The sequence below is a fragment of the Xenopus laevis genome, chromosome 9_10L (genome assembly GCF_017654675.1).
Source record: "Xenopus laevis strain J_2021 chromosome 9_10L, Xenopus_laevis_v10.1, whole genome shotgun sequence".
Lineage (NCBI taxonomy): Eukaryota > Metazoa > Chordata > Amphibia > Anura > Pipidae > Xenopus > Xenopus laevis.
In genome coordinates, this window is record NC_054387.1 from 131,976,207 (window position 1) to 132,048,295 (window position 72,089).

The window sequence follows — 72,089 nt, forward strand, 5'->3', positions numbered from 1 at the left end:
AGGCTGAGGTGATAGATACGCTTTTAAGTAAAGAGCTTCACACGCTACTGAAAAATAATTTTATTTCTAATACAAGAAAATTTAATTTTAAGCAATTTACCAATTACTTTATTATTTGTAAATAATGTATATATCACCTTAAACGTGTATACAGATATAGTATCTGTTATCCGGAAAACCCGTTATCCAGAAAACTCTAAATTGCAGGAAGGTCATCTCCCATAGACTCCATTGTAATCGAATAATTAGATTTTTTAAAAATGATTCCCTTTTTCTCTGTAATAATAAAACAGTACCTTGTACTTGAACTAAGACATAATAAAATAATCCTATTGAGTTTAATTCATATTTAAATTATTTTTTAGTAGCCTTAAGGCAGTGATCCTCAACCAGTGGCTCAGGAGTAACATGTTGCTCCCAGTGGCCTCAAATCAGCTGTTTATTTTTGAATTCCAGGCTTGGAGGAAAGTTTTGGTTGTATAAAAACCATGTGTACTGTCAAACAGAGTCTCCTGTAGGCTGCCAGTCCACATAGGGGATACCAAATGGCCAACTATAGCCTTTATTTGGCACCCCCAGGAACATAAATAATTCATGTGTTTCTCCCAAACTCCTTGTACATCTGCATGTTGCTCATGGGTAAAAAAGGTTGGGGACCCCTGCCTTAAGGTATGGTGATCCAAATTGCGGAAATCTGGAAAACTCCGGGTCCCATGCATTCTGGATAACAGGTCCTATGCCTGTATTACCTTTTTGAGGAGAAACAACCTTTAAAACTGAGTGTCATTGATAAGGGGCAGAGGTTCTATTGGGTAGGTATAGGAGCCTAAAATATAGTGTACCATTTATAGCCTAATCCTTTGTTTAGGTTTAGTTCTCCTTTATCTATTCAACTTTCCCTGCTAACTCCTTTGTGGCTATTCATACAAACACCACCAGTCGTTAAATCACAACACTTGTTAACATTATCTGCCCCCCCTCCGTTCTACCTACCCCTACCAGTAAAAATCTCTTATGTAGGCTCTTTGTTCCACCACAATCTCCGCAGCCTCATATATAGGCAATTTGGACCACTGAAGCAGTAGGCATGGTTAATCTATTAATTCATGGGAGCAGATTTACGCAAGGGCAAATTGGCAAACGCTGGCGACAACTCGCCAGTGTTACCGCCCGCAGGGACGCCGATTTACTCACAGACACAGGTGCCAATTTGCTAGTGAAAGATTTAGACGCTAGCGCTCATTCACACTCTATCGCCAGACGATAATTCACTCTGGTGAATAGACGTTACTCAGCAAATTCACAAAATGCAGATTTTACTGAATGTTACCTCTTTCACCAGACTTGTCTTCGCCAGCTCAGACCAGGAGAAGTGCAATGGAGTGCATAGATCTTCCTCAATCTTCTGTTACTTACATCATATTTTTAGTGGAAAAAGTTTCTAAGTTCCAAAAAACTATGGCATCTTTTCCTTTGTTCACAGTGAGCCTGCAAAAGTCCTTACATTTTTTTTGTGTAACCAGGTTCCCCCCTACATTTTCTAACATATGGAATATTAACTATACAGTGGGCTCATGTGTAGGGCATTACAACAACTCTATTGTCTTTATTAAGGTTCCCTGGACTTGTGTAGGGTAATGTTTCCCTGCAACATATATGTCAATTTAACTTTAAATTTCCCGCCACATGCAAATTAACCTGAGCGCAAGACCTCTAGTGAATTTGCAGTAAGCAGAAATCAACGCTAGCGCATCTTCGCTTTGAATTGCTCGCATTGCAGAAGTAATGGTAGCGAAAAGTAGCCAGCGACCTCCACCCAGGATGAATCTCTGCATTTCAGTAAATTTTCGTTGTCTCAGTGAATTTTCACCTGGCGAAGTGTGGTGATGGGTGCAAAGCAGACGCTGACGACTTTTCACCCTTGAGTAAATCTGCCCAATGGACTGGTTGAGATGCCATGTCATAGGCACCATCACTTTGACTTTTACTATTATTGTCTGATACTAGATACTGTAGGTACTCTCCAGGGGCTAGCCACTTCTCCTCCCCAAAGATTCATTTGGGAAAGTGCAGAGAGAACATCTGTATGCACCACTTCCAAAGGGAGAGCCTGCATGATCATATACATATGCTAATAAACCTTCACTCTGTCTCGGTTATATATGAGGTTTTAATCTCACTGCTTCTGAAGATGCAGGGGGGACAAGATCTTTCATGCACCACACTTGGTGGACCTATTGTGAAGTTATGAGATTTTGGGAAATGGTAGTGGAGACATTTTCCCAAGTTTTTTTTATTGCAAGATTATTTTTAATCCTAATTCCTTCCTTTTAGGTCATTGCAGGTAAAGTTTTCATACCGTGTAAAAAAGATAAAATGTTACAGGGCAAACCTTTTGAAATAAAAAAACAACAAAAGTGGTGTAAAGGTGATACCTTTATTGGCTAACTAAGATAATCATAGCAAGTTAATCATCTTGAAAAAGGCTTGCAATAATTATCTTAGTTACCCAATAAAGGTATCACCTTTACACCACTTTTGCCTTTGCTCTTCTTCCCCTGGTCTTTGTAAATGAGAAAGAATAAGATTCTGTGTATACAGATTCCCCCATGAGCCCCTTGACTTGAATGGTTTCTGTTCTCAATCTAGACTTTGTTACCAGTTCCCTGGCCTTGAGACAGAGCCACCTGCTTGGCTATAAGAACAGTTATTTGTCTTTCTGTGCTGTGGAGTGGAGTGCTCTCCCACCAGTACCTTCCGTTTACTCCTGTGCTCTGCTGGGTGTTTCCTTTGTTATGACTTTTTGGTGAGTTCAAAATTCATGGACAGACTTCCAGTTCCTGAATTTATAAAACATAAGTGACCCTTAATATCTAATAGACAAAACCTGAATATTTCTCAATTTAGACTTGTATAATTTGTGTATAATCTCATCTTTCTGCTCTGTTTGTTTTAACAAATGTATTCCGGTATCCACGAAACCAGTACAAAGGTACAAATATAGGTTGTTTAGCAAAGGTTTTTAATGTTTATTGTACATGTCACTTTCTTATTGTTCCCAAAAATGATAAGGAAGTCCCTAATGATGAGAGTCGTTCTATGCATTTACCTAACATACATCTTGTGAGTATAATGGAAACACCAGAGATAATGTGAACAATATAGTAGGTTGGTCATCACACAAATACGCAATTCTGTCTCTTCGTGCAATCACTAAATATACTTTCTTGATGAATGTGCAGCACTTATAAGGGTTATTTTTGGTCTTAAAATTAGGTTGGGACCTTTAATTCTGACATTGTATGAGAGTGTATGCGGCGCAAGGTGTGTAATTATTTAAGAATGTTACACTATATTTTTTATTTTGTTTCTTTCACAAATGCTCAATTTTTGAGTTCTCTGGTGACACAAATTTGAAAATGATTTGTTTTAAAGTTGGTGAGAACCATGTTGTGCTCCTGAGTTATCATTTATTTTGTATTGTTTAGACACATTTACAAGCAAGTTGGGCAATAAAACATTGTGGTTTCCTGTAGCATAAAAGCCTCAGTTGTGGTTTTGAAGAACAACTCAGAATTCTCGTAGAAAATGATGGTTCTATTCACAAAGCTGAAGTTATTGAGAATACATTCCTTTACTGTTGTGTATCTGTGAATTATTCTGGAACTTGTATTATTCTGAAGCCCTTAAACCTTGATGATTAATTAGCAGCTCTAAAGTTCATCTCAGGACATAACAAACTCCCATGAACTGAAGCCAGTGCTCTTCCTAGAGCTTCTTATCATTTCATTCACTCTCTTCACTAGAATAAATGATAAAGCCTCTCATTTATTTTTATTCTGGGCCAATCAATATGTTTTGTTTGTTTATATATACAGGAATCAAGAAAGATTTGTAATAAAACAAGCTTATTTCCCTTGAATTTTCCCTTGATTTTATTTATGCTAGGATAAGCCCCTAATGCTGGTGGAACTACCCTTTTGGGACATTTATCACCATTTATATACATATTTTTTATATAAATAGTAAATTATAGAGGATGTCAGGAGAATCTATTTTAAACAATGAACTTATTGGACCAGCATCTTTATGGTAGTATTGATCCAGGCCTTCGAAGTTGTCACAGGAATTTCCCATCTTGGATTTTGTGTCAGCGTCAGTGACACGCACATGCTCATTGGTGCAAGGATGCACCCATTAATAATGGTAAACCCTGGAGCTACCACTACTCTGCTCCAAAAGTAACACCAGGGTTCCTATATGGAAATGAAGGAGACTAGGTGGGTTGTTCTCTCCCTATAGTATTACAGGATACACATGGCTATGTGCTGGACTATCAGATCTTATCATGGCATGGATTGGGTGATGTCAAATTGGCATAGAGTCTAAGCAAAGGGCTATGTGTCTTACAGCTCTTGTGATATATGGGTGTGGGTCTTCCTATTCTTTTGTATGGAAGGGGATCATCTATAATAGCCAAGGGGCTATGTTGTTGACAGGCAGTCTTTGACATGGATTGGAAAGTCCTCTTGTGATTGGTCAACTTTGACAGAGATGGAAATGAAGGAGACTTGGTGGGTTGTTCTATCCCTGTGGTATTACGGGATAGCGGCAATGTCAAATTGTCATAGAGCCTAGGAAAAGGGCTATGTTGTTGACAGACAGTTTTTGGCATTGATTGGCAAGTCCTCTTGTGATTGGTCAACTTTGACTGATATGGAAATGAAGAAGACTTGGTGGGTTGTTCTCTCCCTATGGTATTACGGGATTGCGGCGATGTCAAATTGTCATAGAGTCTAGGCAAAAGACTATGTTGTTGACAGGCAGTCTTTGACCTGGATTGGAATGTCAGATCCTATCATGGGACTGACAGTTCTTGCGATTGGTTGAAGAACTGCTTACACATTCAAACAGGAGGACCCTGCTCTCGGCCCTTCCATTCTTCCTTAAGTGGTTGGTGGGATGCTGCTATTGGGTACCAGGCATGCTCTTGTGAGAAGGTGTTTTCCTATCTGATGTATGATGGCTTCCGAGATGCCACCTGATGCACCACATACAGTTCGGCTGTTCATTCCTCATGAGAAGAGGCAAACGTGGGGCCTAATGCATGTGCAGATCAAGATTATGGAAGGAGTTCTTGGGATGACAAGAGAATCCATCTTCTGTGTTCAATCCTTCCCACTGCAAGGATTTTTTGATGTTTCTTTTGTCAATGAAACCCTGCTGCAAACCTGCTACCAGAGATATTTGGAAAAGGAAGAGCATGCGGATTTAAATGGTATCCGGTTCGTTATGAACAAAGCGAGACAGAGAGTGCCGATTACAGTCCACATGTTTAACCCCTTCGTCAGAGATGAGGAAATCCGAGCCTTTTTAAGGAGATATTGCAGCTTTGTGTCTCCAGGTGAGAAAAGAAAAAATGTTTTCGGGACTTTTAATGGGCAGAGAAGGTTCTGGGTTGAGCTAATTAGAGACAAAAATGGAATTGGTGGACTATCTCATCCTCCCCAGTCCTTCTCAATTGGAAGCAACAAAGGGTACCTATTTTACCCTGGTCAGCCTACTTTTTGTAGGAATTGTTATACTTTTGGACACACCAAAGATGAGTGTTCTACAGGGCCGTGTTGTCGGAACTGTTTTAAACCTGGACACAAAACCTCAGAGTGCCAAGTGTCAAGGAAATGCCATTTTTGTGGGTCTGACAAACATCTTGCCAGACAATGTACTATTTCTAAAACCTATGCAGCTGTTGTTGCTAAACCTCTGCAATCTGTTCAAGATGTAGAAATTGAGATTACAGTGGAGCAACTAATACACAGTGAACCTCTTTCACCGCTGGGTGAGGATCCAGGGGAGGCTCCAGAGAAAACACCTGCCTCATTAAGTGATGACGGAATGGAAACACCTGCCTCGTTAAGCGCTGTTGGAGTGGAAACACCTGCCTCGTTAAGCGCTGTTGGAGTGGAAACACCTGCCTCGTTAAGCGCTGAAGGAATCGAAACACCTGACTTGCTAATTGCTGAGGGTGAGGATTCCATACAGACTATGGGAGAGAATCCTGAAATCCCTCTGGAAATGGACATAGAAAAACAATCTCTTAAGCGCAAAAATGATCCAGAACCAGGAATTGAAATAGAAGGTATTGCCTCTACTCCATGGAGTGAGCGAATCGATGACTTCTCCAGCTCAGAGGGAGTAGCAGGGGGGGATATTTCATCGGCTTTTGATTCTGACTCATCAACCCCCTCCTCATCTTTTTTGGATAAAGAAAAAGTAGATGAACTGACCCGAACTTTAGCCTTTCCTGAGACTGAGAACATTCTATCTAAGTCAAAAAAGAAAAAAGAGGAGCTCATGACTCCTAGTGCCAGATCCAAAGTTAAAGGGGTGGCAAAAAAGAAAAGTTAATTTTGATGTTTGTTTTTTTTTTCTCCCTTTGATTTTTCCCTATGGTTCTTAAGATAGGCTCTATGAATGTTCGGAGCATTAGATCGTTGCACAGAAGAACTGCAATCCTAAAAAATCTGTTGTTTTTCAATTTTGATGTGTTGTGTTTACAGGAGTGTTTCCTGACAGAAGAGCCAAAAATTTCTGGATGGGAATGCGGATCATGTGTTTGGTCCACTAGTACGGAAAGAAACGCCGGAGTTGGGGTTCTGTTTAAAAATAAATCTTTTGTTATTTCTAAAGTTTTTCACATAGTCCAAGGGAGAGCCCTATTAATTCATTTTTGCTATAATGACCAAGAATTTAAATTAATAAATGTGTATGCCCCTACAGATAAAAGGGAAAGATTTCAACTGTTTGAAAAACTAAAATATTTTCTTTGTGGTCGAGATAATTTTATACTAGTAGGCGATTTCAACTGTATAATTAATCCTGGTGATAGAGAAGGTGGGAGGGATGGAACTGGAGGCTTGGATAATTCTAGTAAAGAATTAAAAGATATCATAAGCACCTTTGGTTTCCGAGATGCCTACAAGGAATATGGTGTTAAAAATAAAGGGTTTACTTACTTTAGTGATAGTGGAAATGTGTGTTCACGAATTGATTTTTGTTTTCTTAGATCAATCCAGATCCAGGACTTTAATTTAAGAAGATTGCCTTTTTCGGATCATGCATGTTTAGAGTGTGTAGTAAGTATAAATGGTGAGAATGAATATGGGAAGGGTGTATGGAAACTAAATGTTACTTTGTTGGATGATGTGGCTATTAAGAATGAGTATGAATTCATTTTCAAGAAATGGGAAGAAAGAAAAAATGATTTTGAAAATATTGTAAACTGGTGGGAATGGGTAAAGATAGAGACAAAGAGATTTTTTGTTAAAAAGGGGTGTGAGAAGGCAAAGAAAGAAAGGTATGAGTATGAAAGATGGCAATTAAGATTGGAATACTTGGAGGAGTTGAGACGGTTGGGGGAGGAGGTAAATGAGGAAATTAAAGAAGCTAGGCAAACTGTGAGAAAACTGTTAGAGGAAAATGGGAAGAAAATTATAGCTCAGGCTAAATTGACTGTAAAGGAGAATGATGAAAAATGTTCAAAATTTTTCTTTAAAAAGGTTTTTGGGAAAAGAATGGGTATGTTAAAGGTGTTGGATGAAAATGGGGAAGATGTAAAAGGGAAGAGTGAAATTCTCAAAACTGTTCAATGTTTTTATAAAAGTCTTTATTCTGAAAAAACACAAGACAAATCTCTTGAGAAAGATTGCTTGGATGAAATTGTGGAATGTTTGGATGTTTTTGATAAGGAGGATCTTGACAAAGATATCTCAAAAAAGAGAGTGATGAATGTTTGAAGGGTATGCAAAATGGGAAAGTCCCTGGTAGTGATGGCTTACCAGTGGAATATTATAGTGCATTCTGGCATTTGATAGGTGATAATGTGTATGAAGTATGTAAGTATGTTTTGGAAGCGGGTGAATTATCTAAAAGTATGAAAGAAGGGATCATTATTTTGTTATATAAAAAAGGTGGGCAGAAAGATCTAAAGAACTGGAGGCCTATTTCATTACTAAATACAGATTACAAAATAATAGCAAAAATGATTGCAAATAGAGTGAAAGGAGTGATTGAGAAAATGGTAGGTTTTGAGCAAGTGTGTGCTGTGCCTGGGAGACAGATTGCTGAAAGCTTGATGTTATTAAGAGATGCAATTTGGTACAGTAAAGATAGAGAGGTGCCTGTTGGTGTAGTGAAAGTGGATTTTGAGAAAGCTTTTGATAGGGTGGTGCATGGTTTTATGTTTAAAGTTTTGGAGTATATGGGAGTGCCAAATAAATTTCTTGGTTGGATTAAAAGTTTGTATAAGGATATTATAAGTAAAATTCAAGTGAATGGATTTTTGAGTGAAAGCGTAAGTGTGAAATCAGGGGTGAGGCAAGGCTGCCCACTTTCGCCTGTTTTGTTTGTTTGTGTGATTGAACCTTTGATGTGCATGTTAAGAAAAGACAAATTAGTGAGAGGAGTGGAAATACCTGGGAGTGATGGGAGAGATCTAAGTGTCATTGGCTATATGGATGATATAACTGTGGTATGTAAATCGAATGTGGGTTTGAGGAGAGCAAAAATGTTCATTGAATTATTTTGTATGGCAAGTGGTTTTAAGTTGAATGTAGAGAAAAGTGTGTGTAAAGTTTTTGGGTTATGGAATGAGCCGGAGATGTGTGGATGGCCTGTGGAAAAAAATAGCATTGAAGTACTAGGTGTCATTTTTGGAGATGATATGTATGGGAAAGAAAGTTGGGAACGTGTATATAAGAGAATAAAGAGAAAAACTGATTTTTGGTCTTTAAGATCTCTAACTATAGAGGGGAGGATTTTAGTAATTAAAGCTGTTTTGATTCCAATTTTACTGTACATTAGTAATGTTTTTCCAGCTCCAGACAAATGTTTAAAACAAATTTTAAGATTAATTTTTGTATTTTTTTGGAAATCTAGGATGGAAAAGTTGAGAAGGATGAAAGTTACTAAGAGTAAGAGGAATGGTGGTAAAGGTCTGATGGATATTGAGAGATTTTTGGCAGTCAAGTATGTGAGTATATGTGTGAAGTTAAGTTTGAAAGAAGGTTTGTCAGGGTGTATGGTAAGATATGCAGCTGGAAATGTTTTGCGGAAATATGGATTGTGTGAAGTAAATTTGAGTAAACCTGTGTGTTTTAAGTCACCGTGGTTTTATGTAAGAGTGGATCGTTGTATTAGGAGAAATAATTTGGAGAATGTGGTAGTGAAAGATTGGTGTGAAAATAAGAATGTTTTGAAGTTGGTAGAAGAGAGAGAAGAAATGGAAAGAATTGGTGGCTTGACAGAAAATGAAAGTAAGAAAGTTTGGAATATGGTGAATGAGAAAAATGTAACGAACAGGCAGAAAGATTTGGCTTGGATGGCAGTACATGGGTGTCTACCAACACGTGAATTTCAGAGGAGGAGAGGGTTGGTTGAAAAGGAGATATGTGAGAGAGAAGTGTGTGGGAAGATTGAAAATATTACACATGTGTTTTGGAACTGCATGTATGCTAAAGAAGTGTGGAAGAGGATGAATTGGAAAGTCCTCTTGTGATTGGTCAACTTTGACAGATATGGTAATAAAGGAGACTTGGCGGGTTGTTCTCTCCCTATGGTATTACGGGATAGGGAAGTTGAGGCTTACTTGGCACAGCTCAACACATGGTAATGTGTTGGAATGTCAGATCTTATCATGGAAGGGATTGGGTGATGTCAAATTGTCATAGAGTCTAGGCGAAGGGCTATGTTGTTGACAGGCAGTCTTTGGCATGGATTGGAAAGTCCTCTTGTGATTGGTCAACTTTGACTGATATGGAAATGAATGAGACTTGGTGGGTTGTTCTCTCCCTATGGTATTATGGGATAGCGGCAATGTCAAATTGTCACAGAGTCTTGGCAAAGGGCTATGTTGTTGACAGGCAGTCTTTGGCATGGATTGGAAAGTCCTCTTGTGATTGGTCAACTTTGACTGATATGGAAAGGAAGGAGATTTGGTGGGCTGTTCTCTCCCTATGGTATTACGGGATAGGGAAGTTGAGGCTGACTTGGCACAACTCAACACATGACTTTGTGTTGTAATGTCAGATCTTGTCATGGAAGGGATTTGGTGATGTCAAATTGGCATAGAGTCTAGGCAAAGGGCTGTGTGTTTTACAGCTCTTGTGGTTGATGGGTGTGTGTCTTCCTACTCTTTTGTATGGAAGGGGTTCATCTATAATAAGCAAGGGGCTATATTGTTGACATGCAGTCTTTGACATGGATTGAAAAGTTCTCTTGTGATTGGTCAACTTTGACTGATATGGAAATGAAGGAGACTTGGTGGGTTGTTCTCTCCCTATGGTGTTACGGGATAGGGAAGTTGAGGCTTACTTGGCACAACTCAACACATGGTAATGTGTTGGAATGTCAGATCTTATCATGGAGGGATTGGGTGATGTCAAATTGTCATAGAGTCTTGGTAAAGGGCTATGTGTCTTACAACTATTCTTTTTGATTGGAAAGTCCTCTTGTGATTGGTCAACTTTGACTGATATGGAAATGAAGGAGACTTGGTGGGTTGTTCCCTCCCTATGGTATTGCGGGATAGTGGCGATGTCAAATTGTCATAGAGTCTAGCAAAGGGCTATGTTGTTGACATGCAGTCTTTGACATGGATTGGAAAGTCCTCTTGTGATTGGTCAACTTTGACTTATATGTAAATGAAGGAGACTTGGTGGCTTGTTTTCTCCCTATGGTATTACAGGATAGCGGCAATGTCAAATTGTCATAGAGCCTTGGCAAAGGGCTATGTTGTTGACAGGCAGTGTTTGGCATAGATTGGAAAGTCCTCTTGTGATTTGTCAACTTTGACTGATATGGAAAGGAAGGAGATTTGGTGGGCTGTTCTCTCCCTATGGTATTACGGGATAGGGAAGTTGAGGCTGACTTGGCACAACTCAACACATGGCAATGTGCCGGAATGTCAGCTCTTATCATAGACTGACATTTCCAACGTGATTGCTTCTCGGCCTTTGGCATTTGCATGGCCCCTTCTACTCGGCCTTGAGTCCCTTCCCTAAGGGGTTGGGCTCTCGCTGCTATTGGGTTTAAGGCAGTTCCAGCAAAATCTCAAGAGAACCCTGCTCTCGGCCCTTCCGTTACTCCTTAAATGGTTAATGGGCTGCTGCTATAGGGAAACAGGCATGCTCTTGTGAGAAGGCAATCCTTTGATAGCGAATGATGGCATCTGACGTTCCTCCTGATGCTCCCCAGACAGTTTGGCTGTATGTTCCAGAGGAGACGAAACAGACGTGGGGATTGATGCATATCCAGAAGAAGATAATCGTGGGGATCCTTGGTATGACGCATGATTCCATTTTTTGCGTCCAATCCTTTCCCCAGCAAGGATTTTTTGACGTTACCTTTTGTACCGTGAATGAGCTGCATACCTGCTACCAAAGGTATTTGGAGATTGGAGAGCATGCTGACTTGGAAGGAATCCGTTTTGTGATGTACCGTGCAAGACAAAGAACACCAGTGATGGTGCATATGTTTAATCCTTTCGTGAGGAATGAAGAGATCCATGCCTTTTTACGAAAATACTGTAGTTATGTATCACCTGGTGAAAAACGGAATAATGTTTTTGGGACCTTTAATGGTCAGCAAAGGTTCTGGGTTGAGTTTGAACGGGACCCAAATGGTGTTGGTGGTTTGTGCCATCCTCCCCAGTCCTTTTCCATTGGAGGTAATAAAGGCTTTTTGTATTACCCAGGACAACCAACTTTTTGCCGGAGTTGTTTTAATTTTGGCCATAAAAAAGAGGACTGTACAATTGGTCAATGCTGTAGAAACTGCTGGAAACCTGGGCACAAGACTGCTGAGTGCCAGATGGGAAGAAAATGTCACCTATGTGGCTCAGACGTGCATCTCGCGAGACAATGTCCAAAAGTAAAGTCTTATGCGGCAGCAGTTCGCGGTCCTTCTTTGGAGATGGAACATGGAACAGGTGAGACTGAAAGCAAAGATTTAGAGATTGTGGAGCCTGTTTCACCATTAAAAGAGGATTCAAGGGATGTTCCAGAGGTAGTCCCTGATCTATTAAGCGCAGAAGGTGAAAACCCAGAAAATATTTTGGTTGAAAATCCTGGTGAGATGGAAGTTGACAAACTCTCCCTTAAGAGAAAGAGTGATCAGGAGAGCAACACTTCTACTCCATGGACTGATGACATTTCCAGCTCAGAAGTAACAGGTGGTGAATCTTCAGCAACCATTGATTCTGATTCATCTGTCCCATCTGCTGCCTTTTTGGATAAAGAGAGAGTTAAGGAGTTGACTCGAGACAGAGACTGTTATTTCTAAATCAAAAAAGAAAAAAGAAGATGCTGTCCAAAAAATGCAAGGTACTAGGGAAGCTCAAACGGCTGAGCCAAAAACAAGTGCCAGAACAAATGCTAGAGGGATGGCAAAAAAAAAGAACGATACATGATGAAGTTGTTTTGTTTTTTCCTTTTCTTTAAATATGCAGCTCCGAATAGGTTCTATGAATGTGAGGAGCATTAAGACTTTGCATAGGAGAACTGCAATATTGAAAAATTTATCATCATTTCATTTTGATATTTTATGTCTACAGGAATGCTTTTTGTCTGAAGAGCCAAAGATAAGCGGGTGGGAGAGTGGGTCATGCATATGGTCTACAAGTACTGAAAGAAATGCTGAAATTGGTGTTTTATTTAAAAATAATTCTTTTGTTGTAAATAATGTTGTACATATTTTGCAAGGCAGAGCACTCTTAGTACAGTTTCATATAAGTTAAGTTAATAAATGTATATGCTCCTGCAGGAAGAGAAAGAGAAAGACTTGAATTATTTGAAAAACTAAAATTTTTTCTAAGTGGAAGAGAACAGGTTATTATGGTGGGGGACTTTAATTGTATTCTAAATGCGGGTGATAGAGAGGGTACTAGGGTAGAGGGAAGTGGTTTAGATAGTTCAAGTAAGGAACTTAAAGATTTAATCAACACTTTTGGTTTCCAAGATGCTTTTAAGAATTTAAGCGGTAATCAAAAAAGGTTTACATATTTCAGTGATACAGGAAATGTGTGCTCAAAAATTGACTTTATTTTTCTTTCTAGATCATTTCAAGTCCAGAACTGTAATTCGCGAAGATTTCCTTTCTCGGATCATGTATGTTTGGAGTGCATGGTAAACATAAGTGGTGAGAGTGAGTATGGCAAAGGATTATGGAAATTAAATGTAACTTTGTTAGATGATGAAGTAATAAAAAAGGAATATGAGGGTCTGTTTAAGAAATGGCATTCGAGAAAACATGAGTTCATTAACATAGTGGAGTGGTGGGAATGGGTGAAGATGGCAACAAAAAGATTTTTTGTTATAAAGGGGTGTGAAAAAGTTAGGAAGGAAAGAAATGAATTTCATATGTGGCAAATAAGACTTGAATACTTAGAAGAATTGAGAAGGTTGGGGGAGGAAGTGAACGATGAAATAAAAGAAGCAAGGGAAAAAGTGAGAAATGTATTGACGGAAAAAGGGAAGAAATTGTAGCACAGGCAAAATTGGTAGTTAAGGAAAAGGATGAAAAATGTTCTAAATTTTTCTTTAAAAAGGTGTTTGGAAAGAGAACAAATATGGTGAAAGTGCTTGGAAAAAATGGGGAGTTGGTACAAGGGAACCATGACGTTTTGAATGTAATAAGAGAGTTTTATAATGATCTCTATACAGAGAAAGTGCAAGATAGATAAAAAAGAAAAGAATGCTTAGAAGAAATTGAGTGTTGTTTGGATGATTTGGAAAAAGAAATTTTAAGTAAGGATATTTCAAAAAGTGAGTGTGATGAATGCTTGAGGAGTATGAAGAAAGGTAAAGTTCCAGGCAGTGATGGGCTGTCAGTGGAATACTACTGTGCATTTTGGCATTTAATAGGGGAAAGTGTGTATGAAGTATGTAAGAATGTTTTGGAAATGGGTCAAATGTCAAAAAGTATGAAAGAGGGTATAATTGTTTTGTTATATAAGAAGGGAGAGAAAAGCGATCTGAGAAATTGGAGACCTATATCGTTATTAAATGTAGAATATAAGCTGATAGCTAAGATTATTGCAAATAGGTTGAGAGATGTGGTTGAGAAAATGGTGGGAGTGGAGCAAGTATGTGCAGTTCCAGGAAGGCAGATAAGGGAAAGTTTGATGTTGTTACGTGATGCAATCTGGTATAGTAGAGAGAGAGGAGTGTCTGTGGGGGTGGTAGCCGTGGATTTTGAAAAAGCTTTTGATCATGTAGTGCATGAATTTATGTTTAGGGTGTTAGAGTGTATGGGTGTTCCAGAGAGGATGATGGGATGGATCAAATGTTTGTATAAAGAGATTGTAAGTAAAGTGCAGGTAAATGGGTTTTTGAGTGAGGAAGTGGATGTGCGTACAGGAGTGAGGCAAGGATGCCCACTATCTCCAGTATTATTTATTTGTGTGATTGAACCTTTGATGTGTATGTTAAGAAAAGATAAATTTGTAAGGGGAGTGGAAATATCTGGTAGTGGCGGAAGAGACTTGAATGTTATAGGCTATATGGATGATGTAACTGTAATATGTAAATCAAATGTGGGTTTGAGGAGGGCAAAGATGTTGATTGAGATGTTTTGTATGGCATGTGGTTTTAAATTAAATGTAGAAAAGAGTGTATGTAAGGTGTATGGGAGGAAATAGAGTGTTGTGGGTGGCCCGTGGAAAAAAAAGGGATTGAAGTGTTAGGTGTGATTTTTGGAGAGGATTTGTATGGGAAGGATAGTTGGGAACGAGTGCATAATAGAATAAAGAAAAAAATTTACTTCTGGGCTTTAAGGTCTTTAACTATAGAAGGAAGGATACTTGGGATGGAAAAACTGAAGAGAGTAAAAATAACAAAGAATAAGAAGAATGGGGGTAAAGGTTTGATGATGATTGAAAGATTTTTGGCAGTAAAGTATGTGAGTATATGTGTGAATGTAAGTAGAAAAGAGGGTCTGGAAGGTTGTATGGTGAGATATGCGGCTGGAAATGTTTTGCGAAAGTATGGCCTGGGGGTGATAGATTTGAGAAAGCCAGTGTGTTTTAAGGTACCCTGGTTTTATGTTAGGATGGAAAGGTGTATAAGGAGGAATCATTTGGAAGGTGTTGGTGTGGAGGAGTGGCGTGATAGTAAAAGTGTGATGAAGATTATTGAAGCAAAAGAAGAAATGAAAGTGATTGGAGGTTTGACTGTTGAAGAAAGTGAAACGGTGTGGAGTTTGGTTAATGAAAAATCTCTAATAAATAGACAGAAGGACTTGGCTTGGGTGGCTGTGCATGGATGTTTGCCAACGCGTGAATTTCAGAAAAAAAGAAGTCTAATCAATAGTGAAATATGTGAGAGAGAGGGGTGTGGGAGGAATGAAAATATTCCTCATGTGTTTTGGGAATGTCTGTATGCAAAAGAAGTATGGTGGAAAATGGGAAAGATGATTAAAGGCCTAACGGGTGTACAACTTTTAACATTTCACATGATGTTATATGGTTTATGTGACATTGATAAAAAACAAAGTCAAATATTATGGTTAATAGTTAATTGCATAAAGGAGGTTTTGTGGGATGTCAGAAACATTTTGGTCTTTAATAAAACTGTGATTACAGTGGATGAATGTGTAAATAGGATCCGAGGAAAACTTTTTCTTTACGTTTTAAGTGATCAAAATAGATTGGGAACAGTAGATTCAGAAGGTATATGGAAATACAAAAAGTGGAAGTTCTGGATTTGAAATGATGAATTAATTTTGTCCTTTTTCTCTGTAGAAAACTTCAAGTTAAAATTATACATTGTTGATTGTACTAAAAGAAATGCAACATGATTTTGTAACATTGAAAAAAAAAAAAAAGGATTGGGTGATGACAAATTGGCATAGAGTCTAGGCAAAGGGCTATGTGTCTTACAGCTTTTGTGATAGATGGGTGTGGGTCTTCCTATTCTTTTGTATGGAAAGGGGTCATCTATAATAGGCAAGGGGCTATGTTGTTGACATGCAGTCTTTGACATGGATTGGAAAGTCCTCTTGTGATTGGTCAACTTTGACTGATATGGAAACGAAGGAGACTTGGTGGGTTGTTCTCTCCCTATGGTATTACGGGATAGTGGCAATGTCAAATTGTCATAGAGTCTAGGCAAAGGGCTATGTTGTTGACAGGCAGTCTTTGACATGGATTGGCAAGTCCTCTTGTGATTGGTCAACTTTGACTTATATGGAAATAAAAGAGACTTGGTGGGTTGTTCTCTCCCTATGGTATCACGGGATAGGGAAGTTGAGGCTTACTTGGCACAACTCAACACATGGTTATGTGTTGGAATGTCAGATCTTATCATGGAAGGGGTTGGGTGATGTCAAATTGTCATAGAATCTAGGCAAAGGCTATGTGTCTTACAGCTATTCTTTTGTATGGAAGGGGGTCATTTATAATAGGCAAGAGGCTATGTTGTTGGCAGGCAGTCTTTGACAGGGATTGGAAAGTCCTCTTGTGATTGGTCAACTTGGACTGATATGGAAACGAAGGAGACTTGGTGGGTTGTTCCCTCCCTATGGTATTGCGGGATAGTGGTGATGTCAAATTGTCATAGAGTCTAGCAAAGGGCTATGTTGTTGACATACAGTCTTTGACATGGATTGGAAAACTTCCAATCCATGGAAACTTCGAGCAACCCCCGAATTCCCGAATGGACCTTATTTATAAAGAAACTTTGGAGTTTTCCCCAAAAACTCCGAAATGTACTTAGTTTTCCACAATAACTGCGATTTTTCTGATTTTTTTTGTGCCGAAACCCCGAAATCATCGGATATTGGTATGGACCTTCCCCATTGGAAAGGAAACCCTACAAACGCATTACTATGTTATTATTGGCATAAGCATTGACAAGCATCCAAATTATAAAACAATAGAAATAGTGAAGATGAGGAATCAGATCAGGGATGACTGTGACTTAGTTGGGCAGGTTAAATATATTGCAATAATGGCAAAATGGAGCTTTTGTCCTATAAATTGATAGTGGGTGAGTGTAGATACTGGTTCTGACCCACTACATCTACGCGCCTTACCATAAAGGCAAACAGGTCTGTGGTTGCACCATGTCTGTCGCGCCTTTTGACACTACCCAGTGTAGGAACCCTGGTGTTACTGTTTGGAGCAGCGTAGCGGTAGCTCCAGGGTTTACCAGTATCAATGGGTGCATCCTTGCACCAATGAGTATGTGCGTGTCACTGACGCTGACACAAAATCCAAGATGGGAAATTCCTGTGACAACTTCGAAGGCCTGGATCAATACTACCATAGAAATGCTGAACCTGTAGGCTGATCCAATAAGTTCAAAGTTTAAAATAAATTCTCCTGACATCCTCTATAATTTACTATTTCCAAAGGGCAGTGAAGAATTCTCTACTTCACAACTTTTCCCAGTAATTTGGAATTTTTTAAAATATGTATATAAATGGTGAGAAATGTCCCAAAAGGTTAGTTCCACCAGCATTAGGGGCTTATCCTAGCATAAATAAAATCAAGGGAAAATTCAAGGGAAATAAGCTTGTTTTATTACAAATCTTTCTTGATTCCTGTATATATAAACAAACAAAACATATTGATTGGCCCAGAATAAAAATAAATGAGAGGCTTTATCATTTATTCTAGTGAAGAGAGTGAATGAAATGATAAGAAGCTCTAGGAAGAGCACTGGCTTCAGTTCATGGGAGTTTATGTCCTGAGATGAACTTTAGAGCTGCTAATTAATCATCAAGGTTTAAGGGCTTCAGAATAATACGAGTTCCAGAATAATTCACAGATACACAACAGTAAAGGAATGTATTCTCAATAACTTCGGCTTTGTCAATAGAACCATCATTTTCTACGTGAATTCTGAGTTGTTCTTCAAAACCACAACTGAGGCTTTTATGCTACAGGAAACCACAATGTTTGATTGCCCAACTTGCTTGTAAATGTGTCTAAACTATACAAAATAAATGATAACTCAGGAGCACAACATGGTTCTCACCAACTTTAAAACAAACCATTTTCAAATTTGTGTCACCAGAGAACTCAAAAATTGAGCATTTGTGAAAGAAACAAAATAAAAAATATAGTATAACATTCTTAAAGAATTACACACCTTGTGCCACATACACTCTCATGCAATGTCAGAATTATAGGTCCCAACCTAATTTTAAGCCCAAAAATAACCCTTATAAGTGCTGCACATTCATCAAGAAAGTATATTTAGTGATTGCACGAAGAGACAGAATTGCGTATTTGTGTGATGACCAACCTACTATATTGTTCACATTATCTCTGGTGTTTCCATTATAATCACAAGATGTATGTCAGGTAAATGCATAGAACGACTCTCATCATTAGGGACTTCCTTATCATTTTTGGGAACAATCAGAAAGTGACATGTACAATAAACATTAAAAACCTTTGCTAAACAACTTATATTTGTACCTTTGTACTGGTTTTGTGGATACCGGAATACATTTGTTAAAACAAACAGAGCAGAAAGATGAGATTATACACGTCTGAATTATACAAGTCTAAATTGAGAAATATTCACGTTTTGTCTATTAGATATTAAGGGTCATTTATGTTTTATAAATTCAGGAACTGGAAGTCTGTCCATAAATTTTGAACTCACCAAAAAGTCATAACAAAGGAAACACCCAGCAGAGCACAGGAGTAAACGGAAGGTACTGGTGGGAGAGCACTCGACTCCACAGCACAGAAAGACAAATAACTGTTCTTATAGCCAAGCAGGTGGCTCTGTCTCAAGGCCAGGTTACTAGTAAACAAGTCTAGCGTGAGAACAGAATCCATTCAAGTCAGGGGGTCTCATGGGGGAATTTGTATACAGAGAATCTTATTCTTTCTCATTTACAAAGACCAGGGGAAGAAGAGCAAAGGCAAAAGTGGTGTAAAGGTGATACCTTTATTGGCTAACTAAGATAATTATTGCAAGCCTTTTTCAAGCTGATTAACTTGCTATGATTATCTTAGTTAGCCAATAAAGGTATCACCTTTACACCACTTTTGTTGTTTTTTATTTCAAAAGAGTTGCCCTGTAACATTTTATCTTTTTTACACGGTATGAAAACTTTACCTGCAATGACCTAAAAGGAAGGAATTAGGATTAACAATAATCTTGCAATAAAAAAACTTGGGAAAATGTCTCCACTACCATTTCCCAAAATCTCATAACTTCACAATAGGTCCACCAAGTGTAATGGATGACAGATCTTGTCCCCCCTGCATCTTCAGAAGCAGTGAGATGAGATTAAAACCTCATATATAATCGAGACAGAGTGAAGGTTTATTAGCATATGTATATGATCATGCAGGCTCTCCCTTTGGAAGTGGTGCATACAGATGTTCTCTCTGCACTTTCCCAAATGAATCTCCAGCTTTTCTCAGAAATAGTCATGTATAAGTCCTTTCTCCACGTACTCAAGAAAGGGTGCAAGAGCTGTGTAGTGACATCATGAAGGCTCACATACATTGGGAAGGAGAGGTGGCTAGCCCCTGGAGAGTACCTACAGTATCTAGTATCAGACAATAATGGTAAAAGTCAAAGTGATGGTGCCTATGACATGGCATCTCAACAAGTCCATTGGGCAGATTTACTCAAGGGTGTAAAGTCGCCAGCGTCTGCTTCGCACCCATCACCACACTTCGCCAGGCGAAAATTCACTGAGGCAATGAAAAATTACTGAAATGCAGAGACTCATCCTGGGCGGAGGTCGCTGACTACTTTTCGCTACCATTACTTCTGCAATGCGAGCAATTCAAAGCAAAGATGCGCTAGCGTTGATTTCTGCTTACCGCAAATTCACTAGAAGTCTTGCGCTCAGGTTGATTTGCATATGGCGGGAAATTTAAAGTTAAATGGACATATATGTTGCAGGGAAAACATTACCCTACACAAGTCCAGGGAACCTTAATAAATATAATAGAGTTGTTGTAATGCCCTACACATGAGCCCACTGTATAGTTAATATTCCATATGTTAGAAAATGTATGGGAGAACCTGGTTACACAAAAAAAAAAATGTAAGGACTTTTGCAGGCTCACTGTGAACAAAGGAAAAGACGCCATTGTTTTTTGGAACTTAGAAACTTTTTCCACTAAAAATATGATGTAAGTAACAGAAGATTGAGGAAGATCTATGCACTCCATTGCACTTCTCCTGGTCTGAGCTGGCGAAGACAAGTCTGGTGAAAGAGGTAACATTCAGTAAAATCCGCATTTTAGTGAATTTGCTGAGTAACGTCTATTCACCAGAGTGAATTATCGTCTGGCGATAGAGTGCGAATGAGCACTAGGGTCTCAATCTTTCACTAGCAAATTGGCACCTGTGTCTGTAAGTAAATCGGCGTCCCTGTGGGCGGTAACACTGGCGAGTTGTCGCCAGTGTTTGCCAATTTGCCCTTGAGTAAATCTGCTCCCATGAATTAATAGATTAACCATGCCTACTGCTTCAGTGGTCCAAATTGCCTATATATGAGGCTGCGGAGATTGTGGTGGAACAAAGAGCCTACATAAGAGATATTTACTGGTAGGGGTAGGTAGAACGGAGGGGGGGGCAGATAATGTTAACAAATGTTGTGATTCAACGACTGGTGGTGTTTGTATGAATAGCCACAAAGGAGTTAGCAGGGAAAGTTGAATAGATAAAGGAGAACTAAACCTAAACAAAGGATTAGGCTATAAATGGTACACTATATTTTAGGCTCCTTTACCTACCCAATAGAACCTCTGCCCCTTAACAATGACACTCAGTTTTAAGGGTTGTTTCTCCTCAAAAAGGTAATACAGGCATAGGACCTGTTATCCAGAATGCATGGGACCCAGAGTTTTCCAGATTTCCACAATTTGGATCACCATACATTAAGGCAGGGGTCCCCAACCTTTTTTTACCCGTGAGCAACATGCAGATGTACAAAGAGTTTGGGAGAAACAAATAAGGGCTATAATTGGCCATTTGGTATCCCTATGTGGACTGGCAGCCTACAGGAGACTCTGTTTGACAGTACACATGGTTTTTATGTAACCAAAATTTTCCTCCAAGCTGGAAATTCAAAAATAAACGACTGATTTGAGGCCACTGGGAGCAACATCCAAGGGGTTGGGGAGCAACATGTTACTCCTGAGCCACTGGTTGAGGATCACTGCCTTAAGGCTACTAAAAAATGAATTAAACCCAATAGGATTATTTTATTATGTCTTAGTTCAAGTACAAGGTACTGTTTTATTATTACAGAGAAAAAGGGAATCATTTTAAAAAAAATGTAATTATTTGATTACAATGGAGTCTATGGGAGATGGCCTTCCTGCAATTTAGAGTTTTCTGGATAACGGGTTTCCGGATAACAGATACTATATCTGTATACACGTTTAAGGTGATATATACATTATTTACAAATAATAAAGTGTATATTGGTAAATTTCTTAAAATGTAATTTCCTTGTATTAGAAATAAAATTATTTTTCAGTAGCGTGTGAAGCTCTTTACTTAAAACCGTATCTATCACCTCAGCCTCACAAGGGCTATTTTTACTTGTTGTCCTCACAAGCTTCGATTGTGTGAAAAATGACACATGCAACATGGGTTGTAATATTTTTCTTGTTATGAAAATATTTCCAGTAAAAAGAAATATATCACTGGCAGAACCATTTTAGGAGCCTGACACTTTAATTTAAAATTTATATGTAATTTAAATTAATTATAAAGGAATATTCATAGAGTTCTCTTTTCAGAACATTGGAGTTCAACCCAATACCGTTATATTTAGGGTGATTTGTAATGTTCTGTGGGAAATAAGATGCTGCAAAGTGAAAGCTTTGAGGCCATTTTTCCAAAAATTCAGAAAACTTTATAAAAACGGATACATTTTGGAAGGTGTTGTGGCTGGGTTGTTTGGAGTAGAAAGACATATTTACTTTTTTTGGATTTCTCAGAATCTCTTATTTCCAAAAATGTATGATTTGCTGGGGTAATCTTACTGGTAGTGGGATATTTGTCCTTGAAATCTGACGTAAGCAGGTTTTTGCTATTCAGTAGTAGTTGACATTTGATAGTGTACTGCTGGGAGGTTTTGACTTGTACAAGAAATATATGGGAAATAAAACATATCTGGTATTAGCGCATTCAGGAAATATGGGAATTTCAAAATATCCATAAAATAAATGATATTTATATCAAGCATAATTATTTTTTTAAAAATCTTTTTTAGACATTTAGAATCATATACATATAAAATATATAATAGTTATAAAATTGGAATTACACAAAATCTTTGGATAATTTAAAAGCTTAAGTTTTCTAAAAATAGCAATATGTCGTTATTCTAAGTAACGTAAACGCTCCCCTCCGGTAAATGACCCTGAAGTGAAAGAGCACAAAATGTTGAAAAACTGCCTGGCAATAAAAGTACCAGAATTGCTGAATCATCTGGCAGTGAAAGGGTTAAAGGAGTACTTACCCCTAAAAATGAATGTGGCTAAAAATGTCCTATTTTCTATAGTGAACTCATTGCACGAGGCTAAAGTTTGAGCTTGTCAATAGCAGCAATGATCCAGGACTTCAAACTTGTCACAGGGGGTCACCATCTTGGAAAGTGTCTGTGACACTCACATGCTCAGTGGGCTCTGATTGGCTGTTGAGAAGCTACGCTTAGGGCTCGTCACTAATTATCCAGCAGAAAATGAGCTTCCCTGGCTGTAATATAAGCTGATGCTACAGGTTTGCTGATTATTCAATTCTGATGCTAATTGCACTGGTTTCTGTGCTGCCATGTAGTAATTATGTGTATTAATTACTAATCAGCCTTATATTGTGACATTTCTATTCTATGTGTACTGTATATTGTGAGTGGGTCCCTAAGCTCAGTAAGTGACAGCAGCACAGAGCATGTGCAGTGAATCAGCAGAAAAGAAGATGGGGAGCTACTGGGGCATCTTTGGAGACACAGATCTTTACTGCTAAAGGGCTGTGGTTGCCTTGGGCTGGTACAGAAGCACAAAACATCATGTACAATATTTCTACCTACTTCTTTAATTAACCTGTTTACTAGACTTTATTGTTTTTATATTGTATTTATTGATATTACATTATTTATTATTTTTTTCTGCTTAAGACAGCAAAATTGTCTGACAGGTGGATGTTTCAAATCTCTGCTTCAATAAGTGAATACATTTTACTTCAAACTATCATGAAAGCTCGCTATCAGAATTTTTTGCCGAGTTTTGCCGCGGAAATGACACCCATAAAAAACAATTGTCGTCCAAAGACTTTAATGCATTTCAGTGAATTTTCGTCTGCAGCAAATATTAGGCGAAGCGAAACGGGTCAAATTCGCCCATTCCTAGTGAGAAGTCATGGGCAAGATTCAATTTAAAGAGAAGAAACTTTTCTCCTAATTCAGTTCCAGTTTTCTCATAGACTTCAGCAGAGTTTTCATGAATTGAATTGCATCTCATTTCGTTTTCATGTGATAAACCTTTTTCTCACTGAATTGAATCTGGCCCATTGTATCAAACATTAACAATTTTTTGCTTGATTTGAAATCACAACGACCATTAAAATAATTCTTCTCAAATATATTGGAGAATAACACGTTTCCCAGATGTATCTGTTTTTCCAGTAACATTTGGGAACAAAAAGTTGAACACTTTTAGAAAACATCCACAACACGCTGCTTAACATTCGTATATAAAAGCTCCAATCACTTAGGGGCTGATTTATCAAGGGTCAAATTTCAAGGGTTAAAAAACCCTCGAATTTGTCCCTCGAAGTAAAATCCTTTGAATTCGAATATCGGATTATAAGGATTTAAGCGCAAAATGTTTGATCGAACGATCAAATAAAAATCGTTGGATCGAACGATAAAAACAGTTCGAACGATTTTAAGCAATCGATTTTTATTCGATCATAAAAAGTGCCCAAAACCTATCTACAATGTCCCCATAGGCTAACATTCAATTCGGTAGCTTTTATTTGGCGAAGTATTGAGTCGAAGGTTTTTTTAAAGAGACAGTACTTCGATTATCGAATGGTCGAATGGTCGAATGGTCGAACAATTTTTACTTCGAATTCGATCGAATTTAACCAATTTGATGGTCGAAGTACCCAAAAAATTACTTTGAAATTCGAATATTTTTGGATTCTAACTATTCACTCAAGCTTAGTAAATCTGACCTTTATTTGAAAAAAAAGATTCAATGGACATCATATGGTCTTGGGAATAGACACGTTCTTGGTTTCTAGTGTTAAAAGGAACAGTTCCGTGTAAAAATAAAAACTGGGTAAATAGATAGACTGTGCAAAATAAAAAATGTATCTAATATAGTTAGTTAGCCAAAAATGTAATGTATAAAGGTTGGATTGAACAGAATACTTGAACTTCTTGCGTTGGAGCTCTCTAACTCTGAGTTAGTCAGCTATAATGGGAGCCACATGGGACATAATTAGTGATGAGTGAATCTGTCCTGTTTCAGTTCGCCAAAAAATTCTCGAAATTGCAAAAAAAATTCACAAAACGGCCAAATTTCACAAAAAGCATTAAAATCAATGGGCGTTTTTATCTGTGACAATTTTTACGCATGCAACAATTTTTCTCACTCCAAATGCAGTAAAGTCAATGGACATTTTTTCTTATGGCAGCTTTTTTTCTCCAAATGCAGTAAAGTCAATGGGCATTTTTTCTTATGGCAACTTTTTTGTCCCGATGGATTAAAAGTCAATGGACGTTTTTTCTAATGACGGCTTTTTTTCTCCAAATGCATTAAAGTCAAAAAAATTCAAAAAATTGCAAAATGGGCAGGGGGTAGTGCAGGAATTCTTCAACTAAATATATTGAGGTGTGAGGTTGCAGATTATAGTGTTATCGACAGCTGAATAGAAATTGGAGTTGAAGTGATGCTCTTTTCAAGTCAACTTTAAGTCTGAAGTTCCAAATACCAGATGGTTGGTATGGTAAAAAAATATTGATGTAGTACTAGTCAAGTGTAATACACACATTTATTTAAAAAAAAACTAAACATGAATGAAAATGGAACAAATAGAATTAAGACAAATATGTGATCTATTTGGAATCATGTATTTTGTCCAAACATTTGAACATGTGAAAGTACCTTAGTTATTGAAATACACAAAGGTGTAAGTGTAAATGCATTTAAAACACTTGTTTGATAAGGTTAATGCTTGAGAATAGAAAACAGAAAGAGGGAGAAAAGGCTTTAGCGATAGGAATAAAAGCGTTTTCACCTTATCATAACACAAGATGCTTCACGCGATAATGGGTTTCAGGCTGAATTGTATTGGGAAAAGTAAACATTCCTGGGACTTTCAATGGGCCGGTTGGTTGCAAAAATATAGGTAATTCTAAGATTTATCAGTTAATGCGATAACTGTTTAGCACTAGTGATGGGCGAATTTGCGTCGTTTCTCGGGAAAATTCGTGAAATTCGCAAAACATGGAAAAATTCGCAAAACGGCACCGGTGTCTCGTTTTTGACACCGGCGTCCATTTTTGACGTTTTTTTTCTAAATTTTTTGACGCCGGCGAATCTTCGCCAGTGAATTTTTGCGGGCGTTTCGCAAATTTTTTTCGCCGGCGGAGAATCGCGCAAATTTGCCACGAATTTGCGCCTGTCGGATAAATTCGCCCATCCCTATTTAGCACCCTGAATTGAAGACATACAAAAAGGAGAACTATCATACAAAAAGTACCATATCGCATTGATTTAAATCAAACCCTAGATTGGAAACATTTTTTATTTTGCACAGCCTTTTTCCTGTATTTGCCCAGTTTTTATTTTTATACTGAACAATTCTTTTAGGAAGTAGTTTTATTGGGATGTTCTATTGTTTAAGTGTTAAGTCCCACATCAAGCTAGCGATTATTGAATATAAAGTGCAGTAAAAAACTATGGGCAATACTAAGGAAATGACAGGGAGATCAGTAGACAAATGATCAAACAATAATAACAAAGATGGCCAAATGTTGGACTCAAATTACTTACAAGAATATAAAAGCCCTCGTGCTAGTCTGGAATCTGAGGTCCTGATCTGGCTCATCCAATAAATTACTGCAGATCCATGAATATCACATGATAGTTTCCAGTGGTGTAACTAGATATTACTGGGCCCCACAGCAAATTATTTTTCAGGCCCCAAAATGTTAAAAGGTTGACCTTTTTTACCAATATTTATTGAAACTATATATGAATTAGGGCCTCAAGGGGCGTCTTTACCTCCTGGGCCTCCTGCAGCCGCAGGGTCTGCTTCCTCTATAGTTACAACCCCTGATCATTCCTAATCAAGGTAAGTCACCACTGAACTCAGAAACCACCAGTGCAATGTAATAAGCATCACTGGACACAACCAAGAAATCAATTATATCAACTTAATTATGTAGCATTTTTGGGTAATTTATCGCATTTTGTAATTACAACAAGGTTGACCTAACTGCCATCCACAACCCATGTGACTAGTTTATTGATAATTCTTCTCAAAAAAGTTGGTGCAATAAAAGTCTCAACAAAATTGTTGCTGCGACAAATATACAGTATCTGGAATATTTTGTTTAAAACCCAAAATCTATGCATTTGGTGTATCCCAAGTGTCTAAAGGGGGTATTTACTAAAACTCAAATAAATCTAATTTTTTATTGAAACAAAGGCGACCTAACTCCTATCCGTGAATGTAACTAATTTATCAATAATTTTTCTTGAAAAAGTCAGTGTGAAAAAACAGCACAACAAAAATCGAGCGTCAATTCAAATCATACGATTGATGCTCCGCAAACTTGACTATATAAAAATGTCGCCGTGTCAATTTATCGGATTATTGGACAAAAAACAGGGCAGATCACGATGTCAAGAAACAGCTTCAGGGACATCTGCCATTGACTTCTACATGACCTCGACAGGTTTCAGATGGAGCATTTTTAAAATTCTGACTTTTAGCAGCTTTAGGGTATAATAAATCTCTAAAATTCGATTTTCTTCCCCTCTACAAAATTTGCGTTTCTCCTTTTAAAAACTCAACAGAAAAATTTGAGGTTTAATTAATAGGACCCTTAGGGGGTTATTTATCAAAGTCCGAATTTTTCTCAATATTTACTGCTACAAACTCTGATCAAATCTGCTTGGGTTATTTAAACATATTTATTATTACATTTTCGCAAAAATTTGCTTTGCGGGTAAAAAATCAAATGTTCATTTTTTTTTCAGATTTTCCATCTGATTTTCACGTTTTTTTCCGATTTTTCACCCGAAAACTCAGATTTCTTATACTGCAAAACCTTTGGGTTATTGCACGCAACCCAGCGCACATCAAAAAATCATTGCGACTTCTCCCATTGACTTATTTGTAACCTCGACAGGTCTGAGATGCCAGATTTTCAGATTCAGACTTTTCCATCCTCTGGGTGTAATAAATTCCAAAAAATTTGTGATTCAAAAGTGATTTCAAAGTCAGATTTTATTTAAAAAATCACAAATTTTTCTGGATTTTTGCATTTGAAGTTTAGTAAATAACCCCCTTAATATAATAAATGGGTGCAGGAATTGGAGACCCTGGTACATGAATGTCTGTGATACAGTATATCTCTGTCTGTTAATAATTAACAGCTTGTTGTGCTATAGGATATAGTTACTGTTTGATGCCCTTTATTCATTATGATAAAATAGTATGTGAATTATTTTAATGAATAAAGAGCATCAAATGATTAATGGACCAAAATATTTTAATAATATTTTTAGCTAAAGATTAATATAGGAAGGAATGACACTTAAAATTACTGAAGATGTCAGTTTTACAATTTGTTCCAGGAAAAAAAAAAGAGCTTGTTCACATTTTAACTTGGATTGGTGATTAAAGGATAAGTAATTCTTAAAAATAAGTGAATGTAAAATTGATGAAAGTGCTATTCTAAGAACTTTCAGCAGTAAAGAACAAAAAATAGGGAGCCAAATTGATACAAATCAGCTGGAGGTTTTTTTTTGCATTTGAAAGCAGTCACTGGCTGTGGAGATCCAGGGAAAAGTTTTGGATCTGCATTAATCTAGCTCCATGTTCTTTGTTCCTGCAACTGGAGTTGGAAGCTTTAAGCCCAGTTTCCCAGCACTGAACAAGTCTGTCCTTTATCCCCATGTCTGATTCCAGTGTCATATAATGAAGAATAAAATGACATCATTATCTCTATATGTAACATAACAGCAAGATGTCTGACATAGTGCTGGGAATCAGCATTCTCATTGGTCACTTCTTTTGCATTTATAATGATGTTTTTGATCGGTGGAATTCTCATTGGTGAACTTTCTTGCATCTATAATTACATCTTTCGGCAACTAGGGGAGCACTGTGGGATGGCATTACGGCTGGGTTTACATTCCCTTTAACAACAAAAATGGGTATTATTTCATTTCAACAGATATAGCTGATATATTCTTGATCTGAACTAGTCTATGGTTTAATGGCAGTAACAGAAGAGTGAAAAAGAAATGGGAAAATGTATTGGGGAGGATGAAAAGTCACCTCAGTTCTACTGTATATCCTTTTTATCATGGGACTGGTTTATCATGTTTCACTACACAATAGGTAAGGTGTATAATTTGTTTGAAGTAGGACATGTAATAAAGTATTTTTATTTGTACATTTAGGGGCCGATTCACTAAGGGTCGAATATCGAGGGTTAATTAACCCTTGATATTCGACTAGGAATTAAAATCCTTCGACTTCGAATATCGAAGTCGAAGGATTTAGCGCAGATAGTTCGATGGAACGATAATTCCTTCGATCGAACGATAAAATCCTTCGAATTGAACGATTCGAAGGATTTTAATCCAACGATCGAAGGAATATCCTTCGATCAAAAAAACTTAGGAAAGCCTATGGGGACCTTCCCCATAGGCAAACATTGACTTCGGTAGCTTTTAGATGGCGAACTAGGGGGTCGAAGTTTTTTTTAAAGAGACAGTACTTCGACTTTTAGTTCGGATCCTTCGATTCAAAGTCGAAGTCGTAGTCGAAGGCCGAAGTAGCCCATTCGATGGTCGAAGTATCCCAAAAAAAACTTCGAAATTCGAAGTTTTTTACCTTCGAATCCTTCACTCGAAGTTAGTGAATCGCCCCTTTAATGGGCAGTTTTACATTTTAAAGTTCTTATCTTCTTACACTCACTGCCATGTTTGTTTCCCTACTCCAGTGTTTACTCGACTTTCCTCATATTCGCTCTTTTACACTTTCACTCAATCATATTCTACAAAGTCTTCTAATGGCATTGTGTGACATTAGCCTTAGACCCAGGCCCGGATTTGCGGCAAGGCCGCATAGGCCCGGGCCTAGGGCGGCAAAGAAATAGGGGCGGCATGCCGCCCAGCCGCCGTTCAACTGCACCAGCTGCGCCGGCGTTTTTTCGCCGGTGCGCTGGGAAGGCGGGCGCTAGGGGCGCCTAAAAGTGAAATCCGGCGCTGCTTAGACCCCATCTAATATATTTTGTAATTTTGTTTTGTAGGTCATTATTCATGAAACTAAACTCTTCACTCTACTCATTGCCTTGCCTAAGTCATCTTCCACCAATCTAGAGCCACTCACGTATGCCTTCCACATTGGTTCTCCAGAGCAATGCAAGAAAGCCTCGTTTGTACCAGGTCACACATTACTGGGACAAGGCATAGACATTGTGACCATGAAGAACACTGGTGCCTCTCTTGTTGACATGCAGGTGTATCAAATGCCCAACAATACATGTACGTTGTGTATCAACCCATTCAATGGAAAAACCCTTGAGAAGCTGCCAATATCCAATGTCCACTGGAGACCTCAATCCTCTTGCTCCAGGAACATCGTTAGTAGTATTATGAGGTCAAAAGTGTCTTTAGCTTACAAAGAAGCTTCTATTGTTGAGAACAACTGGAAATTGGGTTTAGATATACCAATCAAAACTGTGACCATACATACAGCCCTGGCTGGGTCTCACTCAAGGTTGGCTGAGTTTGCTGAGAGTAAAACTGTTACGACAAATACAGCTTTCTCTCCCACAAGCTCAGCTGTGCTTTCTACAGGTAAGAAATGAAACAGATCCACTAGCAATAAAAACACCAAAAAAAGAAGTGGCCCAAGACATTTTAGAAATAATCATGCATGAAGGCCTTTAATTTATCCAGCTCATGATATACAATATTTAAACTTCTTAAAGCCACTTAGATGAGTGGTAAAAGGTCTTGAAGATTAATCAGCAAGTCTGTTTTATAATAGACTATAACTGTATAAATCTATCCATTTGGAATCTGTGTGTTCTTCTTTTAGGCAAACTTTTAGGTGTCTACATGACACGTACTGCACTCTAACATATGCTTGGTTTTTCTGCTCAGGGATTTGCAATATTGTGTACCTGGAAGGAACAAAACAGTTTAATAGTTCGCCAGGCTGTAAAAGTCAACTCAGTCTGTATGAATTTGCCTTCTGTAGTGAAATGATTTAGGGGCATGTTTACTAACATTGGAGATAAATATCTAGAAACATTTCTGGAGATGTTGCCCATAGCAACCAATCAGATCTTTGCTTTTGTTTTCTAAGTTATAGATGGCTGTTTAAATCTAATTGCTGATTGGTTGCCATGGGCAACATCTCCAGAAATCTCTCCAGATATTTATCTCCAATGTTAGTAAACATGCCCCTTAGCCTTTAAGTAAACACATAGGGGAGACTGAAAATGGACTCCTGAAGGCACTAAACACTAAGGGGCAAATTTATCAAGGGTCAAATCGAAAAATCTAATTTTTAAATTCGAACTTTGAGCTAGTTTTAGTGTACTTTGACTTCGATTAGAATTTGAAAAAAATTAAAAAATTTGAATATCAAAATTTATCATGTACTTATCATGTACTACTAGCCATCTAAAACCTGCCGAATTGCTGATTAAGCCTATGAGGGAACTTCTGGAACCTATTTGTTGTGATTTGGACTTTGCGAAATCAAAGGTTTTTTTTGAAAATACTTCGAATCAAATTCAATCCCATACGATCCAAATTTGATACAGCCTATTCGTTCGACGTTAAGAAATTTAATTTTTTTTTTAATATCTTTTTTTTTTTAATTTTGAGTTGATGGGAGTTTAAAAAAACTCCCATCACCTTGAAATTTGACCCTTGTAGATCCTCTTCAAATAAGTGCTGTAACTAGGTATACCTCCCAATGCTATGTTTACAAGCTAGCCCAGAATGGAAATGGTCGTTTTTGAGTGGATTATGATAGTTGTGGACACAAATGGGCATGACCAGTGTAGATTAGGGTGTGGCCTAAATATACACATGTCAAACTCAGATACTGGGAAATATGGCTCACTGTAATGTGTTGATATGAAATACCTGTGATCATGCACAATATAAATTATTTATTGCATATAATCATGTATATGTTTCTTTTCATATTCAGATCCATCTGCCTTTGGACTCTTAGCCAGGATTTTACCAAGTCTCTTCAGCAACTCCCTGATTGCTATAATGAGAAAAACAAGGAACAGTACCGGAGCTAAATATGGAACCCATTACATTGTAGAGGCACAGGTAGGAGGTGACTGCTCTGAGGACCTGCCAAGTGGCCATGGAAGGTATGAGATTGGATGAAGTGAAGGACTGTCAAAGTGTTGAGGCAAAGATCTCTGCAGGTTTCCCAGTAAGCGACCCTTCCATCAGCACTGAATTCAGCAGGTGCAAAGAAATTGCGAAAAACGCAAAGCGTGGGGCCAACTTTCATTCAACATTCAATGAGAGGATCTGGGAGGTGAGAGAGAGTAAATAATGCTACTACTATATAATAAATCATAGATACTGTCATAGATACTGATGGGCGAATTTGTTCTCCAGGCGCGAATTTGCGGCGAATTCCCGTGATTCACCGCCTGCGAATAAATTTGCAAAACCGCACAAAAATTCACCAGAGAAAATTCGCCGACGTCAAAAAAATGCCAGCTGGTGTCAAAAATGAGACCATCACTACTGTCACTGTGTAACTTAAGGTTTCCAGGATAATCAGGGACATTAATGCTAATAAATGTCATTTTGCTGATTGATTTGTTCAAATTGAATTATTTGTTTAACCTTACTAGCTGTACCTGTAGCTTTTCACTTTTGCAACACAGTAGCACTAACATGAGTTATTAACATAATCAAATTCATTATAGGTCACATTAGTCTGGGATTTGTAGTCCAGTAACAAAGGAGAAACATTTGGTTGAGCAGTGCAGTGCAGTGCAGCAGGGTTTACTACCCCTTTAAATGTATACATATTAACTTATTCTGCAATCTGCCACTAGGTGGAACATGCAGGGAAATCTTACAGCAGGGAAATAATTCTACTATAATTAATGCAAAATAATATTACTATACAGACTTAGCAAATTTATCAGGTATTTCATTTATTAGTACATTTTGAAAAAAAAAGTCTGACTAAACTTATCACTTTAAAGGGATACTGTCATGGGAAAACAAGTTTTTTTTTTTTAAACACATCAGTTAATAGTGCTGCTCCAGCAGACTTCTGTACTGAAATCTATTTTGTAAAAGAGCAAACTGATTTTGGTATATTTCATTTTGAAATGATATGGGGCTAGACATATTGTCAGTTTCCCAAGTGCCCCAAGTCATGTGATGGGTTTTCATTTGGAGGGGTTGAACTTGATGGACTTTGTCTTTTTTCAACCCAATTTAACTATGTAACTATGTAACTATGTGATTGGTGCTCTGATAAACTTTAGTCACTCTTTACTACTGCACTGCAAGTTGGAGTGATATCACCCTCCTCCCTTCTTCCCCCCCAGCAGCCCATCACCAAAAACAAAACAGGAAAGTAACCAGATAATAGCTCCCTGGTAGATATAAGAACAGCACTCAATAGCAAAAATCTACGTCCCACTGCGACCCCATTCAGTTATATTGAGCAGGAGAAACAATAGCCTGTCAAAAACAGTTCCATAGTGTAGTACTTGCTCTTTCTGAAAGCACATGACCAGGCAAAATGACTTGAGATATTACAAAATTACAACTAAAAAAAATACACTTGTTTGATTAGGAATGAAATTTTATATTGTAGAGTAAATTATTTGCAGCATAAACAGTGTAATTTAGGAATAAAAACGACACCATAAAAATCATGACAGAATCCTTTTAAACCATTTATAATCCCCACCCAATATAATCAGAAGTGGGAAAACAGACAACAATGCAATGCTTCCTATATCCCAGGAACTTGTTTAGACATGTAACAAACAACATTATCTTACCTTGTACAGGTGAAAGGAGGAAAAGTCACTTTTGATCTTCTGAACACTGAGGAAGGAAAGGGATCTCAAGTATTTGAAGAATGGATGGCGAGTCTTAAGACTGATCCAGATCTACTGACTTATTCTCTAGAGCCCATACACAACTTGGTGAGATTTGATGGACCTAAAAAAGAAAATCTCAGAATTGCAGTTAGTGAGTATATTAATAGTGATGGGCGAATTTGCCGGCGCCCGTTTTTGACGCCGGCGCCCGTTTTTCGGAAAAAAATATTTTGACGCCGGCGAATTTCCTGCCGCGTATTTTCGCGGGCGTTTCGCGAATTTATTCGCTGGCGGCGAATCGCGCAAATTCGCGCCTGGCAAATAAATTCGCCCATCACTATATATTAAGGAAAATGCCCTCACAAAGAACTGCTCCTGCCCAGGATAGTCTCTGACTGTCCCTGCACTTGCCCTACAACCAAATACATGAACTCAGACTGCTGCCCAACAAACCAAGGAATGGTTTGAAAATCCAAAGTGCACGAGACTTATGTGGGGACATCTTTTCAAAGGCTATGTCAAATTCAAATATGACAACAGAGAAACTCAATCGCCTACAGTCTGGAGCAATAACAACCCAATATGGAATATTGAGTTTGACTTGGATTTAGTGCAACTCAGTGATTCTAAAAAAGTATTCCATAGAGGTGTGGGATAGGAATAATGTAACTCCTGATAAATTCCTTGGTAGATGTGAGAAGTGAGAAGTGTAACCTATACAATTACAGCAAATTGTGTTCCTCATCTTCAGGGGCTTTACTGTCAAGATTATAGCCCTGTGCCAACGAAATAAATTCCATGACCTTTATTTTAGTAGTTGCATGCTATTTCAGTGAAACGGGGAAAGTAGTTTAGTATATCACAGATAAACCACTTTTAATGAATAATTACATTTTCTGTGGTAAGGTAACACATTCTTGGGCACCTTGGGCATCCAGATACAGAAGCAATTTCAATTCTACAATGAAGGGAGAAAGATGAAAACAGGTTCGGTAGATGTTAGAGAAAACTTTTCTGGTTTGGATAACCAGATTCAAAGTCAACTGTAACATGGGATCCACATTGAACCACCATCTTGTCTTTAACATCTTTCTTCTCTTCTTCAGTTATAGCATTATTTCACTTCTTTATTGTCTTGTTCTTTTAATCATAGAAACTATATTTGGAGTTGTACAAGTCATAGATGCCCATTAATCTCAGATTACCCTAGTAAGATCGGTGAGTTTCTGATGTTGGCAGGGCTTTAGTGCACCCTCTGATTGTACAAATGTCTCCTGCTTTTGCTTATGGAGAGGGTAATCATGGCATGGTGTTGGCAAGAAATGTAAGCCAACTGGCTGGGCTGATTAGGGTGCTCTCTGCTGATGGAACCCAATTTTTGACATGCTTTCAGGTAGGAAATAGTCAGCAGGGCTGGAACTGGGGTTAGGCAGAAGAGGCACGTGCTTAGGGTGCAAAGTTGAATGGGGCACCAGGCATGTACCACTTCCAACCACTTACCCCTAGTCTGGGCCCTCTTCTTGGCCCGGCTCTGATGGTCAAAATAGAATCTTATTTTAGGGGATAAAAATTCAGCAATTTTATGTAGGTGAAATCTACAACCTACCAAATTTTAATGTGCATTCACCAGTAACTATTATCTAGCTAGTTATCGTTATGCTTATTTATTTTTTCTGTGAACATTGCATTATCTTGATATTTAGGATCATTCCCTGCTTTTTTGAAAACTGTCATTTATAAAGCAAATCAAATCAAATATATTCAATTAAAAGTCTGTTTTCTTGAATCTGTTCATATCTAAAGTTATCTTCTAGCCAGAGCAAAGCATGTCTAATGCATAAACAGACATTTTAATATTGTTTAGCACAACTCCCACTACAGTTATGCGATCCATTATCCAGAAGACCATTATCCAGTAAGCTCAGAGATACGGAAAGGCCGTCTCTCATAGACTCCATTTTATCTAAATAATCCACATTTTTAAAATTGATTTATTTTCTTCTCTGTAATAATAAAACAGTAGCTTTTACTTGATCTCAACTAAGATATAATTAATCCTTATTGGAAGCAAAACCAGCCTATTGGGTTTATTTAATGTTTATATGATTTTCTAGTAGATTTAAGGTATGAAGATCCAAATTACAGAAAGATCTGTTATACAGAAAAACCTAAGTCCTAAACATTCTGGATAACAGGTCCCATATCTGTACTGGGTTTGTTTAATGAGTAAGTGATTTTTATCTGATTGAAAGTACAGGTATGGGATCCGTTATCCGGGAACCCATTATCCAGAAAACTCAGAATTACAGAAAGGTCGTCTCCCATAGACTCTATTTTATTCAAATAATCCAATTTTTTAAAAATGATTTCCTTTTTCTCTGTAATAATAAAACAATAGCTTGTACTTGATCCCAACTGAGATATAATTAATCCTTATTGGAAGCAAAACCAGCCTATTGGCTTTATTTAATGTTTACATGATTTTCTAGTAATTGATTTAAGGTACAAAGATCCAAATTATGAAAATATCCATTATCTGGAAAAACCCAGGCCAGACTATCGAATGGTCGAATAGTCGAACGATTTTTAGTTTAGTCAAAGTAGCCAAAAAAAAATCATTCGAAATTCAAAGTTTTTTTTTATTCTATTCCTTCACTCGAGCTAAGTAAATGGGCCCCTACATGTTGCACCATTTTTTCGCTCTGACTTTTTCGAGAAGAACTATCGATAAATGAGTTAAATTTGTGGATGGGAGTTAGGTCGACTTTGTTTCAATAAAAAAAACGAGATTCATTTGCGTTTTAATATATACCCCCCTTTGACACTTGGGATCCACCAAATGCGTCGTTTTTGGATTTTTCACAAAAATATTGAGCATGTGTTTGCATATTCATATTCAATAAAAAAAATATCAAAATTCAAATATTTGTTGTTGTCAGTCAGGATTTCATACAGCTAAACTCTAAGAAATAACTTTAATCCAAACCTTGCAAAAACATTTTTTGATTGATTTTTTATTGATTTTGATAAATCCAGAATGGTATTCTGGGCTCAGGCATCCTCGGAATATATACAAACATACATGTGAGTTTGGCATCATTTTACTTTACCAGACTAGGATTATAGAGCCTTGTTCTTGTGACTTCTATAAATGGACTGATCTTAACTGCTTGTTATGTGCTGTCAGTAATTTGTGGGGGTCACAACACCTCTTGTATAAAAATAAGGAAGGAGCTAAATGGTGTTAAAGGTTTACAGAAAAACAAACGCTTTCAAGCTCTTCAGTTTCACAACGATGCTTCTCTTTCTCATTTGAGTTTCACAGGGAAATAGCAACTACATTTCATGAAAGAAAAGCACAGGGTTCGAAAATAAGTATGTCATAAATTCAACAAATAGAATAAATTCATATTAATCATATATTTATCATGGATAGAAATCTATAATTGAGAATTTGAACTGGCATATCCTATAGTAGCATCGTAGTAAATAGTGCTGCTGTTTGCTACATGCAAAAACCCTTTAACATTTATTAACAATTCTTCAGTTTTTATCCTAAATTTCAAGTTTAGTTTATGGTAAAAGATTTTTTTCCTGTATTGTGCTGCTTTACTGTCAGGGTGTAGGTGAAGTGTTAGTATTGTATAGTTATACTAGGACCTGCCTACCAGTATACTTAAATGGATATTTTAAGCCATGCTCATGATCTATCCTGTCCAACACCCAGTTAATGGAAAGCCATGCACCTAAATTTGTGTGAGGAGTACTCACCCTTGTGGTCTAGTAGGAGGGGGTCTGCAGGGACGCCTGCAGCCCCCTCCGTGGGGACGTCCTCCACACTCTTGCTCTTCTGCCGCTGCTGTTCCTTAGGCCAAGTGCGGCGCGCAACTTCCCTAGTTATTGGCGCATGCACGCTGGCGTTATGGCACTGTCTTTCTGCTCCTTTGTCCTATGCTGCCTGCCCACCATTGGCTCATTCCCCCAAAATGTATGTGTGCAGGCTGCCAGCTTGTCACAGTATATTAAGGAAAATACCCTCATAAATACCTGCTCCTGCCCAGGATATTCCCACCCAAGCTGGGGTCCTGCTCTTGCACTTGTCCTGTAACCAAATACATGAATTCAGACTGCTGCCCAGCAAACCAAGGAATGGCCAAGCTTATACTGACACTCAAAAGAGACTTCTTTTCAAAGACTGATGGCTATGTCATATACAAATATGGTGGCAAAGAAATTCAGACACCTAGAGCAGATTTTTTTAAGGTTCAAATGGTAAATTCAAATAATTTTTTTGTGTCAAAACTCACAAATTCGAATTTAAAAGCACCAACTCGAATGTCAATTTGAATATGAGATTTATCACACGTTGACCATCGATACAATTCTAATTTGAATATTCATCACCTAAAACCTGCCAACTTTATTACAAGTCAATGGTAGAGGTCCCTTGAACCATTTGAATATGTTAATTGCCTTCCTGACATTCAAGTTTTTTTTTTCAGAGGAAAACTCGATTCAAATTTTTGGCTCAGGACAATTTGATTGCATATTAGACGTTCGAGTTTTTCCATAAATAACCTTCCATTCAAGCTTGAGAAAAGGCCATAGAGCCTGAAACGTCGCTGTATCCAGATCATTGCCAAATGTGCTTAATAAAGGCTTTTTATTTTTAAACATAAACTGTTCTTCAAGTCTTCTACTTAATTTTAAACCCTACAGCCATAAAATCCCTGCATGCTAACATTATCATATTATAGATAATACACTTGTAGGGGACTGGTAAATTAGTCTGCCAGTATTATTCAGCAGGCAGTCCCCTAGTGTTATAGACGCCTAAACTGGGTCCTAAAATACAGTTAGGAGGGGGGACCTGTTTCCTGATCCTGTTTTGAGATATACCCCTTGTAGTTTAACTATTTTCCAGTAGATGGCTAAAGTATATAGTCATGAGCAGCCATGTGCTGGGGTCCATTTTGTTTAGCCCTTACCTGAGCAGGCAGGAAGGGTGAAGTGGAACCTAGACAGGTCAGGTCTAGTATGGGTAGGCTACTCACCTTAAGAGGTCACTCTAGAAGTGACAGATAGTCAGGCTATTTAGCTGAGAAGCCTGAGGCTCCTACGAGGAGTGTGAGTTGGATGAAGATCACAATACACAATTGCCCAGAAGTAGAGACTAAGGGGCCGATTCACTAAGGGTCGAATTTCGAAGTTAAAAATACTTCGAAATTCGACCCTCGGATTGAAATCCTTCGACTTCGAATATCGAAGTATTTAGCGCTAATCCTGCGATCGATCGATCGAAGGATTATTCCTTCGATCGAACGATTAAATCCTTCGAATCGAACGATTCGAAGGATTTTAATCCAACGATCGAAGGAAAAATCCTTCGATCAAAAAATCACAGGCAAGCCTATGGGGACCTTCCCCATAGGCTAACATTGACTTCGGTAGCTTTTAGCTGCCGAAGTAGGGGGTCGAAGTTTTTTTTAAAGGGGAAGTACTTCGACTATCGAATGGTCGAATAGTCGAACGATTTTTCGTTCGATTCGTTCGATTTCGTTCGACTTCGAACGAATTTAACCAATTCGATGGTCGAAGTACCCAAAAAAAACTTCGAAATTCGAAGTATTTTTCATTCGAATCCTTCACTCGAGCTTAGTGAATCAGCCCCTAAGTGTACAGACTTAGGGATGGTACTAGTTCCCCAAGGTTCCACTTAGGATAAAGGCTACAAGCTGGGTGTACCTTCATTGCTGCTGTGTGTGTTCTCTTCCCTACTGAGACTAATACTGACCACTAGTGCTTGGGTTTATATGCCTATCCACTGTTGCTCTATGTTGCTTAATTTTTATATACATTCCTTTGTGGACCTCTCTGTTCAATAAACACATTATCTGGTTAAGTTGCAAGAACCACTGGTGCCCAATTATTGTGCACTTCACCTGTTAACAGTTGTACTACACCCTGCCTCCACACCATTGCGAGGGCCTAACCCCTGAGAATTATGGTCTCATCCGGAGAAAATTATTGGGGTAAAGCTCATAGTGAAAGAATGGTGCCACTCAATTTACTATAGTGTTACATACTTTTAAGTAACATTTACATTTACATCAGAAGCTATTTCAATGATGTCATGAAGGAAAAAATGTGAGAACAAGTTTGGAAGTTTAGAGAAAAACTATAAGGTCTTCAAATCCTTTAAATTTTTTGACCAGATGTGGGGTCCACTATAAAACAAGACCCACTGTGCAATGCCATCCTACCATCTTTTGTTTCTTCTTTGTTACATTTTTAATTATAAAAAGCTATATTTGGAGTTGTGCAGTCATGGATGGGCACTAATTTAATACTTGTAGTAGAGCCTAGTATGCTAGTTGAGTTTCTGATGCTGGCAGGGCTTTGGCGTGCACCCTAATTGTATAAGAGGCAGAGTCCGACTGGGGGGCACGTGGCCCACCACCCCAGATGCAAAGCACCCTCAGATGACCCTCACCAAGCAGCAACATCCCCCTGTCTGCCCATGCCTACCTTTGCTGGGGTCAAAGGACGAAATCTCCAACCCGATAATTAAGGAAAGCACTTCAAAGCAATACAGCTGTGATTAGATTTTTATTTGTAGACTACCATTCACGCGTGTTTAAGCCCTTTCGCAAGGCCCAAAGCATGAGAAACGGCAACACTTGCCCGAAACATGTTGTGTAAAGCAGCATGAATAATAAATAATCACAAGCAGTTAATCTGCGTTTGAGTGCTCTCCTCTCTTTCAGTTAAAAGTGGATATCCTGGGATGATTGGTACATCTTTGTGAGAGGATTGATGCATGCAAATGGGAAAGGATTACTAGGCAAAGCGCGGATCTACACAGCTTCTACCCAAAGCATGTTGTGTGAATGGTAGTCTACAAATAAAAATCTAATCACAGCTGTATTTTTTGAAGTGCTCTCCTTAATTATCAGATTAGAGATTCTACCTAAGGGTGAGCGGTTCCCTGGATAAGGATTAAGGTACGTTTGCTTGGATTTATCAAAGGCAGAGCGTAAGAACATCCCTTTGAAAGGCCAGGGAGAGAAGTCAGAAGCCACTTCCATGTAAAGACCATGACTGGGTCAGGGACCACCAGGTTGTTTTCAGCTCAGCCGACACTAATAAGAGGTCTAGTTTTGACACTCCAGCTTTTGCCTATAAGAAAGGTAATAAGGCAGGACAATGGCAGGAAATTTAAGCCAACTCTCTGGGTTCATTATGGCGCTCTCTGCTGCCAGTACTCAATTTTGAGATCCTACTAGACAGGGAGTGGTCAAAATAAAATGTTAAATAGAGGCTAAAAATTCATTTAGCAAGTTAACTTAAAGGAGAAAAGCTACGGAGGCATTTTATTGCCAATAGATTAGCTGCAATAGTACAAGCTAGAATGCTATATTTATTCTGTAGAATGTTTTACCATACCTGAGTAAATAGCTCTAGAAGCTCTCTGCAACATTACTTTGGGGGTTTACTGGTATATTTAGATGGACCTTTCTGATAAGGCTTACTTAGTTTTAACCTTTCCTTCTCCTTTAAGTGGCTATAATCTACAACCTATTGAATGTTAAGGTGCATTGGCACGCAATGTCATGTTACTAGTTATCCTTATGCTTGTGCTTCTTCTGTTAACATTATCTTGATATTTAGGACCATTTGTTGTGTCTTTAGATACTGCATTCCTTAAAGCATTGAAAATAAAATAAAAAATATTCAATTTAAAAAGTCTACACTACTGAATCCATTCATGTCTAATTTGTACTAGTCTGGTAAAGAATGGATGTCTAATGCATAGATGGAACTCATTATTAATATTACTATAGCATAACTCCCAACTGCCCTGTCATTCACTCCTCATATCCAGTCTCTTAATAAATCATGTCACTTCCACCTAAGGAACATATCCAAATACGATCATCACCCAAGATGCTGCCAAAATTCTTATTCACTCTCTCGTCATATCGCGTCTAGACTACTGTAACTCTCTTTTAATTGGCCTCCCCCTCCAGAGACTGTCACCTCTCCAGTCCATAATGAACACTGCTGCGAGGCTCATACACCTCAGCAACCGCTCCTCCTGCCTCGCCATTCTGTCAGTCCCTGCACTGACTTCCACTACCTTTTAGAATCAAATTCAAATTAATGCCACTAACTTTCAAAGCACTTCATAACTCTACCCCACCCTACATCTCTGAACTCATCTCTAAATACTCAACCGCTTACTACGCTCCTCTACTGACCTGCTAATCAACTCTTCTCTCATTATCTCCTCACATGCTCCCATTCAAGACATTGCAAGGGCTGCACCCCTCCTCTGGAACTCTCTCCCACGGTCTGTCCGACTTTCTCCCAACCTTTCTGCTTTCAAGAAATCTCTGAAAACGCACTTCTTTCGAGAAGCCTCCCCTCACTCTGCTTAACTACCAAACGCAACACCACATACAATACCACATTTCTCACCCACTTAATTCAATCTTGCCCACTCCCACACCTTGTGTATTACTCCCTTCCCTTTAGAGTGTAAGCTCTTTTGCATAGGGCCTTCCTCACCTTTTGTACCGGTATTGATTGTGATGTATGTAACTCCATATGTTCTATGTATAATTCATGTGATTTAGTTGTATAATCACATTTACTTTAAAGTGCTACGCAATATGTTGGCGCTATATAAATACATGTTAATAATAATAATAATAATATCCCAACAATCAGTGTCAGTAATGGCTGGAGTAGGGCTGCAGAATATACTGTCCTTGGGCAGAGCAAAAAAATGTACTTAAATAATAATAATGGGAGTATCGGAAATTTACTCTTGGATCTTATCATCATGTAGAATTATGTATACACTTGGGATGCACCACATCCATAGTTTTTGGATTTCACACAAAAGATACACATACTAGTGCATATACATTTGGTATCATTTTACTTCGCCTTGTTTATGCGACTTCTGTAAATGGCCTGAGCTAATCAGTTTGTTATCTGTTGTGAGCAATTCGCGGGGGTCACAACACCTCTTGTATAAAAAGAAGGAAGGACTTAAATGGTGTTAAACATTCACAGAAAGATGAACGCCTTATCGCTCTTCGGTTTCACCGCAATACTTCTCTTTCTTATTTGAGTTTGACAGAAAAATAACAATTTAATGCCATGCCCCGATCTAGCCGGCCAACACCCAGTTAATGGTAAGCCATGAACCTATATCTGGTTTTGTCTCCAAAAATCTGCACAGTTGGGATAAATAAGTAAATGGGTATTGGTGCCATTAAGATGGCTCTTGGGGTTCTTTTAATCATAATTGTGCCCTGAAAAAACATATTTTTATAAGTTTCCATCATCCATGTCCTTATAAGTTACAGTTGTAGAGGACCTCAGGTCAAAAGGAATGTTTTTGATCCATTGGAGTCATGGGAAGCCAAACACAATCAGTTATGGCATTATACAGACATTTAATTAGCAGAACATTCCTTATTTAGCTTTTACACTGTACCAAGAGAGTGAAAAGATTGTTAGTGATGGGCGAATTTATTCGGCAGGCGCGAATTCACGGCGAATTCGCGCGTTTCGCCGCGAGCGAATAAATTCGCGAAACGCCCGCAAAAATTCGCGGCAAAAATTCACCGGCGTCAAATTTTTTTTCCGAAAAAACGGCGTTTCGCGAATTTTTCGCCGTTTCGCGAATTTCGCCCGAAATTCGCGAATTTTTCGGCGAAGCGAAACGGCGCAAATTCGACCATCACTATTGTTAAGGTCAACCTATATGTTACTAATATTTTAGCAGTGCATGTGTAGGTAGCATTTTCTGGTTTTCTGCTTAATAGCAAATATATACTTGGTTTCTATTGGTTACTGCACTTGGGCAAACGTTGTGTCTTCTATTACATACTGTATGTATGTATGTATGTAGGTATGTATATTTTTATTTGTATAGCGCTCCTTGAGGGCAAAGCACTGTACAGCAAAACAATAAATTACTTGTAGTAGTAACAAACAAGGGTTTACTGCATTAATAAGTAACAATAAGTGCATTATTAGAAATACCATTCAAATAAATATAAAATATAATTGCAACACAGAATAAAGGGTGGTTTACCTTTACAGTAACTTTTAGCATGTTTTAGAATGGCTAATTTTAAGCAACTTTTCAATTGGACTCCATTTTTTCTTTTTTTTTAATAGTTTTTGAATTATTTGCCTTCTTCATCTGACCCTTTTCAGTTTATAAAAATAATAATAATAATAATAATAATAATAATAATGCTCTGTAAGGCTGCACATTTATTGTTATTGCTACTTTTTGTTACTCATCTTTCTTTTCAGGCCTCTCCTATTCATATTCCAGTCTCTTATTGAAACCATTGCATGGTTGCTATGATAAGCTGGGCCCTAGCAACCAGATTGCTAAAATTGCAAACTGCAAAGCTGCTGAATAAAAAGCTAAATAACTCAAAAACCACAAATAATACTAAAAGTTGATTTAAAGGTGAACCACCCCTTAAAGTGCTCAGTGTCAAGGAGACAAAAGGATGGAGGGCCCTGCCCAGGGCCAGATTTACATAGTGGGCTCCCCTAGGCCCACTGCCCTTTGTCGCCCCTGTCCCCTTCCCTTTTATCATCTGGACCGGAGCAATGGGGATTGGCGCACGGGAGATTTAACAAAATGATTGTAACTCCAGCGCATCCCCACTGTTTTTGAATCAATGTGGATGTGGTTGGGCAGCATGCCGCCACCCTAGGCCTGGGCCTAGGTGGCCTTTCCACAAATCCGGGCCTGGCCCCATAGGGCTTACAGTCTAAATGGGAGAGTAACTTACAGACACAATTCATTAAAGTGCTGCAGGTTACAATGTATGACACTAAAATATAAGAGCCAGTTTCCAGTCCAAGTGTTATCCAGGTGTTATCCAGGTGCTCTCAGAGGTAGTCTTTCAGCAAACCTCCCAACATTTTGGAAACAAAAATAAGGGACAAAAAAATTACCATACCACCTAATTACCATGTTCATTTTACAAAATTCGGCAGGTTATGAAAGTTTGAACATATTTCTGTGGTTTTTTTTCAGTTATTACAGTTTTGCTAATGACGGTGAATTGCCCTTTAAGCTGTGAGTCTAACTTTTTTCCCAAGGTACCTCCTTATCTAAATTGTTACAATTACTTATTTGCTTATCTCAAAATTGTTGCACATTGCACCTGGTAGATGTTCTGGGCTCTCTGCCAAAAGCCAATTAAGTTAGAAACTTTGTTTCTTTTTCTGGATGTTCAGTGCAGAGAAAGTCGGGCTTTTCCAGTACAAATGCGGGACTGCAGGTTGAGCTGTCAAAAGAGGGACTGTCCCTCCGAAAAAGGGACAGTTGGGAGGTATGTTTGGGTTTAGTTCTAAAGAAATTGAAGGAGGTTTCTCTCCAGAGAGATTCAGGAATGACATTCCAAATATAAGGAGCAGCAAGACAGAAGGGTTTGTCGCAGGAAATAACAGTAACAAGTAGTTGCTCTGGGAGTAAAACATATGTTTCTGTATGTTGCTCATGTCTTTAACTCCACCAGTCAAGACCACCAACATATTCAGAAGTCACAACTTTCAGAAACCTCAGGGACAGTTTGTTTATCCAATTAAAATATAAACAAATTTATAATTAATACAATTCTTCAGTTGTCCAACAAACCAAATTTTAATTTTACATTTTATGTAAGGACGGTTTTCTCATATGACGTACACATAGATGTTAATATTGACGTGTAGAGGAGAAATTAGCTTTTCTATAGAAAACTCTTTAAAGTTAAACTTGAATTATGCACTTTAATTAGGATTAGGAAGGGTTCCTTCAAACCACTATAATGAAATAAGCGAGAAGAAGGCCACGTAAATCTCTCTGGGGTCAACATACTTGCACGGGTGGTTAAGCAAGACGATCCAGTTAAACTTTGATGCTCTTCCCCATCAGATCTAACCACGTGTGGCCACTTTAGAGTAAAAACTAATGTAAAGATGGAGCAAGCTTAAAGGAGAACTAAACCTTAAAAACAAATATGGCTAGAAGTGCCATATTTAATATATTGAACTTACTACACCAGCTTAAAGATTCTGAATCTCTATAAGAGTAATGATTCAGGCCTTCAAAGTTGTGCACAGGGAGTCACCATTTTAAATTTTGTTAGGAGTGTCAGTGACAATGCACATGCTCAGTGGGGCCTGGACAACTGTTAAAAAGTTTAGGGTTTAGGGGTCATCGCAAATCATCATGGAAAGAATGAGGTGCACTTATCATAAAAGCTGATACATAAAAGACTTGGAAATCCAGCTGACACCTCCTGCTGGTTAACCCTATGGTGGCTGTAAAAGGGGAGACTTTTAACCTAAAAAAGGGGGATATATACCTGTAAACCAGTATATATCCCCTTCAGCTTGTACATAGTACGTCCCATAAAATGCAACTTCTACTCTCTAAAGTTATGTTTGAGTTCCCTGCAGAGACATTGCTGACAACATGCAGCTGATATTTCAGGTTCTATTTTAAGTTTTTTTGTTATTTCTTATTCAGTTGGGTTTTCCTAATCTTAAATATATATAAAAAAAATCCTTAGGGCAGGGTTTACATGGGAAATAGAAAGTAGGTTCATTCTGGGGCTGACCATGCGTTGGTATTGATTTAGACCCTCTTTGCCAGTTTGTTATTTAAAACCAGGCAGGGGCCTAGTTGTCATGTGCAGTGAAACCTCACCAACCAGATAATTTAAATTGAAAAAATATTGAGAAAAATTTAAATTAGGGAAAAAATGCCAGTGCTGACTGATCAGTAAGTGTAAATCGAGCCTTAAACGTGAAGAAAAGGCTTATTTAATTAGGGGCACCAAAAGTTAATCACTCGATCCATAGTGCTCATTGGAAGAACTCCTGTACCAGTGAGAGGAGCACCAGCCTGGGGTGTCAGGAAAGTAATTACTGTACAATCACTTGGGTGCCTAACTTTTGGCACCCCCCTTGTAAATACAGCCTTTCCTTCTCCTTTAATGCTAATTATCAGTTCATCTACTGAAGCTGTTATGTGTACCTGGAACAGTTTGCTCCAGAACAGAAAAGAGCTTTTCCTCCCCTTACATTGGTGATTTAAGATTTTGTAGGGTGTTAAAGATCAGCGCTACCTTTGAACTTAAACACCTAAAAACATAAAGCGGTATTTAAAGGGGAATTATTGGGAAAGTGAAAATTGAACAGAAGTTTCCATCACACTGAAATTAGACGTTTTCTAAATATAATCCATTAAAAATGTTGTACCGTTTCTAAAATCATCAAGGTTCTCTTCAGTCTCCCCCTCTCATCGACTCTCTTCATTTGCTCTTCACGCAGTAGTCGGGTGTCAGATTGTGACTGGCAGTTGGACCAAACAAAGGCAGCCGGATCCGTTATCCAGAGACCCATTATCCAGAAAACTCTGAATTACAGAAATGCTATCTCCATAGACTCCATTTCCAAAAATATCCAAAAATCCAAAAATAAAACAGTTGATCCCAACTAATATTGGAAATAAAACCAGCCTATTGGGTTTATTAAATATTTACATGATTTCTAGTAGACTTAAGGTATGAAGATCCAAATTACAGAAAGATCGGTTATCCGGAAAACCCCACATCCTGAGCATTCTGGATAATAGGTCCTGTACATTGATGGAATTATTAGAGCACAACTCCCAGAATTCCATCACTAGTTGGAATGGCTGAAGTGCTGGAGAGGAGCTGCGGGTTATTGGGCAGAGCAAATAAAAACATCTATACACTTAGGATGAACCAAATCCCCAGTTTTAGGATTTGACACAAAATCTTTGGCATATTTTAGTACATTTTATTTGCACAAAAATCAGCAAAGGTTTGTGAACCACATGTTACGGTTTAGTTACAATTAGACTTAATCCAAACTTGCAAAAGATGATTTTGATTCGGATAAATCCAGAACAGAACCTGGTATTTATACAGATAGACACACACATAGGAGTTTGGTATTATTTTACTTTACCAGACTGAATTATGGGGCCTTGTGTGACTTCTAGAAGTGGCTTCAGACAATCATTGTGTTATTATATGTGCTGTCAGTAATTCGCAGGGCTTGCAACACCTTTAGTAGAAGAATGGGGAAGCAGCTGAAAGATCAACGTCTCAGGACTCGTCGGTTTCACAGCGATATTTCTCTTCCTCATTTGAGTTTCACAGGGAAACAGCAACTCCGCTCAGTGAAAGAAAAGCACAAGATGTTCATATAAAGATCTCATTTATGTAACATATTCATATGCATATTCATCATATAGTGGATAAAAGTATATAATTGCTAGTTTTATTGCATGTACATGTCCTACAGTAGCATCATAGGATCCCATGGAAAACTGCTCTCCAAAAAGTAATTTCCCACACTGTTATCTAATAGTTTTCAGCTTCGTGAAAGGAGAACTAAACCCTATCAATTAAAAAAGCCCCTACCTACTACCCTAGATAGTCCATCTCCTGGCTTCCCCCCTCCACATAGTTCATTACCCCTGAAAGTGTCCCGAATACATTGCTCACATATCAGTGCAGAGCAAACTCAGCGGAGCTCATGGGCGCCATCTTCCAGGTCTTTGGTCTTCATCTGTAAGTGAACGCCGTATTGGTGCATGTGCAGTTGGAACAGTCTTCCAGTTCAGAGCAACTGTGCATGCACCAAATGTGCCGTAAATTGCTGAGAGGAAGAGGACCCGAAGAAGACCAAAGATCCGGAAGATGACGCCCATAAGCCCATTATATAAAAAATGGTGACATATGGATAGTATGTTTCCCTAATATGAATATCAAGCTATGATAAAATGGGTGTGGTTTTGTGTGCAACATATTAAACACCTTCAACATTTATTAAAAATCCTCAATTTTTTTGCCTTACAACTCAACAACTAACTTAAGAGACTTTTTCCAGTATAGCAATACCTTTCTGCAGAGCTGTCATCTCCCCCGAGGTCACCCATTCTGATTAGAAGAAAAGAGATTCCAGCTAAATATTGGGAAGGGGTTTGTTACAGTGAGAGGATAACTTGGCTGTAGAGTGTGCGCATAAATCTTCCCAATTTGCGATTAGGACATATTCGATAGGCTCCTAAAAACAATCTCAGAGAGAATAAAAATTCTTAATTATGTTTGCACATTAAGGGGGTTATATATTTACGTCTGAATATCAAAACCTCAACCTCAAATTCAAGGTTTTTTGCTATAAAATCTGAATTTTTAGTGGAAAAAAACTCAGACCTTATGAGGTTGTATATAAGTTAGTGGGAGAGGTCCCTATCCTATTTGGAAGTTTTTGTGGTCTGCACTGAAATTAGCCCTAAAATCTGACTATTTCTGACTTATTGGGCAAAAATCTCAAAACATTTGGGGTTTTTAGGAAAAAGCCCCAAAAAATCAAGAGATTCTGGACAAAAATCAGAAAAAAGTGTATGATTTGGATTTTTGCTAGATTTTATAAAGTTTGTACCCAATCCGATTAAACCATACTTTTTATTAGTAAATAAGGTCACATGGTGGATCTAGTTCTAATTTAAAAAATTTGAATTTTGAGAAATAAGGCCCTAAAAGTACCAGTCAGATTCAGCTTCATAGATATAAACAAGCTCAGAGAAAATAGCTCTCTGGGGGTTCTTTAAATTGTTTTTGAAAAAGACATGTCTCCAAAAGTTACAGTTATACAGGACCCAAGAGGAAAGAGGTTTTTTTATGACAGTGGCTATTGGTCTGACATCACTGGGGCTTTGATTCTAAATGAGCATATAACTAACTTATTTATCTTACTGACTGTAAGATACCAGTGTGGAGGTATTCAAGGTCAGCCTACAGATTACTAATATTTTAGCAATATATCTTTTTCTTTGCACTTATAGCAACTATTCACTTATAGCAATACTATCAGCAGGTAGTATTTACTGCTCACCTGTTTAAAACATCTTCCTGGCTGCTATGAGTTCCTACAGATCACTAGGAGAATATTATAAACACAAGAAAGAATTCTTTTTAAGGGTTCTATTTAGTAATAAAATTTTTTTTTTCCAGGAATCTCTTTTTCTTTCTTTATTTCTTAAAAACACTAAAAATTCTAGATTTATTAAGGGTTATTTATCAAAGGTCGAGTTGTGTTTTCCCGAATTTTTTTTGTAATTTTCGGGTTAAAAAAACATTTTTTGGGGGGTCTTTAAAAAAACTGGAACTTTTTGGGGTTTTTGTAAAGAAAACCCCTCAAATTATTCTAGATTTGTTATACCTTGAAATTTGAAATAGCTTGAATCTGAAAATACGCCAGATAAAACCTGGCAAGGTCTTGTAGAATTCAATGGCAGAGGTCGCTTCAAACCATTTAAAGATGTTAATATGCTTCATGATGTTCAAGTTTTATTGGTGGGTTTCACTCAAAAACTCAATTAACTAAAGTACTTTGAATTTTTCCTGTGGAGAACTTAATTTGAGTTTACAGGTTGTTTTACCCAAATTCACAAATTAAGATTTTTTTTCCATTCAAGTTTTTTCTTAAACAAATCGAGTTTGTGAGATCATTCGAGGAATAAAAACGAAATCTTTGATAAATAACCCCCTAAGTGTAAAAACCATGAAGACCTAAATACAAAAATTTGCCAAGTAAAAGTTGTCATGGTCCTATAGAAGTCAATGGAAGCTGCCCTGAATTTTTAATCCATTCAGATGGATTTTTTTTGCCTAGAAATTGTAAGCAAAACTCGAACATTTAGAGCTTTTCCAGATATCCTTCTTTTTAAGGGCATTGTTCATGTTGTAAGTTATCAAACTTACACCATGAAAAAAAATCAGAAGGGGAAGATCTCTGACTTGTTTAAGGAAAGAGGATCAATGTTTAGAACAGGAGGATAGAATAATAAAGAGCTCTACAGTAATGCCGTAGGAGCCAACAAACTGAAAGAACTGTATACTGTATACCCATTCTTACTAGGAAGATTGGCACCTGTACCCAGGGCCAGACTGGGGGGGGCTGGGCCAACCAGGGCTGATGTCCCTGGGCCCCCCTCTGCCCCCCCTGCTGTGCCTCCGTGAACACGCACACTATGTTTTTGCCACAACCTCCCGAAAAAGGAAGTTCATGGCAAGAAGAAGCCTGCTGGTCTGGGTGAGGATCTGGGCGCCGGCCCAGTCTGACCCTGCCTGTACCACTTACTGCACATGCCCACATTTTGTTTTTGTAACCGCAATACAAGAAGAAAACATGCCTGTTTTTCATGGTTGATGCATTTATGGAAGATGTTCAGCAGGATCATGCCTTATTGACAGCTTGGTTACCTTCAATTAAACACCCCAAGAGACCATTGCATCCATCATGTGTGTTTCCAAATATCTGTGATGCAAACAATTGACCTATATCCAAAGGAACATGGATTGTCTGATCTGAGCATCTGCCCAGATGACCAAATAACATTGAGCTGTTCAAAAAGAGAAATTGTAGTAGTAAAAGCTGCACTGCATCATATGCCGTATTGTTGTGTTGTAACAAACTGCAGAAAGTGTTGAATAAAAACATTCCGTATATACTCGAGTATAAGCCGAGTTTTTCAGCCCCCAAAATATGCTGAAAAAGTCTACCTCGGCTTATACCCGGGTCAAGCGCAAAAACGGTTGCCGGCGCCTAAGAATAGTCGCCGGCGCCCAAGAATAGTCGCCGGCATCCAAGAATAGTCTCCAAGAATATTCGCCGGCGTCCAAGAATGGTCGCCGGCATCCAAAAACGAGACGCCGGCACCTCCAATGGGAGCAGAAACCCTCAATTTTTTGATTGAAATTTACCAGAAGCTGCTGCATTTCTCACCCTAGGCTTATACTCGAGTCAATAAGCTTTCCCAGTTTTTGGAGGTAAAATTAGGTACCTCGGCTTATACTCGGGACGGCTTATACTCGAGTATATACGGTACTATGATAAAAACAGAAATAGAAATATAGAGAGATTCAAATATAGAACAGATCCAAGTCCCTTTCTATGATTAACATTTAACATTGATCTTATGATTTTGACCAAATTAGCCTCCATTGCTCTCAAACTTGGTCCACCAATAGATGAGACCCAACAGATCACCAGATGATCTCCCGATGCTTTCCTCTGAGGTTGGCATACATACACAGATGGTTACACAAGATGGGCAAGTTAAAACCAGCTCTGTGCATATATGGCCACTTAAAGGTGCAAATGAATATAATTATGGAGCAAGGTTAAAAGACCTACTGTAAGACTAACCTTAAAATTACTTTATAAACATATATACTATAGATCCTATATATGTTTGTAGGTATATGGGGATTCATGAATGACATTGAACCCTGGGTTATTACCTACTGGATTAAAGCACATGTTCATTTTCAAGTGAACTTTTGTAGAAATGTAGAGAGAACTACTTCATGGTTTTTTTTTCTCCAGCTCATCAGTTTTGGAATTAAAACTTTTATCTGCTCACTAAGGTTCCCAATTTTGTATTAAATAGAAAAAATTACGTTTTTATTATTGGTAATAATGCAGTAGAGTATTTACATTTCACAAAGCTTAAATGACTTTGAGGTTTTTTTATCAATACAACATTAATGTTCTAGTTCCCCAATTTATGAATGCATTATCTCCTTTTCTAACCTCATAGATTCATTTCTTTGTCCAATAAAATCATGTTCACACGTGTATTTCTGAATAAAAATTGACTATCCTACCCCTCCCACTGGGTATATATACGTGAATCAAGATACAGCCTTTGTGGCTTTCTAATCCAAACAACGTGGTGATGACAATCCTACAAAAGCAGGTGAGTAGAATGGTTTAGCCCACCACCATCAATAGGTGTTATTCCTTGTGCATGAGTGTACAAGCTTTCTCTGTGTTCATAGTTACATAGTTACATAGTTAAATTGGGTTGAAAAAAGACAAAGTCCATCAAGTTCAACCCCTCCAAATGAAAACCCAGCACCCATACACACACCCATCCCTACTTTTAATTAAATTCTATATACCCATATCTATACTAACTATAGAGCTAAGTATCACAATATGTAGGGGGTTAGGTGGGTGAGAAAGCCAATCCACACACTTTGGATAAAAATCACTGTCCAGCTTTATTGAAGAAATTAAAACAACAGACAGGCATCTTTAGCAGTTGTACTCCTATCCTATGACATGTAGAATCACCTGACGCGTTTCATGCCCCCTTCTGGCACTTCATCAGAGGTGAGGTCACAGGATATCCTGTGCCTTATATACCTGTGTTCATTAAAAGAATCTCACATATAAAACAAAACAAGCAAAAAATATAGAAAGATTTTTCGCTTGTTACAAGTCATATAGGTCACAGCCAATATTATCATAATATCATATAAACCATACAATGATTTTACACTTATCTAACAGCGATGTTATTCACTCTTAAATTATTATGACATCATATTATCAGGTTACTACTGACACATTATGGCTCAAAGAAACATTATGGCTGAAAAAAGCATGTTACTTCCCAGTCATTATTGAGACCATGTGGATGTCTAGTCTTTAAAGTGAAAATCCAAAAGATTTCCCTTTGGTCAATTATTTTCTTGATATCACCTCCACGTGGTCCCAATTTGACATGTTCTATGCCCTGAAATTTAATGTGTGAATAATCACCCCCATGTCTACACATTATATGTTTACTAACAGCAGATGTGCGCTTATTTGAAAAATTTGTTTCTTCCATTCTGTCCAAATCAATGGGTGTAAGGTGTTCCCTTGCCCTCTCCTTCAGTGACCTGTACGTTCTGCCCACATATTGAGCACCACAACTACAGGTCGCCAGGTAAATAAGTCCCCTTGAATCACAGTTTATATAACTTCTTATGGGATAGATCTCCCCAGATGTGGTACTCTTAAAGAAATTTTGAACCAATATATGTTTACACACTTTGCATCTGTTTTTACCACATTTGAACGATCCTTGCTTCACTAACTAAGTATCACAATAGCCTTTGATATTATGTCATGTCATGGAGGAGTAATTGGATTTATTGCATTCTATTTCTAGCTTCTAGTTTAAAATGTTTTCTGGCTGAAAGGGATTGCTGACCCCTGGTACCAAAAAAACTGTGATTGTAAGAGACTATGGACATGTTTTTTCTTTACTTTACTTAAAAACGCTAAAATGTTGAGCTTTATTCAGTGCAAAAACCATCAAAAACTCAACACAAAAATGTGTCAAGTAAAAGCTGACATGGTCCTTAGATGTCCAAGGGAAATTTGATGATCCTATTGGACTATTTGTGGTTGATTCAAACTTTTACAGGTTTCTGATTCATTTTTGTTAGTTATTGTCCAAAAAAACTATTTTTAGAGATTCTGGATTTTTTAACGTATCATCCATCTTTTTTTGTCATTTTCAACTTTCATTGCATCGTGAGTTTAGAGAAATACCCCCATATTTAATTAAAAACCCAAAGTTTGCCCTGGAGCAGTAACCCATAGCAACCAATAAGATCGTTGAACATGTAACCAGGAAATTCTACCTGCTGATTGGTTGCTATAGGTTAATGCTCCAGGGCAAACTTAGTGCCTTTCATTATTACATAACCCCAATAGAGTTTAATCGAGGTTTTAAAAACCACTAAAGCCTCAACAGTTTGACCATTGATAAATCAGCCCCCAAGGTTTTATTGTTGCTTATTGCGGTTTGCTTTTTATATTTCTATCATTCAATCTTTCATTAAAACTGCTGCCTAGTTGTTTGGTTAAATGGGATTGCTAGCAAACATATAATTGCTCAAATACATTATATGTGGTTCAGGGTTTTATGTTGTTAGTCTATTTTTGGGATTTCTTTTTGTATAATAAATGGAAACTTGAGTGGGGCTTATGACTTGAAAGTGATATTTTGCAGGGTCCTTTGACACATTTTTAGTGCTGATTGTTTGTGATCATACCAAAAATCTCCTTTCTCAACAAGTCTGTTTCATCATTATCTTTTTATAAATATTTTATTACATTTTTCAAACAGAAGACAGAAAAAAAGAAAAATAAATTACAGGAAAAAAAAGTGGCATTCACAATATTTCCTATACATAACAGCCCCTAAAAAAAAAAAAAAAAGAACCCCCTTTGGCAACCAGGGTTTTTGTATTATGATTTACAACCTTTGCCTTTTTAGCAGTGGCCCTAATTATTCAGTTCTCATAATTCCAGTATATTTCTCTAGATACGTAGTACTAAGTTGAGTGTTGCATCTTTTTCGTATATTAACCATGGAAGCCAAGTTTTTTCATATGTTTCCATATCATTTAATAACATATGATCCAGTTTCTCATTGGCTGCTATCTGAATTATTCTCGTTTTGAGAGATGCTATAGGTATATCTGTCTTTTTCCAATTACTGGAAACATTTATCCTAGCTGCCATAAGTATATGTTGACATAATCTGTATGTTATTTTAGACATCTTTTTTGGTCTCATTCCTAACAGCATAACAAAAGGATCCTTAATAAATCTAGAACCTATCACTTTTGATAACAGGTTGACTACCTTATCCCAATATTTAGATACAACCTTGCATTCCCACCATATGTGGGCCATGGTTCCCCTTTCTGTACACCCCCGGAAACATCTCGGATCACATGAGGGATAGATTCTATGCAATCTAGCTGGAACCAAGTACGCTCTATGTAACAATTTTACCGATGTCTCCATGACAGCCACACAGTTACTCCCCTTGTTCGCTATCAAGTTGCAATTTGACCACTGTTGAGTTGAAAGTTGGTCACTAAAATCTTTTTCCCACTCAAGCATATAGGGGAGCTTCTTGTTGTTCGGGGCCAATCGATTTAGTTTTTTATATACCAGGCTAAGTATCCCGGGAGCCAGTGGTGTTTGTTTACACACTGCTTCAAAACTAGACAAAGTAAGTGATCCACTTTCAGTTAATGCAATCTGCTTTTTTTACATAATGTAATACTTGTGAGGCTCTGAATAGTTCTTGCGGAGGAAGTTGATAAGTTATACAAACAGTTATACAAACATAAACTATATGACATTTACATGTGAATGAACTACCATGCAGCCCACAGAACTATGAAGAATATTTGTATACAAGGTTAACATCATTATTTTGAAGGAACCAAGACTTGGTATAATTTATTATATGATAATAATTCAAGAAGGAATCCCAGCACATTAAATCCTCAGTGTTTGATGGATTTTAAGGCCATGTCTTTTCAGCATTGCTTTAAAACTATATCTCTAATCATGAAGTACATGAGATATCACAAAGAGCATCATTTAGTACAAGACGGACTTGCTCAGATGGAAAATGGTGGTGTTTTTGAAACTCACTGAAACACTAGTTTTAATAACTCTAACTCATGAGTAATCTTGTAAATATTTCAATTGTCCAAGTGTATCTTCCGTCCAATTATCTTACACTGACCACTCTTACAGAAATCATGACCTGGACAGTGTCGGACTGGGCTGGCGGGAAACCGGGAAAAAAACTGGTTGGCCCCGGGCTCTTGTTTTTCAACCTAACTTACTATGTAAGTGCCAGTTGACCCATGTCTAAATGGCACACACTAGGTCAGTTCTTGGGTTATTCTTGCTGCAAAATGTTGTTGTTGTCAAAGTCATTTACGAGGGGATATGGAGATAAGGTACAAGATAACATGGGTCAAAGAGGCTGAGTATAAATTAGGGTTGAATTATTGGAGTGTAAATTAGTTTGACACCTTAGACATAGATTGATATTCCTTTTTGTTGGTCATGTGACCTATGAGCTGAATGTTGTATATATACCAGAGAACACCACAGCTTCATTGTAATCAGCTTGAGAAAGGAACTAAAATATTCTGAAAGCTTGTTATGATTATATAAGCTAGCTAATAAAGGTATCACCTTTATACCACTTTTGTTATTTTTTTATTTTAAAAGGGTTGCCCTGTAAAATTTTTACTGGCTAATACGGTACAGCAAATTTACCTGCAATTACAATCTTATTTACCATTAAATACAAGGTATTGGGGGTCATTTATAAAGTTTGCGCAGCGCATATATATTCGCAAATGGTTGTATTGCCCATTTTTTTCCTGAACGCTAATATATTGCACTGCTCTTTCCGTTTTTTGCAAATTCGCATTGTGAATTAAATTTTTGCAAATGGCTCGCAAATCATACAGGTGTTTGCGTGAGTGCGCCCACGAGGTTGTTGTGTGCGGAAATATCGCTGATAGTAACTTAAATTCTCAATTTGCGAAACTGTTTTGCAAATATTTTCTCCGCCACCAAATTTGTGGCGTAATTCAAACGCAGAGTTTGCACATAAATATTCACAATTTTTGCCCTTATAGACATTGGCATGGTGACAATTCTGTTTGCACACTCTTATTTAGCTTTATAAATGTAACCATGCAAAGCACAAATATATTTACTGTGCGAACCAATCTGCCCTGCGCAAAGTTTATAAATGAGCCCCATTGTCTTATTTTACTGATTGGAAGCAAATAAGTCACAGGTGATTAATTATTTAGAATACTGTGGAGGATGAAATTGCTGTCTTTTGAAGCCTTCTTGATAACTAGTTTCTAGGTAACAGATTCTAAATCTATAATTAATATTCTAGGTGCATGATACTTATCTGCTGCTTCTCTGTCCACTCAGATTATTATCAGACAGTGACACTTTTTGCTAAAGGAATTATCAATTGGTATCCACTTTTATAGGATTTTAGGAGCTTTTTTATTGTAGGATGAAACAGACCAAACTGTGTTGATCAATATTCACCTAAAAATATCATACAGGTGAGTTGAGATGAATTGAGTTCACCGCTCATGAACTGTGATAAACACAATATAAAATATGGCCCTTGCTGTTGAAATTGTTTTGTAGTGAGAAGATATACAGTTAGAAATAAATTCATAAAATGTGTTTTTGTTGGTAACGGTTTTATTTAAATGTTTAAATGGTAGATAATGGTAGATAAATACAAGGTTGGTGTACAGTATATTAAGAAAATGGATAAAATACAGAGTAGCACAATCAGGGGCGGAACTACCGGGGGAGCAGGGGGTGCGAGCGGGCCAGGGCCCGTACCCCCTCAGGGGCCACCGGCAGTCCGCCCGCCGCATGTTCCCCGGCCAGTTCCGGGTGTACGGAGGAGGGCGGGGGCCCAGCTGCGCGTCCTGCGCCAGGGCCCGCCCCCCTCTAGTTCCGTTTCTGAGCACAATCTAAATGATCTAGATTTTTTGTGTCATTCTAAAGGTAGAAAAGTCTGTTTTGCTTGGATGTGGGTGTATACTTTTGCTTAATTTTTGTTTAAAACCACCCTTCAACCCCATCCCCTCTACTGAAGATTCTCACAACTAAATCCCGGATCTAAATTATTAGTCCTCAGCCTGGGTTTCAGTTAATTTCAAGGAGAGGAAATAATAATTTTTCCCAGGTCTCTACCTAGAGGGCCTTCATGGTGCCACCTACAATCTCTTTTGGGCCACACATGGGAAGACAGCCCTGATCTTGGGAATATTTGAATATAATCTTCAAATTTATAGGGTATTGACTGAGCAAATTTTGCACACGCATCTGGCAGAACACCATAATGGTAAAATGCATTTAAATGGAGAAGAACTTGTGCTGTGTTGTATTGTCTGCACCATCCTTATTGCATTTTCATTATCCCATGTATTATTATGAATGTCCCCCTCCTGTTATTGTATAAACAGTATCACAGGTTCTATTCTGTATATACTGTATAATTGTGCTTTTGGTAATGTCATTGGTTCTCTTGGACAATAAAACTCTAAAGCCATTCACAAATTAGGGATTGCTCTCTGTTTGGGAGACCCTTGCAGCTTTCCTAACATCGATTTCTTTCCAGTTTCCTATAAACTCTAACTGTGTATGCTAATTGTGACTGAATGAATCATAACTGCATACCTTTATTAACCAACTGTCTCAATTTTTTTTGTCGTTTCAGGAATATTGAATCCATTGTTTTGAAAAATGCGGCTTCTTTTCATTTTCCTCAGTTTGGTCCCTCTAATCTCCGCTAGCACCCCTCCCCTGCGCAATGGTCAGTGCAGAAAGGGCTCTGGCAGAGAATGTAAAAGGGCTTTGTTTGTGCCAGGTTTCAATCTCCTTGGCGAAGGCATTAATATAGTGACCATGAAGAGCACCCATGCATTTATATTTGACATGAATCAATACCTTACAAACAACACTTGTACATTGTGTAGAGATCCTCACCACCACAACCGCGAGTGGAAGTTACCCAGAGCTTTATCCGACTGGAAAATTTTGACAACATGCCAACGGAAAGTTGTAACCAAAGAATCACAAAGTGAAGTTTCAATGGCCAAAGAGACAACATCTGACCTGCAGAATAACTGGATGGCTGGCCTCGATTTAATTTATAAAGCAATGAAAGGAAGCTTCTCATTGGCCGGTTCACATGCTAAAACTACAGTGTTTGCTTCAAACCAACTTTATAAAGACAAATACACCTTCTTCAGCAACAAAGTTGAATGCACATATTACAGGTAACAATAGGGACAAGCTTAGTCTTTAGTGATGCGCGAAATTCGCGAAACGGCGAAAAATTCGCGAAACGGCGCTGGCGTCTCGTTTTTGACGCCAGTTTTTCCAACGCCGGCGCCCGTTTTTGGCGCCGGCGCCCGTTTTTGACGCCGGCGACTTTTTTCGGAAAATGTTTTTTTTACGCCGGCGAATTTTTACCGCGAATTTTCGCAGGCGTTTCACGAATTTATTCGCTCGGCGCAAATCGCGCAAATTCGCCGCGAATTCGAGCCTGGCGAATGAATTCGCCCATCACTATTAGTCTTCCCTCCTTGGCTCTAAAATTATGAAATGAAGCAAGCCAAAGGTTTCCCAACATGGCGACAGGCCTAAATGATTTATTAGCAAATGTACGTTTTCTGCTGCAAAGCTGAGCCTAGGAGCTCCTGAGCCTAAACGTAGGAGCATATTTGTTTCAAAATTGGACTTATTCAGTTAGCTAAAATGCCACTTTTATAACATTAATAGACTAATAGAGGATATTTTCCAATTCAAAAATCACTTCTGTTCAGTTTGTCCACAGACATAGCAAAAATATATCAATGCTCTTACAACATTGGCTGATATTGTCTGGAGAAATTTCACCTGGAGAAAAGATGTGATTTACAACAATTCACAAAGAAGTTTTAACCAATGTCAAGCCATTTTGCTCTCTGTACTAGTGACGGCCCCACCCTTGCGCAATCAGAGGGGAAGAGAATAAATCTGGGTGGTGGCAATGGGTCTACAGGTTTCTAATGTTTGGGTATTGGTGGTGGGGAGGCAAAGGCTGGGCAGCTGGAGAGATAATAAATAAGAAGCAGGGTTGACATAGGAAATGTGGGGTGGCCTTTAGAAAGCCACTATATCTGTTTCGAATACATGCTTTTGATTAAATAATAATATAAAGTACATAATTCCATATTTTGCCATATTTTGGACAATACTTCTTACCCAACTTGTCTCATTATTTTCTCCAATACAGTTTCCGCTTGAATGATAAATATCAGCTCTCCCCAATTTTCGTGAGTGATCTGGCCAAGCTCCCGAAGTGGTTTAACTCAAAGAGCAAATCAAAATACTGGAATTTCATATCCACCTATGGCACACACTATGTCACCAAGGCAACCATTGGAGGGAGAGCTTGGGAAGTGACTGCCGTGAAAACCTGCCAGGTGTCTCTGAATTCCATGACAATGGAGCAAGTGAAGATCTGTCTTGATGTTGAGGCAGCGATAAGTGTGATCGGAATTGAAAATCTTCCAAGTTTACGTCGAAAAGCTGCAGCATGTAAGGCCTTATCTAAACGTCATAATAATGGGAGAAACTTCCATGCGATGCATAGTGAACGAATCTGGGAGGTAAGGCACCATGACTGGTATAATGTACCCAGCATAGTGGGCCAACTTATTCAGACAAATTGTATCACTGCAGAAAATGATGGCTAGAAGGCTCACACCCACAATTGCCAATATAAAGTGCTAATCCAGAGGAGGCTCCCCATTTAAGAAAGGAGGATCGCACAGCCCATTAAAAAGAAATTACCATTTTATTACAAAAGGTTACAAAAATATAATAATTAGCCCTCTGCGTTTGGACCAAAGCATGGTCTTCATCAGGGGGAACAATACAATAAATTAAAAACAATAAAAAAGCAGAACAATTGCAATGTCCATGTCCATGAATGTCCATTGTATCACTTCCACTAAACTTGAAATGGTGTATTTTCAACCAGTGGGGGAGCAACAGCACTTTAGCACTTTAGAGCCTACTGTATGTTTGTAAATCAGTCCAACTGTATAGATTTCAGGCCTGAAATGTACAGTCTGCTATTCATCTGGTTTGTACAGTCAAATGAAATTAATGTTTATGAGATTATGCACCAGCAGTACTGGGGTTTTAGCCGATGTTGGAAACTCAGAGTGATACATAATTCCAGTTGGTTTATGATTGTTGAAAGCTGTGCCTCTTTTAATTACTAATGCATAAAAAATTGCATTATCCGGAGGGATAAAAACATAATTTTGCCAAGTTATAAGTCCCTGGTAAGGCCTCATCTGATTGCAGTGCAGTTTTGGCCTCGGGTCCTTAAAGGATAAGTAAACCTTTAAAATAAGTGAATGTAAAATTGATATGGTTCCTATTCTAAGCAATTTTATCATTTACATTCATTATTTATTTTGTTTCTATTCCAAGATATTAAAGGATACTTGTACTATTAATATAAATAAATTTTGTTACAACAGCGCCACCTACTGGCCAGTTTCCAACTAGTCTGACTATCAAGAAAGAAAGTTGTCAGGAGAAAGAAAGAGGCTGCTCTGATGTTCTTCTGCTTAGGAACACAAATATTAGAAAACTTTCTCAAATCTTTCCTAAGCAGAAGAACATCAGCCTCTTTCTTTCTCCTGACAACTTCCTTGACTACTTGGTGGTCAGACTGGTGGGAAAATGACCAGCAGGTGGCGCTGTTGTAACAAAATCCATTCATATTAATAGTACATGTATCCCTTAATATCTTGGAATAAAAACAAAATACTTAATGAATGTACATTGCAACATTTATTAGAATAGCACCCTTACCAATTTTAAACTTCACTTAATTTAAAGGTGTATTTATCCTTTAAGGAAGACATACATGTGTTGAAGAGAGTACAGGCTAAAGTTGATTTCTCAAGGGAAAGATAAAGCAAGGAGACATTATTAACTACAAATACATTAAAGCTTAACACGATAGATGAATAGCATGGGATCTTTATTTAATAGAAAAGAGTAAAGAACCAGTTGCCTCCAGTGGACTCTTGCTTAAATAATGGAAATGGTTATTCAGCGTGATGGTTGATTTTGTTAATGCCTTTAAGTGATTTTTTGATGACTTCTTCCAAGCATAATGGGGCAAATTCACTAAGAATCGAAGTTGCGCCAGGCGCAACTTCGCCGCTCTTCGCCGCACTTCGCCAGGCAAATTTTCGCCAGCGCTATGCAAATTCACTAAAATGCGAAGTTGCACACAGGGGTAGCGAAAGGTTGCGGAGTTGCGCTAGCGTTGTTTCGCTATATAAAGCGAAGTTGCGCTAGCGAAGGCTAATTTGCATACGGCGTGAAATTCAAATTTCAATGGAGGAACACGTATCTGCACTACAAATGCCTAGAAAACCTTCAAATCAGCCAATACAAATTTTATTTTGCCCTACACATGTGCCCACTGTCTAGGTAAGTTGCCAGGAAATGTAGGGGGGAGGAAGGGGAGCCCCAAAAAATTTTCGATCTTTTTCAGCCTATCACCCGTCATGTAGAAAACACGCCAGCGTTTTTTGGGACTTAGAAAAAATTTTGACTTTTTTGGAAACAATCCCTATCTACTCTATTGCGCTTCGCCAGGTCTGAGGTGGCGAAAGAAGTCTAGCGTAAAAGGTAGTGTTCACTACACTGCGCAAGTTAGTGAATTTGCGTAGTTTCGTCGCTAGCGAAGATTCGCCTGGCGTAAGGTTGCGAAGTAACACTAGCGAAACTACGCCAGCGTTCGTTAGTGAATTTGCGCAGTAGCGAAAATGGCCAACGCTAGCGAATTAACGCTAGCGTTCGGCGCTTTGCGCTTTAGTGAATTTGCCCCAATATGTCTAGGGAGAGTTATTTTTTGCCCTTTTGGACAATTGATTTTTCTTTCTTTTTTTAAAACCAAAATGAACTATGTTAAATAATGATGTTTTCCCGTTTGATCAGGTGACTGGAGGAAATGCAACATTTGATTTACTTGATTCGAATGCTGGGGGCAGTAGTTCCCGCTTTACCTACTGGATGAACAGCGCTAAGAAGATCCCGGCTCTGCTGACCTACATGGTGAAACCCGTGTACACTTTGATAAAGGGCTCAAATCATAAGAGACTTAGTCTAAAGGAGGCTCTTAGCCAATTTATTAAGGAAAAGGCATTGAAGGTGAAATGTGCATGTCCAGGCAATGCCCACTTTAAGCATGATGGTCAGTGTGCTTGTGCTTGTGACCCATCCATGTACAAAACCTCAGACTGCTGCCCAAAAAGCAAATCTTTAGCTAGGTTACAGGTGAAGATTACAAGTGGTCATGGTCTGTATGGAGACTTTTTGGGCCAGACAGATGGCTATGTGAAATTCAGGTTTGGCAGAGAGGTAAAATCAACAGGAATTATATGGAACAATAATAATCCTAGATGGGATCAATGGTTTGATTTTGGTATAGTGGAGCTTTCCCGTTCCAGAAAATATACAATAGAAGGCTGGGATCAGGATACTTTTAAAGATGAATTCCTTGGGAAGTGTGAGGATGTGCTGAAGGCATCATCCACCTCAAAGAGATGCCACCTAAAACATGGTAGCATAAGGTACTTCTTAAAGGTCACCTGTGCCGCTTCTTTGTCTGGTGATTTCTGTGAAGTGTACCAACCCACCCCTTCCAGAAAGTCAACATTTCCACTTCTCCCATCAAATACTACAATTGATGGATAAACCTTTAGCTTGCTTTGTCCCGGAGACAAATTCTCCAGTATTACTCCTTAAATCGCTTGACCCGGGGTAATGCTGACTGCTTCCATTTTAATCATTATGGTTTTACTTAGTTTATTTCTAGCATTCAATATCTTTAAAGGGCAATTTACATGTAATTAATTACCATAAAAATTGCAGAAGGGTTCCATCAAAAATCCCTTCTCCCATACACACCCTATATTTTGTATTTTCTCTGGGTGTGAGCAATGCAATTTGCATACTGTGAGTAGTAACAAACTAGGGCAACACTGGGGCAAAGAAGGATTATTAGTTGTATGGTAATTTTTTATGCTATTTTACTAAACATTAGCCTAATAGATAATGCTTCAGGATCAATAGTAGATTTAAGTCTTTATAGAGGACATTTTCTGGACAACTTGTTATTATTACTGACCTGCAGCTGTAGTAGTGATGTTATATATGAATCTAATGGTGACTTCATATAAAGCTGTATAACTCTACAAGAGCTCATGCTGCTGCCTTGTGGACATGCTTTGATAACATTTGCCTTTAATAAATATAATTTGCTATAATTTTGGTTTTGTTGTGTCTTCACTACAGGTGACCCTGAGGCAGTATGTAGTACGACATGTAGATAAACCTCCCCATACGGCAATAAAAGAGACTGAGAGTAGAAGTTTATGGTCTTCCGATGCACCAAGTGGTTAGCAGACCACAAACGAGTCATGGAAAATGACAAGATGATAAAAGCTTATGCTGGAGACTAGGGATGTAGCGAACTGTTCGCCGGCGAACTTGTTCGCGCGAACTTCGACCGTTCGTGTCGGCCGAATGTTCGCGAACGTCGCGCGACATTCGCATTTTGAGTTCGCGTTCGATTCGAATACAAATCGTTCGACCATTCGAATTCCTTCGACCGCTAAAAATCGAACGATTTCCATTCGTTCGAACGATTGTAAGCATTCGATCGAATGAAAAGCATTCGATCGAATGCTTCGATCGTTCGATTCGAATGAAAATCGTTCGATCGAACGATTAAAATCCTTCGATCGTTCGAATCGAACGATTTTAGCGGGTGTTCGAAGTTCGCAAACTGTTCGCGAACGTTCGCGAACACCAAATCGGCAGTTCGCTACATCCCTACTGGAGACATGATAGTTACTATAAATGACACATTTATTATTTACACACATACAATTAAAAATAGTTTTCAGCACACAAGTTCATCCTGTTTAAATTTCCAGCATTTCCTAGTCACCTTAAAGGGATACTGTCATGGGAAAAATGTTTTTTTTAAAATGAATCAGTTAATAGTGCTGCCCCAGCAGAATTCTGCACTGAAATCCTTTTTTCAAAAGTGCAAACAGATTTTTTTATATTCAATTTTGAAATCTGACATGGGGCTAGACATATTGTCAATTCCCCAGCTTCCCCAAGTCATGTGACTTGTGCTCTGATAAACTTCAATCACTCTTTACTGCTGTACTGCAAGTTGGAGTGATATCACCCCCTCTCCCCCCCCCCAGCAGCCTAACAACAGAACAATGGGAAGATAACCAGATAACAGCTCCCTAACACAAGATAACAGCTGCCTGGTAGATCTAAGAACAACACTCAATAGTAAAAACCCATGTCCCACTGAGACACATTCAGTTACATTGAGAAGGAAAAACAACAGCCTGCCAGAAAGCATTTGTCTCCTAAAGTGCAGGCACAAGTCACATGACCAGGGGCAGTTGGGAAATTGACAAAATGTCTAGCCCCATGTCAGATTTCAAAATTGAATATAAAAAAATCTGTTTGCTCTTTTGAGAAATGGATTTCAGTGCAGAATTCTGCTGGAGTAGCACTATTAACTGATGCGTTTTGAAAAAAACATGTTTTCTGATGACAGGATCCCTTTAAAATCAAACATCTTATTGGTTGCTATGGGTTACTGCACCTGGGCACACTTAAAGGAAAAATAAAGCTTGACTGAAGAAGTAGCAACCACAGCCCTTTAGCAGGGAAGATCTGTACCTCCAAAAATGATTAGTAAATAATTATTGGTACATGACAGCTCACAAACCAGCACGATTAGCGTCAAAATGTAATATTTATCCATTTAGCATGGCAGGCAAACCTTATTTTCTGCTTCTCGACTGCTGCTCAGTGCTCAATGAACATGTGCGTGCCACAGACACGATCAACAAAATCCAAAATGGGAAACTACCGTGACAACACTGAAGGCCTGGATCATTACTACTATACAGAGGAGGAAACTTTCGGCTGGTTCAATACCAATACGTTTGATGTATAAAATAAGGCATTTATAGCCATATTTATATTAGGTTTTAGTTCTGCTTTAAGTGCCTTTTTTATGCATAGGGGGTTTACTGTTTTATTCACTGCAAACCAAAATGCTCCAGGAAATTGGATATTTAGTATTCTTTTTGTCCAGCAGGCAAACGAGCGTTGCACAACTGAAAATCATTGTCACGGCCGGCACCCGATACCAGAACAGGTGCTAAGTACCCTGGTCTCGGCTCAGCTTCACCAGTAGTGTGACCACCGTTGGGCTTTGGGAGGAGCCCTCAGCTTACTTGGGTGCCACCTGGACTTAACGAGGGGTACAAAGCGAGATGTTCTGGCTAGCAGAGGGGCACGGCAGGTAGAGAGTCTTTTGGGCCGAAGGTCACGGTACAAATGGAGCAGGCAAGAGAATCGTCAGACAAGCAGAGTCGAGGCAGGCGGATATCAGAATCGTCAGGCAGGCAAGGGTCAAACCGGGTTGTCAATCAAGGGGTTAAGCAGGAAGAGTTGTCGTAGGCAGGCAAGGGTCAGGATACAGATTTCAGAATAGTCAGGATACAGGCAAGGTCAAACACGGATAATCAGACAGACGAGATTCAGATCAGATGCACAAGGCTCAGGAAACCACTAGAAACAAGTTCTATCACGGGCACTGGCTGGGAGTATGAATGGGCCTTAAATTCTTTCAAATTTCGCACCAAAACGTGCGCCAATGCGCGCTGGCGTAATCACGCCAGCGCGCCTGTACCTTTAAGAGGCGCGCAGGCGCACCACGCGCGCCCTAGGAGACCAAGATGGCGCTGGCGCTGGAGACAGGGGAAGGAGCGCGGCGGTGTGGCGGCCCTCCACGCCGCCGCACCACTAGACCACCAGGTAATTTTATTACAATCATCCATTATGGTGAACGTATAACAAATAATATCTGAACGTTGTGCAAACACTAAACATAGTGAACATGTAGAAGAAACAGAGATTATGTGTAGCACAAAGAAATGAATGTTAACAGGTGAATATGTGTAATTGGGAATTGTGTCTTGCATCTTAAACAGCCATAGGAATCCATCAAGATGAGTCACATTTCTAAGGATGCTGAAGGGCTTAATAAATCCCCTACCCTACATAGACCCACCTCCTTGCTCCAACTTAGGAGGTACCTTTGCTAAATGCCCCTAACTCTTTACTCATCCCTTGGTGGAGATTCTGTCCAGGGAGTTCACGGACGCCATCTTCAGCCGCTTCAGTAATCTTCGGGTCTTCTTCCAGCGCTTCGGCAATTTCCATGACTTTTGGGTCATATGCAGTTGTCTCAAAACAGAAAATTGCTCCAACAGCACATGCGCCGATGTTCTCGAAGATTACCGATAATAAGAAGATCTGCACCGAGGGGTAAGTAAAGAGTATTTAGCAAAAGTACCACCTAAAATTCACTATATAGTAATATATTCCTGTTTAGTGTTTAGTACAAAGAAACACATATGGAATTGTTTCTGCTAATGCTGTGCCTGGTCTAATCCACCACCAGATTTGAGACGCCATATTGTCAACGTTACATCTCCCACAATAGAATTGTGCAACGACTATGTTAGTTTGTGGCCAAATGCTTTTTCCTCAGAGTTTATTTGTTCGGGACGATTGCCTCAAAGACAGACACTTGTATAATAATCATTGTGTTATGTGCTGTCAGTGGGGGTCACAACACCTCGAGTAGAAAAGAAGGAACCAGTTGAACGGTGTCAAATGATCACAGAGATTGAACTTCTTGCAGCTTCACAGCTTCACACTGATACTTCTCTTTCTGGTTTGAGTTTTACAGGGAAATAACTGTCGTTAACAAAGATTTAATAAACATAAAGATTCAATACACTGAACAAATTTAGCATTTTGCTTACATTCATGTTCTTCATATATTGGATAGAAGTCTATAATTCCTACTTTTAAAGGGGTAGTTTTGCTTTAAATTGCATTTGCTTTTAATATGCTGATAGGATAGAACTGACAAGTCTCTGTGCTGGATTTTTAATATTAGTGATCTTATCCCCTAGGATAAATATTATTGGGTCTTTTTAGATGTCCGCTAATAGTACCTTATTCAGACGTTTACTGTACCTACAGAGTCCAAAAACACTTTCAGTACTGGACATGTCCAAAACATATGTAAAATAATTCCCTCTCCTTCACCAGGAAGGAATAACTTATTTAGCAGCGTGATACACCTCATTTGCAGTTTATAAATATTCTCTTTGATAACCATGCATATTGCACTTTTGGCTGAGTTTTCCCACCTTCTTTGCCATCTGGGCAGGTCAATGTGATGTAGATATTGATTTTCTGAGACAATATTCCAACTGGGGCATATTCAGAGGCAAAGATCTTTCCTTATAAAGGGCTGTCATCGCCTTTGTACAGAACCCCAAAACTAAGGGGGTTATTTATTAAGGTTCCTGTTGATTGTTTTGGTCAAAGCTCAGATTTTTGGGTTAAAAAAAACATTGAATTTTTCAATTTAAAAAATATATATACTTGAATATTTTGAGATTTATTATATCCTGACCCTGGAAATAATTCAATCAAATAATTCAATCAATAATTCAATCAATTCGAGTTTTTTTCCCAGCGGAAAACTCAATTAATTTTCGGGTTTTGCAACTCATCCTCACAGAATCCTGTTTTTTCCATTCAAGTTTTATCTTAAAGGGATCCTGTCATCAGAAAACGTGTTTTTTTCAAAACGCATCAGTTAATAGTGCTGCTCCAGCAGAATTCTGCACTGAAATCCATTTCTCAAAAGAGCAAACAGATTTTTTTATATTCAATTTTGAAATCTGACATGGGGCTAGACATATTGTCAATTTTCCAGCTGCCCCTGGTCATGTGACTTGTGCCTGCACTTTAGGAGAGAAATGCTTTCTGGCAGGCTGCTGTTTTTCCTTCTCAATGTAACTGAATGTGTCTCAGTGGGACCTGGATTTTACTATTGAGTGCTGTTCTTAGATCTACCAGGCAGCTGTTATCTTGTGTTAGGGAGCTGCTATCTGGTTACCTTCCCATTGTTCTTTTGTTTGGCTGCTGGGGGGAAAAGGGAGGGGGTGATATCACTCCAACTTGCAGTACAGCAGTAAAGAGTGATTGAAGTTTATCAGAGCACAAGTCACATGACTTGGAGCAGCTGGGAAACTGACAATATGTCTAGCCCCATGTCAGATTTCAAAATTGAATATAAAAAAATCAATTTGCTCTTTTGAGAAATGGATTTCAGGGCAGAATTCTGCTGGAGCAGCACTATTAACTGATTCATTTTGAAAAAAAAAATATTTTCCCATGACAGTATCCCTTTAAATAAGATACGATCCGAGATATGAGTTCCTTCAAGTTCATTTGAGGTGTGAAAACTTCTAACTTTGATAGACAATAGTACAATTTCTACCTACTGTGCTTCTTTAAGAAACTGTAGTTCCAATTTAAAGGGGCGCTTCATCTTTAAGTCAAATTAACTGGACTTGTGGGGGTACTAAGGTCGAGTGAATTTTCAAAGTTAAAAAAAGTTAGAATTCCAAAGTAATTTGTTGGATACTTCGACCATCAAATAGGATACTTTTTCAAACTTACTTGACTTCTATTCGAAGTAAAAATCGTTCGAATATTTGACCATTCGATAATCGAAGTACTGTTTCTTTAAAAAAAACTTCGACTTCATACTTGGCCAAATTAAAGCTACTGAAGTGCAATGTTAGCCTATGGGGACCTTCCACAGCAGTTTTCTAAGTCTTTGCACATCGAATAGAAATCCTTAGGTCGATCGCTAAAAATAGTCGACAATCGTTTGATTTCTATTCGATCGAATACGCTAAAAATCCTTCGACTTCGATATTCGAAGTTGAAGGATTTTAATTTGAGGGTCGAATTTCAAAGTTTTTTTAACTTCGAAATTCGACCCTTAGTAAATCTGCCCCCAGGTATATATATATTTTTTTCTCTTGAAGGGGTTTCACTAGTCATCCAACTGACTTGCTCAATTCAGAATGATTTTTATGAAGTTTCTGGAGTTAAATACCCTGGAATCTTGCTCCAATCAGCATTATCCATTTAGTATAACCAGCATGGGGTCAGAGACCCCATGACCTGGATGAATGAGAACTTTACAGACACATTTAAGTTAACTTTTTACTTGTTATACAATGGCCAATTCTAAGCATCTTTTCAATAGTTTTAAAATGATTTCCCTTCTTCTTATAAATATTTCCAGCTTTCAAATGGGGGGTCACTGGCCCCATCTAAAAAACAAACGCTCTGTAAGGCTACAAATGTATTCTTATTGATACTTTTTATCGCTCATCTTTCTATTTATGACTTCTCCTAATCCTATTCCAGTCCCTCACTCACATTAATGCATGGCGGCTATGGTAACCTGCACTCAGATGGCTGATATTGCCAACTGGAGAGCTGCTAAATAAAAAGCTAAATAACTCAAAAACTACATATCATAAAAAATTAAAACCTATTGCAAATTGTCTCAGAATATCCCTCTCTACATCATACTAAAAGAGAATTACAAGGTGAACACCTCCTTTCAGAACATAGCTCCTCTTCCTACATTTTTTATAACTTACCAACTGTTAGCAAAGAAGTAGTAATTAAGAGGATTTCCCCTTATAGATTTTGAGCTGTTCTAAGCTTTATTTTCATCAATAATTCAATGGAGTTGGAATTAACATTTTACATAGCTTACATTACATCAAGTTCTTCCAAACCAACTAATATCCCAGTTCCCCAATTCACAAATGCATTATGTTCCTTTTTGTGGAGACAGATTCGCTTTTATGTCAAATTAGATAATTACCAAGTTCCCTTTTGTGGAAGCCAATTGGCTGCCCTGCCCCTCCTACTGTGTACAGTATATATGGGCAAAAATGCAGCGTCCTTGGCTTTCTAATCCACACAAAGTGGTAGTGACCACGCTACAGACAGCTGGTAAGTACAGTAGATTGGTTTAGCCCACTGTCATCATTAGATGTGATAATAGAACTGTGTTTGCAACATACAGAACCTCTGTTATTAGGAAAAACGTTTTGACAGCTTCTTTATTCCAGTTGACTTAGATTTGCAACTATTAAAGATGTATGATATATTATTTATTGGATTCATTTACTGGATCAATGTTGGCCTTAAAAGCGATCATTCTTGTTTCATTTCAGTCTACACTTGAAATATTTACTGTTTTTCTAGTTTCAAGGTGAACTTCATTTACCTCACTTTGCTATTTCCTGGTAGAAGCTCAGTAAGTAATGGTGACAGCTCCCTAAAATAAAGCTACTAAAAATGCCTTACCCTTTAAACAAAACAGGGATTGTTTGTCCATATATTGCAATATATTTAAGCTGAACAACTACGTCAAAGTCATCCCATATCTGGCCAGTCCTATGCTCAATTTTATCTGATTCATTAAGAATTCTATTGCTTCATTATACATTTTACACAGGGACTAAGTTTTACCTGCAACTTACTTGCTGCTTTCAAAGTAAACCTCCCAAACTTGGCTGCCCTTTTATTGGCCACCAGTGGGATCACCTGACTATAGTTGTGAAGGGTGGGAGCTACAACATGGAGCTGGTCACTGCTCCTGTATAAACTAACTAACAAATAAGGGAAAGTTGTGCTCACCACTCATTTTAAGCAGGGTGAGGCTGTGCCCACAAAATACATACAGACAAATACAAGAGGCCATCTGTATTCAACCTGTATTAAGGACATTGAGAGATGTTGTGCTTTAAGCTACTAAAAATGCCTCACCCTTTAAACAAAACAGGGATTGTTTGTCCGTATATTGCAATATATTTAGCACAACCAGTAGCCCATGAGCAACATATTCCTCACCATCCCCCTGGATGATGCTCCCAGTGGTCTCAAAGAATTTTTTTTGAATTCCTGGCTTGGAGGTCATTTTTGGTTGTATAAAAACCAAGTGTATTGCCAAACAGAGCCTCCCGTAGGCTGCAAGTCCAGATAGGGGCTACCAAATAGCCAATCACAGCCCTTCTTTAGCGCTCCATGCATGTGATGCTTCCCAAGTCTTTTTACATCTGAATTATGCTCACGGATATAAAAGGTTGGGGATCCCTGCTCTAGAGCAACAATTCTCATGAACATTAACTTTTTTGTGTCTCCAAAAGGCTTTACTGTAGGGCTTTCTTTTGGTTTGCAATGAGCATGGTATGAGTATAACTTATGATTCACAAAATTCATATCTATAACCATTCTGATCTACTTTTACCTCTGCTCTAGAAGTTATTCAACTGTTCAAATATTTACTCAATACAATTAATATATAATAAATTATGTGTGTGTGTGTTCTTAACAATATATGTATTCTTTGC

General features: G+C 38.2%; 2 protein-coding genes and 1 pseudogene across 2 annotated transcripts in view; all 3 read left to right on the forward strand.

Moving 5' to 3' along the window:
• Window positions 1-15,105: 15,105 nt before the first annotated feature.
• On the forward strand, window positions 15,106-34,153 carry LOC121398009 (annotated as a pseudogene).
• A 24,216-nt stretch (window positions 34,154-58,369) lies between these two features.
• Window positions 58,370-63,820, forward strand: LOC108703865 (perforin-1). Its single transcript, XM_018240172.2, has 3 exons — window positions 58,370-58,928; window positions 59,930-60,305; window positions 62,668-63,820. The coding sequence occupies exons 1-3, from the start codon at window positions 58,393-58,395 to the stop codon at window positions 63,424-63,426; spliced, it is 1,671 nt and encodes a 556-aa protein (XP_018095661.1). The 5' UTR covers window positions 58,370-58,392; the 3' UTR covers window positions 63,427-63,820.
• Window positions 63,821-70,656: 6,836 nt separating this feature from the next.
• The window catches only part of LOC108703893 (perforin-1), a 12,351-nt gene continuing 10,918 nt past the window's right edge, over window positions 70,657-72,089 (forward strand). Inside the window, exon 1 of the mRNA XM_018240197.2 lies at window positions 70,657-70,686. The gene's annotated coding sequence lies outside the window, so the exon portion shown is untranslated. The remainder of the gene's footprint in view (window positions 70,687-72,089) is intronic.

Coding starts and splice junctions, on each gene's coding strand:
- LOC108703865 (XM_018240172.2), top strand. CDS start 58,393: ATGCGGCTTCTTTTCATTTTCCTCAGTTTGGTCCCTCTAATCTCCGCT. Junction 58,929..59,929: donor GTTGAATGCACATATTACAG/GTAACAATAGGG, acceptor TCTCCAATACAG/TTTCCGCTTGAATGATAAAT. Junction 60,306..62,667: donor ATAGTGAACGAATCTGGGAG/GTAAGGCACCAT, acceptor CCGTTTGATCAG/GTGACTGGAGGAAATGCAAC.